The sequence below is a fragment of the Lissotriton vulgaris genome, chromosome 1_1 (genome assembly GCF_964263255.1).
Source record: "Lissotriton vulgaris chromosome 1_1, aLisVul1.2, whole genome shotgun sequence".
Taxonomy (NCBI): Eukaryota; Metazoa; Chordata; class Amphibia; order Caudata; family Salamandridae; genus Lissotriton; species Lissotriton vulgaris.
The window spans coordinates 1,714,608,743-1,714,680,831 of record NC_141685.1 but is presented as its reverse complement, the minus strand read 5'-3'; the positions used below and the strand labels follow the sequence as shown (position 1 = coordinate 1,714,680,831).

The window sequence follows — 72,089 nt, the reverse complement described above, 5'->3', positions numbered from 1 at the left end:
CCTTTCCCGAAGCTCTCTGGTCTCTCGGTGCCCCGAACTTCGTCACCTCGTGGGAGAGAGTCTAGCACCAAGGACGAGGAAGGCATATGAAGGGGCGTTTCGGGCCTATTTAGCCTTTTTGGGGAGTGATAAAGAGCGACTTTGGGGTCACGAGGAATGGGTAGTGAATTTCCTGATGTCCTTACGGAGGGCTGGGAAATCGGTGGCTACGGCCCAGAGGCATCGTGCTGCCATTTCCTTTGTTGCCAGAGCACACGCTATCCAGGACCCAACAGCGTCTTTCGTTGTACAGAAAGCGCTGCGTGGGTGGCAACGCCTTGAGGGTCGCAGAGTAGATGAAAGGCGCCCGATAGGTTTGGATAGATTGTCCCAGTTGTTGGCTACACTCCCTGCCACATGTTCATCTCAGTTTGAGGCGGTGCTGTTCCGAGCCGCTTTTACGCTAGCATTTCACGGAGCAATGCGGGTAAGCGAACTAGTTGCAAGGAACAAACTGGATGTGGCGGGGGGTTTGTGCCAAGAACACGTTCAGATCAGGGGAGAAACAATGACTGTCTCCTTTGTAAGGTCCAAGACTGACCAAGATGGGATGGGTGACTGCGTCATCATACGCAGGATTCCTGGGTCCTCCATATGTCCGGTAAAGTGTTTAGAGGATTACCTAGCACGAAGGGTGGCATCATGGGGGGGGACTTTGTTAAGACACGCGGACGCCACCCCACTGACGAAATTTCAGTTTCAGCGGGTGCTTGCGATGTCAATTGCCGCTGCGGGCTTGAACCCGGGCGAGTTTGGGACCCATTCCTTTCGGATAGGGGCTGCTACGGAAGCTACAGCCAGGGGTCTTAATGTTGAGCAAGTGAAACGAGTGGGGCGTTGGTCCTCCAATTGTTATAAGAGATACGTGCGGTTGCACATGTTGTGAAGCTGTAATAATGTACTCACGCTTCTTGTTTTTGTTTGGTTTTCAGTTTCGCAAGCCTACGAGGCGGGGCGGACTATGCAGTCGACCCTACACCGGGCCAGCGGTCAGACATCACCGGCTGTGAAAAAGGAGGTGTGGGTCGTGGGCCACTCATACGTGAGGCGTGCCGCAGACGTATTCAAAGCAGGTGACATGATTCACGTGGCTGGGGAATACGGGTACAGGATGTCCTTCCACGGAAGGGGCGGTCTCTGTATTGACCAGTTTCAAACATTTTTCGAGGGTTTGTTAGGGCGGACAAGGTCACCGCCGTCTATAGTTATAGTGCATGTTGGGGGCAATGATTTGGTCACCATCGGTAGACGACTACTCCTGGAGGCAATGCTTTCCACTGTAAGTTGGTTGGCGAGGAGAGTTCCGGGGTGCACGATTGCATGGTCCCATTTGATTCCACGAAGGGTGTGGCGGGGGGCTATCTCTATACCTGCTTTGAATCATTCTGTTAGAAAGCTTAACAATAAAGTGAGTAGGTTGTTCCGTTCCAGGACATTGCATTCTATTTCTCATAGCTGTATTAATGATGACAGTATGTATTCGGGGGATGGTGTGCATTTGTCTTGGGTGGGGAATGAGTTATTCTTAGGAGACTTCTTAGCATGGTTAAAATCGTTGAAACATGACCTTTAGGTAGGAGTTTTGTGGGGGGTCCGGATAGCCGGTCAACTATCCGGCCTGTGGCGGTAAGGTCATGATCGGTGAGCACTAATTGGAAGATCCCTATGAGTGGGCGTCACCCAACACGGATGGGAGCGCTCGGGGGAGGTGGCCTTTTGGCCCCTCAACGGGGAGGCGGTCCCTTCTAAGGATGGGTCGCCGAAAGAAGAGGAAAGGCGGTCAAGGCCCCTTCCTGTGTAGGAGGGGTTACAGCCCCCTCCTGGGGAATTTCCCGGGGCCAGTGACATCTGCGACGGCAGATGCGGTAAGTTGTGTGGGGTTGGGGGGAGGTCTACGATACCTTCTAGATACCTCACACGAGTCTTCGAACGACCTTTAACTGGCGTCGAGTTGATAAGTGCCCCCGTCAAGTCAAGGGAAATTGGTAGTAGTTGCACGTGAGTACGCCTCAGTGCTGTCGCCCCTCCCAAGTGGGGGGGGGTATGTCTGGTTAGGGATCTTGACACCGGTTACGACCTTGCCGTTGGCCCTTAAACGTTAGGATGTACAATTTCAATATTTCAAGTAAATGTTTTGTAGGATGTTAGTTCGGCTAGGAGAACCTCTGTATTAGAGAATCTGTTAAGGTTAGCCAAACATCGCAATGTGGTATGAAATTGTACATTAATGTTTAAATGTTTTAATTTTTTGTTTTAATAAATACGGCCGGGAGGGTCACTCCCTCCCACTTCCAAAAACTTCAAGAACTGTTTCCGGTTTCCCTCATTTGGGGATTGTGTTGAGAGGGGGTGGCGGGTATCTCAGCCATATGGAAAGGGGCGACCACTCGGTCCCCCCGAACGTATGGCAGAGTGCCTCGATCCCCCCGGGAAGCCATTTTGGGCGGGAGGCGCGTCTCGGCTGGTATGCCCAAAGCGGCGTAGCCGGGGCGCGCTTTTTCCCGCCCTAGAGTGGGCTGGCCTAGACACTGACGCAGCCGGCCACGCCCTCGGGGCAGGCAGGGGCGGGTTTACGCCCGCCCTGAAGATGGATAAAAAGAGACGCAAGTCCAGAAGACATCCTCTTGTTCCTGTGCTCTGAAGCTGCACCTCCTCGCTGCACGTGAGCTCGAGACGGAACGAAGAGCCAATTTTGACCCACCCACCAGCCCCTGAGGACAGCTAGTTGTTTTTAATAAAGTTGATCAGTTATTCTATTTCGTTTTCAGGTTGTTTTGGTGTTATGTTGATATTTAATGTGTAATAAAGATTGGTCTAATTTTACAAGTTTGTGATTAAAGAACTTCGGATCCAAGGTCCATTTATAAACAGGCGTTTCGGTCATAGTGGCCAATGTAGTTTCGTTTAGTTAGCATTTGTCGTATTTATTTCGGTCAGGCGGTAGGCGGTAAGGTCATGATCGGTGAGCACTAATTGGAAGATCCCTATGAGTGGGCGTCACCCAACACGGATGGGAGCGCTCGGGGGAGGTGGCCTTTTGGCCCCTCAACGGGGAGGCGGTCCCTTCTAAGGATGGGTCGCCGAAAGAAGAGGAAAGGCGGTCAAGGCCCCTTCCTGTGTAGGAGGGGTTACAGCCCCCTCCTGGGGAATTTCCCGGGGCCAGTGACATCTGCGACGGCAGATGCGGTAAGTTGTGTGGGGTTGGGGGGAGGTCTACGATACCTTCTAGATACCTCACACGAGTCTTCGAACGACCTTTAACTGGCGTCGAGTTGATAAGTGCCCCCGTCAAGTCAAGGGAAATTGGTAGTAGTTGCCCGTGAGTACGCCTCAGTGCTGTCGCCCCTCCCAAGTGGGGGGGGTATGTCTGGTTAGGGATCTTGACACCGGTTACGACCTTGCCGTTGGCCCTTAAACGTTAGGATGTACAATTTCAATATTTCAAGTAAATGTTTTGTAGGATGTTAGTTCGGCTAGGAGAACCTCTGTATTAGAGAATCTGTTAAGGTTAGCCAAACATCGCAATGTGGTATGAAATTGTACATTAATGTTTAAATGTTTTAATTTTTTGTTTTAATAAATACGGCCGGGAGGGTCACTCCCTCCCACTTCCAAAAACTTCAAGAACTGTTTCCGGTTTCCCTCATTTGGGGATTGTGTTGAGAGGGGGTGGCGGGTATCTCAGCCATATGATTTTTTCCAGATTAGACTTAGATCCAGAGCTTCGTTTGGTAGATCTTTCCTCCATATCTTTTCAGGGATGGTAAAATCCTCTTCGCCGGATTCAATTAAAGTCCAATACCATTTTGAGACTTCTTTTTTTAATACCGTTTCATTCGTCATTTCGGTTTCTAAGTTATTCGGATCTGTTGCTCCTTTCGAAATGGTATTTGCCCAACTGCTTAATTGATAATATTTGAACTTTGATAGTTTTCTTTCTGTTATTATTTGCAAATGTTCCCATGATATTAAGGCGCTTTCAACCAGGAGTTGTCCCCATTTTTCAATTCCCGCTTGTCTGAGAGGACTTGATAGTGAGTCCTTTAAGCATTCTGGGGTGCCTGGTGAGTCCCATATTGGAGCCATACTGCTGTAATATGGAATCTTTGTGACGATTCTTATCTGATTCCATAGCTTAGCGGCGTTGTTCAGAACCTTCAGTTTTACTTTTTTGAAAAATTTTGGGTGACCAAATTTGAAAAGGAAATGATCTTCACCATTTGTTAGATGTTGCAAATATGTTGGGTAAGCTTGGTGTTCCTTTAGCAGAGCTCTGAAATTTTTAAATTGGAAAGATCTATAGTATTCATATATATCAGGGCTTGCTATACCTCCTTGTTCCTTCTTTCTCCTTAGTTTGTTCCATGCAATTCTTGTGCTTTTTGCTGACCAAATAAAGCTAGATATTTCTCCTTGTATTTTTTTTAAAGCTTCTTTTTTGAATTCTAACGGAATGTTATTAAAGAGATAGGTGAATTTTGGGATGATTGACATTTTTATTATGTTAGATTTGCCTACAAAGCTTAGTGGTAGACCTGACCACATTTTAAGGAGTTTTTTCATTTCTTTAGCCACTATGTTTAGGTTTGTTTCTGATAGTTTTCCCAGATCTTTTGTTATAGTGATTCCTAAATATTTCATTCTATCCTTTAAAAGAGGTGAATTCAAATTAGTATTCCAGCTCATTATCTCTGTTTTATCAATATTTATAAGATAGCCTGAAACCTTACCAAATTTATTCATTACGTCTTCTATCGCTAGTTTAGAAGAGTTATAGTTGTCCGTAAATACCATAAGATCGTCAGCGTAAAGCGCAACTTTCTTTTTCCAATTTTGGTATCTGAAAGGTGTTATAAGTGGCTGATTTCTGATAGAGCAGGCCAAGGGTTCGATATATAAATTAAAAAGTAGCGGAGACAGGGGGCAACCTTGTCTTGTGCCTCTATGAATTTCGATATTGTCTGTGAGATTCCCGTTAACTGCTATCCCCGCTCTTGGTTTGGTATATATTTCTTTTACCATGTGACTAAAGTTGGTCCCTAATTTGCTTTTTTCTATAATTTTATTTAGAAAGGCCCAATTAACGCGGTCAAAAGCTTTGGCAGCATCATATGTGATAATCGTTAAAGGCAACTTTTCACATACAGCTACGTCGATTGTTGCCACTAATTCGTGATTAATTTCCTGAATTTGTCTGCCCTTTATGAAGCCCTTTTGGTCAGGGTTAATTAATTTAGCCATAACCTTAGATAATCTTTTAGCTATTACATTCATAAACAGTTTATAGTCACAGTTAAGGAGTGATATTGGCCTGTACGATGCGCAGTTCTTTGGGTTTTTTCCTGGTTTTAATAGGATGCTAATCGTCGCATCATTCCATGAATCCGGTATCATTTCATGTCTTAGATAAGTCTTATTCATTATTTCCGTTAGGTGTTCAGTTAATGTCTCTTTTAATACGATATAAAGTTCATTTGGTATAGCATCTGGTCCCGCTGCTTTTCCTCTCTTTAGGTTGCATATGGCATTTCTTACCTCTTCTGGTGTTATTTCGTTGTTCAAGAAGTTTATTTCTTCCTCTGTCAAGCTCGGAAGAGGGATACTCTCTAGATAATTCCTGATATCTACACCTGAAGGATTTGTGTCTTCTTTGTATAGTGAGGTAAAAAATCTGGAAAATTCTTGCCTTATTGATACATCATCTGAGCAGATAGTTGTTGGTCTTGGGCATAAATGCTTAGTACATTATTTCTTGACTGATCCATTTTCATTTTCCAGGCTAGCATTTTCCCGCAACCTTCTCCATATTCATGGTTTGCTAATTTGCTGCTCTCCCACTTTTCTTTAACTACTTTCTCCAGGTAATCGATCATATTCTGTTTTGAGTTCCGATGCTTCTCTTCTAGATTTTTCCTCATTTCTTCAGTTATATATATATCACGCTAACTGTATTTCTACTTCTTTAATTTCCGATTCCAGCTTCTTAATGTCCAATTTTTTTATTTTATGTTTACGTGCTCCCAAGCTGAGCAGTTTACCTCTAATTACTGCTTTATAAGCATCCCACATTACTCCTTTGGATGTACCATCAGTGTTATCTTCAAAATATTGTTGGGAAGTTGTTATGAGTTGCTCCACACATTGTTCATCTCTGAGGATTGATCGGTCGACTGTCCACCTATTGGCCAGGTGTGGTTGTGGAAGTGTTATATTTAGCTGAACCGCAGAGTGGTCTGATAAGTGTGCAGGTAGATGTTCAATGCTTTTGACATTATCTCGCAGGGATTTGTTTATTAGAAAAAAATCTATTCTGGATTTGTGTCTTAATTTTTTGTTGTGATAGGTGAACAGGTAATTTTTTACACCTTTTAGCTTCCACATGTCTTCCAGAATTAGGTCTTTTTTGTAGATCCCTAACCATTCCCTCATTTTCGGTAAATTCTCTTGTTTTGTTGGGGGAATTCTGTCTATTTTAGGATCCCCTATAATATTGAAATCTCCTCCCATAACAATCGGGGTTGGGAATGTTAGAAGATCTGAATATAGTTTTTTTAGGGGCACTGGATCATCCCTGTTTGGGCCATAATATCCCACAATTGTGAGGATGCGGTCTTCGATTCTGACTTTAGCAATTGCCCATCTACCATTGCTATCTACTTCATTAGATTCTATTTTGGCATTAAGTGATTTTTTTATGATGATTGCTACCCCCTTTATATTGCACTCTTGTGTTGTATGTATGCTTGATCCAATCCAACTCATATTTTTTACCAGTTGAGTCCACTCTGCATTTATTAAGTGTGTTTCTTGAAGAATAATAATTTCACTTTCTATTGCTTTCAAGTATTCCATGATCCTTCTTCTTCTTGAAGGGGTTCTAAGCCCATTAACATTCCATGTTAGAATTTTTATTGACTTCTCTTTTGTCATCTTAAGTTGTCGTTTCGATTGAGGCAGCCTTTGTCTCCCCTACTATTCCTTTTGTATTCCAGTTTTGAGGATTTTTTTTTTTCATTTTTTTCCCTACCTTGCTCCCCACCCATGTGTATTTACAAAATTGCATTATGCGTTTGAGTGATTTTGAGATTCCCTCCCTGGGGGAGCCTCCCTTTTTCTTCTTTCAGGTGTTCTTACACCCGATTTCGTGCTCCGATTCTCCAGGTGTTTTTCTTTTGTTTTATTTTATGTAAGTGCTTCTCATTTTTTTTGTCCTACTATTGATGTTTTGTCCCGTTTCGTATTTATCCATATATCTACGTATATATATATGTATAAATATATATGTATGTGTTTTTTCTCTCAATTTCCTAGTTTTTGCTTACCAAATTTTATACAGGGAATTAATTTCTTCTAATCCTTCATTGCTGAATTAATCCCTGTTTAATTTATCTATCTCGATTTGGTCTTTTATTAATTGGATAAGATTTTCTACCTCTTTTGACTCCCTTAGGTTGTGCATTTTGTTTCGCCACATTATTCTTAGGGAGGCGGGGAACTTCATTTGTACACTTGCTCCCAGAGCTTTCAGCTCCTGCATATATTGCCCCAGTTCCCATTGCCTGTCTTGTGTGGCTTTACAAATATCTGATCGTATACGAAATGACCAATTGACTTTATTGAAATTTCCAGTTTTTAGACCCTCACTCAGTATTTTTTCCTTCAGAGAGTAGGTTCTGAAATTTACCAGAATTTTTCTCGGAGTTTTTCTCTCTTTACTTTTCCTGAATGGGTCTCTGTGTACTCGTTGGATGTCTTCTGCCAAGTCACAGTCTTTCGTCCAGGGTAGAAATTCTTCTAGAAGAGATATTACGTAAGCCTTAATATCAGACCCCTCTGAATTTTCAGGGACATTCAGCACACGGATGTTATTCCTTCTTCCTTGGTTTTCCAAAGATTCTAATTTCTCCTTGATGGCCTTTTCGTTGTCTTTTAGATGTCTTATCTCTCTTTGGTTTGTATCAACTTTTTTGCTTAGGGATCCAAGCTCATTTTCAACCGCTGTGACTCTAACCCCTAAATCATTTAGTTTCTGATCTAGGCTTTCCACAACTTCTTTTATTTTATTCTGGTTTCCTTCTGAGATTGAAAATTTTTCTCTCATTTCTCCCATTATTTTTTCCATCATTTTATCTAGGCACACTTCTAAAATATTTTCTGTCTTATCTTTAGCTATATACTCCATATGTTCTTGTTCTGGCTCATCTTCATGAGTCTCTTGAGTCTCTTGGCCTATTTCTTGATCATTTTCATCTTGTAAAGTGGACATTACACTTGCTTGTGGTAGGAGTACTGGTTGTGTTATTTGGTTTGGTGGAAAAGATTGCTCCAATGGAATAGTCCCACTTATGTTTGGGGCCGAGGTAGGAGATGACTGCATATCTGTTTTCGAAGATACCTCTTTGTCTGCAAACTCCCCCTCTTCCTCTTCGGAAATTGGGCTGGTGCACTGATTGTCCAATATTGGTGCTAGTACTTGCAGGTATGCTGTGTCGGTTGTGTCCGTTGTGTTTGTTATGTTTGTTGCATCATCCGTGTTAGTTGCTGGACAGTGAACCTTTCCTCTTGCTTGTACCACTTGTTGTACCTTAAAGTACGATCTTAAAGATGGTGTAATCTTGATTTTCTGGTCTTTATTTTTCCTAGTCCCTCTACTTTTTATATTCTCAGTCAGTTCCTCTGAAAGCGGGGGACGTCTCACGTTTTTCTTTGTGCTTCTAGGGGTCATGCACTTTTTTGTAGACTGTATAAGGCTCTGTTTGCTTATACTTTGATTTCTGAGGCAGTATGCTGACCTTACACCTCCCTCTTCTGGTCTCTCTAGTGCAGAAAAGAAGGCTCCTGCTACTTTTATCTTTTTTGATCTCAATCTTGTGAAGTAGCTGAACTGAGGTGGGCTTTTTTCTTTTTTGTCTTTAACACTTTTATCCTTCCCCACCAATAAAGTAATGTGATTATTATTATCAGCTTTCTCTGAATTTTGTGATAATAACTCCTTTTCTTTTTCTATTTCAGCTCTCTCAGCCTCTTCCTCCGTTCCTCTTTGCTCTTCACTGTATGTATGTCTCCCTTCTTCCAGTACTTCATTAAGGGAGAAACTTGCACCTTTCCATTCATTCATCCAGCAGGGATTTATCAGCAGTTTTATATCTTTAATACTCCCACGGGGTTTTTCCACACTTTTCTCTTACTGAGGATGCTTGATTTTCAAGGGAATTAAAATCCCCCACTCTGGTAACCTCGAAGTTATTGCTTGTTGAAGCTCTCAGTGAGTCTTTCTTGCTTCCTCCCACCCCATCTGTACAAACGCGCACAGCAGCGCTACAGTCTCTGCCACTCTTGCCCCGGAAGAGAAATCCGACCTTGCCGAGTTTCCTTCTGCAACTCTGTGCGGTTTCTCGCGCTCTTTCCCATAGACCAGCGCTGCTTGCAAAATTGTCTGCTGAGTCCGGGCTACGCCGCACCACGACCGCGACCCAGCCCGTCATGCAGGTCTCAGGCACCTCCTCTGCCCAGCTCAAAACAATTCAGCGGCCGGTAATGTAACTTGAAGGGATCAACGATCCGAGCCTAGCAACACACCGCACACCGCCGCCGCCGCCGCCGCTGATGCCAAATCCGTTACCTCTGCTGTCTGCGACTACACAATCCTCACCGATCCACACCATCAGGTAACGGGCTCTGTTTATTATGTTCCGTTCCGTTCAGACTCTCATGTTTCCGGGCAATTCTGCATCGAGAGAAGCAGTTTTCACTATGATTTCACCTGGAGGTTTTCTCGGAGCTCGCGACCGAGCGTCTCAGCCGGCCGCCATCTTCCCCCCTGTGTCCATAGACTTGATGTTGCATTTGCCTCCTCCGGTAAACCTTCTTGTAATGTTGAACTTTATTGGTTGCCCCTTACCACATACTTAGATCATTCCGCTCAAAAGAGGTACACTTTTCTCTCCTCAGAAAATTTTAAGCCTCCCTGAAGGATCTGTACTCTCTCCTACTTGTTTTATTTACTACCGTTCACAGTTTTATTTATAATATAATGTTTTTCAAATATTGTGTCGTTTTTTCTTACTCATTGTGCAATTTTCTTGCCTGCCGATAATCTTGTATAAACATTATTCTGTTATAACATTGTTTCTATTCCCTCCTTCCCTTCCCCCCTTCCTTTCCCTTTAGAAACCCAGAAAATGCTTTGTATTAGTACTGACTTCAGTATGTTTTTGGTTTTTCGACATGTTTTGCTGTGCATTTAATTTTATCTGCTGATGTCATATTGTAGTTTCATATCATTTCTTTCAATAAAGCTTTCAAACATAAAAAAAGAAATAGGCTTAGCTTTCCCGTGAAGGCTACTGATCCATAGGATAGCATTGGGATCTGTTTTGCTTTAATTGCTGCCAGGATTGGTTCTCAAGCAGGCATGGGGAATTCACTATGCAGTTTTAAAAAAGCGGTGATGAGTGAACCAAGCAGAGGCTTTAATGTATTTAGATTGAGCCTGGGAGAGTAGTGCTCATGGAGCCAGATCCCAAGATAGTTCTAACTGCAGCTCTTTTCTACTGAATTAACTCCCAGGTGCCATTTTAAATTCTTGTTATGGCCTTTTCCGAAGATGACTATTTTAATTTTGTCTAAATTAACTGTCATCCAGTTTGCTGCACAATAGAGGTCCTATATGTTCAGCAGGTATTGCAGGCCATTACGGGTTACATTCATGAGGACTATATTGTCTGTGTATTGTAGTGATAACAGCGTTTGTTGCCCTACTTTTCGGGTGTGTGAATACGCCTCATCCAATGCTTTACCTAGATCTGAAATTAAGAGGTTGAACAATGTTGGGGCCAGCTTCGTCCTGTTTTTAGCCTGCGTCCTGTGGAGATTGGTGACGTTAGGCCCTTATTCATGCCCAGCCTGATCTGTGACCAGGTTTCAGAGTACAAGAGAGTCACAGTTCTCTCCTGGCCTTACCACACTTTCAGACTCTGGGTGACCATTTCAAGTATTTTGTATATGAAAATAATGGAGAGCCAACAACGCGGATGTGAATTGAATATCGTTCTTCTCCCAGACAAATTGAAGAGATAGTTCGCCTCCTGGGTATCTCTCACTCACAGTAATGGGTTATTTTGCGCTATTTAAAATTATCTCCTTGCAGTGCTTTCTTTATTCTCTACAAAAGTACCCATTTTAACTCACACCAACCTTCTTTATGGAGTTACAATGTGTGATTAGTTGTTTCCTCTGGTGTGAGGTTGTCCCACTAAGTGAGAGAGCGCCTTACGATGGAGGGCTGGGTTTTGCTGATGTTCGGCTTTAATACTGGGCTTACCAGCTCATTCCTATCAATAACTGGATATTTGTGGACAGAAAAGATCCCCAAAAAGATTATAATTGGAAATGTTGGACAAATTTGATTTATTTCACATACTGTATGGCTGGGCAATCCCTAGAACAATGCCAGTGGCCTAGAATCCAGCTGTTGTGCTGGCAAGAGATGGTTAAGCCCATTCAATGGTAGCCGAAACGCACTTTGACAGCTCAGCGAAGGTGGGGCACCTAGCTTGCTCAATCAGTGATGCTAGCCAGCTTCTAATAATGGGACATGACAGACACCTCCTAGCTGGGTGGCGTGTGGCGAAATTACAGTATTTAGTCCTTTTAAGACCTGCCCACAGATTTTTAACAACACAAAGTTTGAAGTTTGAAACTGAGTGAAATTTGGGAACTTGACCTTGGTGAGATGGATGATGATGACTGGAAGATGGCACCATGAGTACTAGTCATCTTTGAACACCTACGTCTTATTCACCTTAAATACTCATACACGCAGTATTATGATCCCTCACACCTACAGAAAATGGGGAAAAACAAAGCCATATCTGCCAAAGGTGTGGTTCCCTCTTGGTACATACTTTTCACATGATATGACAGTGCCCCCGAGTGAAATAATACTGGTGCATGGTATCTGCTGCTCTGGGTGACGTGGAGGGGAGGTCGTTGGTTTTAGACCCCAGAGTAATGATTGTGGGAATTATAGATCAATTGGCTGGTCCTAGGCATTCCCACATTCTCATTGCCACTGATCTCCTGATTGCCAAAAGGGACTTGATGTGCCACCGGCGAAAGGTGGACTCTCCCTCTATGGAGTAATGGAATAGGGCATGAATTTCTGTACTGCAATGGAAGAACTGGTGTATAAAGCTTGTGGAGTGCAGACGAAATATGTCAAATTATGGACTCCTAGTTGAACTATTGTGCTGGAAATCTTAAAATAGACACCGTTTAACCTTACCTGAATTAGCATAATCCTTTTACCCTCAGAATACCCAACCAAGCACCTAAAAATTCTTATGTTTTCACATGACCAAGCCTATTCAATAAGTACAGATTACTAATTTTGCGTTTGTTTATAGCTCCCATTTATCCTGATAGTTGCTACCTAGTTATGAACTTTGCATGTTAGTGATTGTAGAATATGGTCACTATCTCTGCATGATCCATTTCTTCAGCAAAGTTATATAATTCAGATGAAATCGCATGTTTAAACTTGTGGGTTGCAGTCATTACATCAAGGAAATAAAACATCATGCCTACACAATCCCCTCACTATGCTTGTGTCAATACATTTTACCACAAGTGTGGCATGAGTCCTAAATTTAGCATATGAAGCTTGTGAGTCTTATGAAGCTTGAGGCAATCGAAGGGTGTTCACCACTTGGCGCTCATTAGACATTGATGCAAGACTTTACTATTCGCCAGAAATACTATTATGCAGCTACTTTGCGTGTCACCCATTGCACAAAGTGAAATCCTTTGACTATATCCATCATTCATTTTACATGTTTTGTTTGATAAATTAAAATCTACATTCACCTGTTGTAAATGGTTCTGCTTCTTTCACATTTAATTTCAACCATTCAAGGAAGTACCTGATAAGCATGCTGAATATCAAAAGAAAAAAAAACATTCATGAAAAAGGAAAACCTGGGCAAGATTGAAACCGTCCTTAGCTGTCTCCCATTCACACACTCGAACATCATTCGCTTCTTCTATTCTGTTTAGAGGCAACTTTTATGCTTTTAGATCATCTTGTAATTTGTTACTGAACATGTTAAACAAAAAAAGAATGAAATCGTGAATGCCACAAGGACATTGCCAGTAAGAAGACAGGCTACATTCACATGCAAATCTAGTCAGGCAAATTGCATTTTATCAATATTTAAATACACCTGTCTGCTTTGCTGCAGAAATGTGCCAACATGTAGTAAAATATCCTTTTCACAATGGGCCCTTCCCCCGTTAACCATTGTTTGAGAGCTCACTGGAGGAGATTCCGTGTGTCACGTGTCACAGCGTTTTCATCAGCTCTGAGGACCGAGCAGCAAACAATGCCTCTTGCTAAGCTGGCGCTGCTCGTCACCATTGTCTTTACCTATAGAATCCTGCCCGATCCATTGCTGAACACGATCTATAATTAAGCATCTCAAGATGTATGGCTTGGAGGGGACGCTGCCTCTCTTTGCAGAACAGTACTTTTCATGCTAATGTAGGTGCAACAGCACCTCTTAAATTAAGCAGGACCTTATTAAACCAAATGCATATTTCGTTTTTTCAGAATAATGTGTGTGCATTGATTGCATGGTGAAGGAGGAAATTGATGCTGAAAGGACAATGGGAAATGAAAGACTGCCGTAGGTGTATGTGTAATTTGCAGGCACTGATATGTTAAAGAACCTTTCTCGACACATTATTGTGCTGCACTATGTTGCCCCAAAACACCTGGGGTCTCATTTATGAAAAGTGACGCATCGCTGCGTGAAAACAGCGATGCGTCACTTTTCACTGTGCCCTCCTCGCGACACCAATGATGCATCATATTTACAGTATGACCCATCATGGCGCAAGGAGTTACAGATAAGTCAGTATTTCTGACGTATCTGTATGGCGCAAAAGTGACGCATTGCTGGAGTGTGTCACAAAAGTGACGCAACTCCAGCAATGTGTCCTTTCACATGGGGCAAGCCCCATGTGAAAGGGCCTGCGTCAGTCTTACGCCTGCTGTGAGGCAGGCGTAAGAAATTGATGCATTTGTGTCCTAGAAGTGGCGCAGTGAAATCTTAGAGATTTCACTGCGTCAACTCTTGACCCTTTCTTCCTTCATAATGCCCCCTCTGCATACATTATACCTGGTGTAGGTATAATGTAGCGCAGGGGTTTACAAAGTTACGCATCTACCTAGATGCGTCACTTTGTAAATATGGTGCAACAAGGCACCTTTTTTATGCTGCTGGTGCGTCACAAAAAGTGACGCACCGGCGGCGTAAAAGGCACGCACGGCCACATAAATGAGGCCCCCAGTCAATAGATTACAATAAAAAGCAGTATGGTAAGGTTCCTGCTGCCATAGGTCCATTCTTCTCCAGATATTGGTTCTTATGTCATAGTAAGAGACATTGTGCTGTCTCTCAGGGTGGAATTCAGTGAGAGCAGAAATTTGGCATTTTCGTGCCTGGTTCCACTTTCTGCCTCCAAGTTCCACTATAAAGTGATATTATTTATTTATTTTTGCCGTTTTATATTGTGGAAATGTGTGGTAATAGAAAAGAGCACTTTACATAGCACCAGGAAGTCGAGCATGTGAATGATTATTATAAAAAATGGTTACAACTCAGATACGCCAGAGAAGTCAAACTTAATCAAAAGCAGAAATCACATTAAAGACAATATTACTTTTCTTCAGAGTGTCTCTGAAATAGGATGTTGAGTTCCCTCTTGGAGGTAGGATGATTCACCAAAATGCTTAGGTCCGATGGGAGGGAGCTCCAAATCCTTATGTCAATTCCAGAGAAGTCTTGTTTCGTGTAATGTTCGTCCTTGAATGTTGGTGGTTCTAGAAGCAGCGATCATACATTCCTCGAGCCCTACTGGGTGCTGGAGACGTAAAGCTTTTAAGCTAAATAGAACAGTGTAGCATTGTAAAGAGCTTTATGAGTGAAACATGCTGTCTTAAATTGTGCTATTGTTTCAATTCAACCAATCAATCAATCAATCCATCAGGGAACTGTGAAGTGGGCTACTCACTCGTGAGGGTCTCAAGAATCTGGGGGGCTTACAGCCCAGAGTCAGCCAAAGAGCCATGTCTGATGCTGTTCCTGAAGGTGTGCAGATTTGGGAGTGTCTGGTGTTGATCGGGGCTATTGCAGGGTGAAAAGGATAGGAGTGATGTGGTTGAAATTCCTGTGACCTGTATGTATGTATGTATTCCAGTTTTGTATAGCGCAAAACACTGTCACCCAAAGGGTATCCTGGCGCTTTGACTGACAAACTAGCACACGGTCATAAAGATCACACTACTCTAGGAAAGAGATGAGTTTTTAGATTTCTCTTAAAGAGAGGGAGTTCGCTCATGCTCCCTTAGATGGAGCGGGAGAGAGTTCCAAAGACTGGCGGTAGCGAAGCTGAAGGAACGGCCGCCCATCCTTGACCTTTGAAACCTGGGAACCGTAGCCAGGTAAGCGGAAGAGGAGCGCAAGGTACGTGGAACAGTGTACCAGGAGAAAAGATTCTACAGCATGCCAGGACCCTGCCCATACAGCGCCCTAAAGACCAGGCATGAGGCCTTAAAAAGGATCTGCTGTTGGACCGGTAACCAATGAAGGTCACGCAGCGCCGCAGTGGATGAAGCAGAACGCGGACGGGACAAAGCTAACTTAGCCGCCATGTTTTGAATCCGTTGTAGCTTGCCGACCAAGTTCTTCGGTGCACCCAAAAGCAATGCGTTGCAATAGTCCAACCTGCTCAGTATGATCCCCCGTACCGCCTCAGATCTGGCCGGGACTGGGAGCATAGGAAGGACTTTGTGCAGCATGCGAAGCAGTACCATACAAGTGGCAACGGTCTTGTTGGCAAAGCTATGTAAATGTAAATGTGTGTGTCTTGTAAAGCGCACTACTACCCAGAGGCATCCTGGCGCTATATACCGCTGGGGAACCCGTCCTGTCTTTCCCTGTGAGATGTTCCCTCCTGGGTATCTCCAAGGTGAAACCAGGCATCCCTTGCGTTTGTGAGGGGCCGTTGTGGAGATGAGGCAAGCTAATGCCCAGGGTTGCCAAGTGTGATCCCTGGTTAGAGTAGGCACCGAGGTGAGAATTATCGAGTCCGCTGACCCTGGTTCACGACCCTGCCGCGTCGGGAATTGAACCCTGGTCCTGGGCCGTCCTCTGCTTCCGGGTCTGCCGCCTCTAACCAGTGAGCCACACCCCTCCACCTATCCAGTTGAAGATTGGGCTCAAACATGACTCCCAGATTTCGCACAGAGTCCGCTGCTTTCCCTGATCCGAGAAAGAAGGAAGGCCAGAAATCCTCTGGCAGTGAGCGTGGAACATGGTCAGTGGAACAGTACATCACATCTGTTTTAGACCTGTTGAACAGGAGTGAATTGGAACACAACCAGTCTGCTGTATCTGACATACAGCGATGAAAGGTCTCCAACGCAACCGCCTCTTCCACCCTCCTACCAAAAGTGCCAATAAGATGGATAAGCGGTCGGAGGTACAAATTAAACAGTATTGGGCTGATGGCAGAGCCCTGGGGCATCCCCTGCCCAACCTTCCGCACGCCAGATCTAAAAGGCGGCAAGGCCACCACTTGCTGTCTATTATGGAGGTATGGGACTAGCCAGTCTCTAGCCAGCTGTGTTACTCCAACCTCCTCAAGTCTCCTGATGAGAATCGGATGGCTAACCGTGTCGAACGCGACCGACATGTCGAGCAGCACCAAAAACGCTGCTCGCCCAGTGTCGACTCGCGAACGAAGTTTGTCCAACACGACCACCAGAGCCGACTCCGTCCCATGCACTGGGCGGAACCCAAACTGGGCCACGTCCAGATAGTTGTTAGCTTCCAGGTATCTGGACGGGGTCTGGGTAACCACCTTCTCCATGATTTTAACCCGAAAAGGGAGGAGTGAAATGGGCCTATAATTTTCCGGGCAAGTGGGGTCTAAGGTAGGCTTCTTCAAGAGGGGGGACACCACTGCTGTTTTCCAACAATCCGGGACCAGGGCAGATTCAAAAGACTGAAGGCAGATGGAATGCAAGGGGAGGAAGATTTCCCCATGAAAGAGCTTCCAAAATTTATGAAGAAGCGGGTCCATAGGAGAACCCGAGGACACCGTCAGTGCCAGTCGGCAAAAATTGTCAAAATTCGGGACAGAGAAACTGCTCAGCCGAGGCAGAGCCAGCAGAGCTTCTGAGTCATCCAGGTTAGATGGTACATTACGGGGTGGCCGGGGCTGGGGGTCCAATGGAGTACGGCCGCTCAATATGGTAGATATCTTAGCTTCAAATGCGGCTGCCAAAGAGTCGCAAAAGGCCTGGGAAGCCGAGATGTTCTTCGAGGCACAGGCCGGCTGGGAGAGATCCTTAAAAATCCTAAACAAGGCCTGTGACTTGTTAGGTGCATGATTCAAGGTCTCCTCAAAGTAGACGGCATTCACACATTTAATCAGTGCTTTATATTCCATAAGAGCGAGCTTAAAAGTGATCTTATCTAGATGTAAGTAGTGCTTCCTCCAGGTCCTCTCAGCCCGTTTGCACCATCGTTTCAGCTGCCGTAGGTCGCCGGAATACCAAGGTTTAGATTTTTCCTGCCTGTCCCGTGATCTACGGAAAGGAACGACTGAATCCAAAGAGTTCGAGATTTGCTGACATAGATTGTTGTAGCTTTCCTCCACATTCTCCCTCAGCGCAAATTCAACAGGGAGAAGGCTGGGCAGGACCGAGGCTTTTGCAAGCCTGGACAAAGGTCTACCCACCTTAAATGATTGCGACCGTGCAGCGTCCGAGGGGCCAGCGCAAGAAGAAGGGAGAAAGAGACCAAGGCATGGTCCGTCCAGCATTGGGGCGAAATACCCTTCACTGACACCTGCATGCTGTCAGCGAACACTAGGTCCAAGATATGACCCTTCAAGTGAGTTGTAGAGAGCACCAGGAGTTGCAGCTGAATGTTGCAGCAGGCCTGGCATAACTCCTTGTAAGCGAGATGTGCAGGGCCATTTGGCCACAAGTTAAAATCGTCCAAAATTAGTAGCCTGGAATGGGAGTTAGAGAGGTCATAAATGAGGTCAATGAAGTCATGCAAAGTAGATGCAGTGTTGGCGGGGGGATATAACAGAGTACCCCAGACTGAGAGACACCCTTCTGACCTGTAAGAAAGCAGTCTGGAGCATGGCTCTCAGAAATGACAGAAGAGTTTTTCGCAGACCGTATTCAAGGCTGGAGAGGACCAGTAAATGAACTGAATGTTTTAGATCCTGCTCTGTGATGAGGTGTCAGATGCCCCAAAGTAGTCTGAATTGGTGACAAGGGTTCATGGGCATGTCTAAGATTTGTTTATGAAGACTGAGACGGTCAGTGAAGAAAAATCCCAGAGATTTGGAATTCTCTACAATGGTCAGTCTGCAATTAAGGGGGGAACAGGATTCTAACCATTCTTGGATGGGGAGGCTGAATTTTCTCTGGACAATCAAAATAATTCTATTTGTTTGGGTTACGGTTTAAATGGTGATTTGACATCCATTTGTAGACTGTGTCCTCACTGCTGGTAGGAAGCATGGTGTCATTTGGTGATGAGAACTTCACATATATCTGGGGGTAGTCCACATATTGGTGACGAAGAATTCCACGGCTGCTAAGCATCTCTCCATAACTGAAGACAGTCTTGCGAGTTATATAGGCTTGGGCAGTAATGTCAATGTTATCAGTGTAGCAGAACCAAATCCTCTCCTTTTCAAATTGCCACAAACGTTTCTTGTCAACAAATGAAAAAGTGAAGGCAATTGAAAAATGGTTAGACCAATCTGCTGGAATGGAGTCATCAGCAAGTCCTTTAGGATGATGAGATTCAGCCTTTGTGGTGGATGACTTTAAGGCAGTGTCAGCACAGGTTGTTGTCGCTGAGGAAGGATGACAATAGCTTTACATCTTTTTGTTAGTTTCACCCCAGTGCAGATTAAAGTTCCAGAGGAAGATGTGGTTACCAGTTGCAATTACATACATTGTATGCAGTCTTTGACAAATGTATTGTTTTCACCTGGAGGGTGGTATATGACTTTCATTCTGATATCAAATCCATACATTCGTCAATGAATGTAGTATTTTTACCTGGAAGGTGGTATGTAATATTCATTCTGAGATAGGAAGGTTTGGGGCTGAGATTTCCAGCGAGAGACACTAGCAAGACTAGAAGTGAACATTGGGAAGGCATTTGCAGCTTAGAGTGTCTTTGTGAATCACGAATACCCCACCACCACCAGGTCTATCATTGCGGTCACAAAGCACAATGGAGTAGTGTGGGGGTAGAAGAATGTTGAGGACATTCTTGGAAGCATTGTTGAGCCAGGATTCTGTCAAAACCAAGATGAATAAGTTGAGGTTTGCAATAGTATCTGAGTGTAGGCAGTGTTTTGCTAGGGAACGGCAAATGTGAAGCATACACTGCAGTGATGATTAAGTGGGTTTGAACAATGGACTTAATTGGTGTTCAATGTATACCTGAGTACAGTGGTGTAACAAAGGCCCCCACAGTGGCCCAAGCTCCAGGTGGCCCCTTCAGCACAGTACACTGACCTAAAAGCTCCTGAGCAAGTCTGTAAGGGGGCCCCTCCGTGCACTTTGCAGGGAGGCCCCCTCAAGTTTTGTTACGCCACTGGCTGAGTAAAATTGGAGGGCTCTTTATTTAAGAGAAGTCTGCATGGATTTGGTTATCAGTGGTTCTGGATGGTAGGGATGGATAGTTTTTCTTCGGTTTGGCAACAGCCATAGTTGTCAACTAGGCTTGAGAGTCTAAGGCTTTCAATAAGTTTACTGAGGGCTATACTATCTATGGTGCATTTGTTCTTTTGAGTCTTGGCTCATGGTTGTACCTCAGGTGCCGCAAGTGTTATTTTTGAAGGGATGGCAGATGGAATGTGTGTTCTCTGGTGAACAGGAATTATGTGTGGACACAAATTATGAGAGCTTTGAGACTGCTTTTGCAAGAAGTATGATGCTGTTGGACAGAATAATCAGGAAGTGATAAAGAGCTGGAGGGAGGACAGGGATGGTGTTTGGGAAGAGGAATGGGATCATTCCATATAAGAATTACATCAGGTGCCTCAGGGTCTATATATAGGAGTAAAGTATGGGAAGCTTGATGCTGGAGTAGGTGGTGAGGACAGGAAGGACACATCAATTGGAGATTCACAGGATAAGAGCAGTCGGGGTATGTAGTTTGTATAATGTGGAAGGAAGGAGATGTGAGACACTGGAGATGCTGATTGAACTAATGTTCACCTTAACACTAGAGGGAAGAATTGGCTGAAGACCGAGTTGGTGATGCAGCGAGTGCAAGGTAAATAGTTTTATTTATTTATTTATTTGCTTTACTCATGAACGTGGTATGTCCGACTCCACTACCCCCCACACCCTGCCCCTCCCCCTCCCCACCTCACCCCACCATCCACAGCTCTCCTACTGCAAGCTGCCACTGTTGGGGTTCCAGGCTACAAACAGTAAAAGACCTGGTGGAATCATCTGGAAAACTGCTCCCGTTTTCGGGCTCAATGGTCAGCCCAGGATCAAGATGGCACTGAATCCCACTCCTCCTTAGACTTAAAAAAAAGCATCCAAATGTTAAAATGGGTTTACAGATTCACCCAAGCTATGTGTGGTGAACTATCTGCAAGAATTTGAGAGGGTGTCTCATGAACTTTGCCCCATGAGGGTGAAACAATTGTTAATTGACATCACATGGATTGCGGGCTTTATGTATCACTCATCTCGCCGATCGCAAACCAGATTCACTGTGTTTCCCGAGTCGGGATGTCTCCTCACTTCTACCGCCTTTTCTCTCTTTGGATGCTCTCCCCTCCAGGGCCCCACTGTTTATGCCATCTTTGCTGGTGGAGCACAAAATACTGCCCTCCAGGATCTCTTTTCATCCAAACACACTCAACCTCCCTTTGATCACCTCCATTACACAACACAACTGGCCCTCCACCCTCCAACCTTCCCCAGACACTCTTTCCAAGTGAACAGGGACTCTGTAGGATTTTAAGGTCACACTCTCACCTCCGGACCATCGCATTTCTGCCTCAGACCATCCAGACATCCCTCAAGGCCCCTCCTCTCCATCAGAGCTTTCCACTCAGCCTCTATCCTTGAACTAATACTCAGACCTGGTTGCGCATCTGGACGAGTTATCTCTTCAATTGCACTTTATCTCATATGAACTCCATGAACTGAAAGCCCTCTCACTTGACCATATACCCCTGCTCACTTCTCTCATTTCCTTAGGAAAGCTGCCAATAGTCCCCGCTAGCGCAATCACTGGCCTTGACCAGCACTCCTGGCACCCTATCTCGAAAACCGTACTTCTCCCTAACGCCCCTTCCCGCCCTAGAAGAATTAAGGTCGATCTTGCAACCAGTGATATCGAGAATCTACTCCTTTCTTACTCTATCACTCTAGATATGTACAAGACTCCTATGGCCCAAATTCAAGCCATTTATGCCAACCCACACAGGGAACCCTGTAACAACCTCAGATTCTTAAATAGCGACAATCTCAAGCAAGTGAACATCATTCAGACTCATAAAACCCACACGCCTGTACGGCTGAAATGTGGGCTACTCAACTGCAGATCAGCCAGTAAACATGCCTCTGATATCTTTGGCCTCATCCAAAACAATGAGCTAGATATCATCATCCTCACGGAAAAATGGCTTAATCCTTTTCCACCCCTATCCTTGACCTCTTAGTTCCTCCTAGACATAACTTAATCCGTCTGGACAGATCTAAGAAGCAGGGTGGTGAACTAGCTTGTATACACCAGAATACACTATTGGTTTCCCACACAGAGACCTCCACCTCAGTAGAATACCTTTGTCTCAACATCTCAAGTAATCACCTCCCGGGTTGCAAACTCCATACTTTCTACCACCCTCCTGGAGACAACATTCTCTTCATTGAACAATTAATGGAAATCATCTCTTCCAATGATGATCCCTTAGTGTCCCAAATCTTCCTCTGTGATTTCAACCTTCACTGGGCTAACCCTAAGGACCAAGCGGTAATCTGCCTAAAATAATTCTTATTGGTTCTGGAGCTAACCCAATTCTGTGACCGGCCAACTCATCACAAAGGAGAAATTCTGGACCTCATCAGCAAAAGTAAATACCATCACACTGGATGCCATTACCCCTTGTGATTGGTCCAACCATTACAGCATCTTCTTATTTATTAACAGGGAGGTGTCCCTGAAGAGGGATCCACCGAAGAAAATTAAACAATGGCAAAGGGACCTCAGGAATATTGACAGGGAAGTTCTAGGAACCAAATGTAAATACGCCTTGTATTCCCAAGATGACATGACTGATGTGCATGAGCTCACTGACTTCTATAACTCCACTATCTCATGTATCATGGATTCCATAGTACCTCTACAACAAAAAATGCCTCTTCCAAAGTCTCCAAACCCTGGTTCAATGACAAACTAAACTCTGAATGCCGCCTCTTAAGGGCAGCTGAACATTCCTGGAGATCCAAAGCTTCCTCGGTTCATCTAAAAGTCCTTAGATCGGTAAGGAGTTCCTATAATAAAAAAAATAAAGAGTGCTAAGGCCGGCTACTTCAGATTCCAATTTATTCAAGCCTAAAATTGCCCCAAGAAATGTTTTGAAATAGTCAAACAACAATCAGCGAAAGCTCCCGACCACCTTGACTCAGGAGACAGCTCTCCTTCATGCGACAAACTGGCTGCTTTCATTATAGAGAACACTAAACTCATTCGTATTGACCTTGAATTTAAGAAGACCCTTCTTCCAACAGATGAGATTGCGTCTTCTCCTGCTCTCTCTGAGAGGCTCAAGCCAGTTAGTATTAGCACCAAGAACAAAGCCACCTGGTGTACTTTCACTCACCTCACTCAAAGAGACAGCTATAAAACCCTTCTTAGTATCAACCCATCTAATCACTTCAGTGACTTGCTGATATCAACTGTCTTCAAAGAAATCAAGGATGCCTTCATACCCCTTTGGGCAAAGATTGTCAATGCTTCATTATCACAAGGCATGATCCCCGAATGCCTAAAAGCAGCTCATGTATCACCCATTCTTCAAAAACATATTGCAGACAGACCTTATCTCAATAACCTTCGCCCCATCTCTAACATCCCCACTCTGGCTAAGCTCCTAGAAAAATGTGTGCAATCGCAACTTTACACTCACATAGAGAATTTCTAGCTCCTGGATCAACATCAATCTGGTTTTCGGAGTGGTCACAGCACTGAATCAGCACTCACTCACATTATGGATGACATTTAAAAAATGCTAGACCAAAACAAATCCTGCCTCCTAATCCTCTTTGACCTTTCATCTGCATTCAACACTGTTACTCACGACAACCTCTTTGGCATTCTGGAACCTAGGATGGGCCCTTACGGTCTGGTACTGCAATAGTTCTCGTCCTTTCTTCATAATAGATCCCAAAGATTCAAGGTGAATCAATCCCTATCCAAACCCTTTACAGCCTCAATGGGGGTCTCACAAAGGTCTGCCCTATCTCCCATACACTTTAATATTTTCTTTGAACTGTTAGCGAAAGCGCTAAACTCCATGAGCATTATTTTTCATATGTATGCGGATGACACCAACTTTCCCTGAAAATCACCTCCTCTGAAGACTTTATCTCACTCAACTCTACCCTGATGAAAACCCAAAACTGGAAAACTGAGAACCACCTCCTACTCAACACCACCAAACCAGAATTCCTTCTCATATCTTCTCCTAATAACACCCCCAAGATAGACTTCTGGATAAAACAACTCACTGCCTTCAACTGCTCCCCTCACATCATTGATTCAGCTAAATATCTCAGAATCACCATGGACACGCACTTAAACATGAAGAATCATATTCGTAAGATGTGCAAGGGTGCTAACCACCAGACGAGGATTCTTCGAAATCTCAAGCCATTCCTTCCACAAGGTGACTTCAAGCAGGTGGTTCAAGTGTTGTCCTGCTGAGGCTAGATTATGGCATTACTACGCCCTGTGCACTCCCCAAACATACTCTGACCCCACCTAGGGCTTCCTTGAAGGCCGCTGCTAGATTGATTACGGGTACAAAAAGAAATGTTCACATATCCCCAGGCCTAAGATCTGTAAGTTGGTTGCCGTACGAAGCAAGAATACAGCTAAAGATTGCCTGCTTGACAGACAAAGCCGTCCATATTCAAAACCCCGGTTACCTGGCTCAAAAGCTAGATCTATCTGGAGGGGGGAGGCAATCAAGAAGTGTAAATTCTCTCCTCCTGAAACCTCAGAATTTTCATAAAAAGAGAACGAGACACAGAGCTTTCTCTTGCTCGGCCCGAAGATCTAGTACTCTCCCCCACTGGAAGTCCGCAGAATCTCCTCCATGGCTGCCTTCAAACATGAAGTAAAAATGTCTTAAAAAGGTTATGGCTCTTCTGTTTTCTCAATGCCCCTCTGACTACGGTCTTTATTGGTTTAACAACTGTGAAGCTCAGGGTTGTCTGATGTACCCTATTAAGTTAAATTTGTTCTCCTCCTAGTACACTATCACATTAGCTAAATATGATATTCTGTGTTACCCTCTTTGCCATTTTCCCTTTACTATTTCCTTCCCTACCAAAATGTGAAGTGCTCTGATACACTTTGGGGTCATGTCCATGCTGTACAAAACTTTATAAATACAAAATAAAATAAATTACCAACCTCATCAAGTGGTATCCTCACCCACTATGTCTAGATAGGCGCGATGGCTGATACAAGAGGCAAGCATTGATATCTCCAAGTTTGCTGTCCATTTGGCCGGGCGTGTGATGCATTCTAAGGCCTGCATCTTAGGAGCTAGGTTGGAAGATGTCTTATGAATGACAGACTGGTCTTCTGACTTTTAGAGATTTCTTTTCAAGCAATTTGCACAATTGGCTTCAGTGGTGAAAAGTAAGTTTTAAATAAGCATAATCAAGCCTCCCGTCTTGACACAGAATAAACAATTTCCTAGCTAGCATGAAGGAAAATTTCAATTCTCTTAAGGACATGAATGCGAAGATTATCTCCCCTTTACTTCCTTGCAGATTACCTCCTGGTTTGGAAGAAGGAAATTGATCTATGTTGGCATAAGACTTTAACTTGTTTCAAACTTTCAGATGATGTTGGTAGTAACATTTGTTTGTACGATTTTGTTTAAGATGATCAGCATCAAATACTGGACATTATCACGTGTAGATATGTGTTCATTAATTTTCTATTCTTTCTGCCATCGAGGATAAACAATGAAGATCAAAGGGATACAAAGGATGAGAATTTTATGCTATGATTCACACAAAGAGGACTAACAGAGAATTACTCTGCATTATATACAGTCATGGACACTGTTCTGGTTGTTATGGTCATGTGTTTGATGAGATACTGGGTGTTTGGTCAGAATATCGAGTTTAAAATTCTGGAACTCAAAAGCATCAGAAAATAACAATTGTGATACAAAAATATTGTGGTATAGAATATTGTTGTCAAAGAATATGGATTTTTTGGTAAGAAATATAGCTTTGAAGAATATTGTTTTTTTTCAAATTGTTTCAGTAATATAGTTATTTTAATTAGTTTAAGATGAATGTATGATGGAATCAAATGCGTTTTTCATGCATGCCTTTGGAGCTCCATGATTTGAACAAATGCGTCTTTAGCACACATTTGTTCTTCACGCAAGTCATTTTAACAACTTGCTTTGGGGGATCTTGGATATAGGAATAGTTTACTATCCCCCCTACAGTCTGCACAACAGTAGGGATGGTGTTGGACTTTAATTCCAACACCACAACACCATTGCGCCCCTCGAAAGCAAGTCATTGTAACAGACTTTGTGCAGACCAAATGTATGCTAAAGATGCATTTGTTCTGTTGCCGGCGCTGTTAAGGCACAGAGTGATTCCGGCTTCGTCCTAAAGGATGTTTCCTGTTTTAGATATATTCATTTTAGTTGCTAGTATCATTGGTATATTTGCTAATACATTTTTTAAAATAAAGGGGCTGATTACGATGTCTGTCGGCACGGTATCAGTCTGGAACCGTCTGACCATAGGTCAGCAGTTCAAACAACGTAATTCGGATGCGACCGCCCAAAACATTGATTTCATTATGGCAGCTTGTGCGGTGGGTGGAAAAGGCCTGCAGCACAAGCTACCATAGTGAAATTGATCTTTGTAAACATCTCCAACACCTTCCACATCCTTTTGGCCAAGCACAGCAGAGTTGAGTCGGAGCCGGAGCTACACCTGGAGGAGCTTGAAGCAGAGGAGCTAAGGCGAAGCCGAAACCCAGAGCCTGGAGTCTGGTGCCATAGTAGTCGGTGTTTAGCGCTCAGTCCCCGGTTCCTGGTGCGAGGGCTAAGCCAGTGAAGCTAGGTGTGGGTGTGCTGTGGTGCCGCACAAGTGTGGTCCCCCGGCCCCCCCTCCTCAGCTACTTCTCTGCACACCAAACCACCCTCGCAAGTCCGGCAGCCACAGCGGGCTGCTGTGAAAGAGCGAGCCCAGGAGTCCGCGGAGATCACTTGGTCAGACCGAGTGCAGTTTGCGGTCCCCCGGTGTGCCCCATTTGCCTGCCAAAATCACTGGTTCCGCCTGCTTCCCTGCTGCATAGAAAACGGGGCCAGATCGGTGGCACTCAACATACAACAGCATTTCTCTGCAACCCAAGGCACCTCAAGGCACCCGGTGAGTGTGTGTGAGTGCATGTAGTGCCGCATAGGGGTGAGAGGCATAGAGGCGTGCAACCCACCAGTGAGCACCTCTGAGGCCTTCCACCTCCCTTTGAAGAGACCGCCCCCATGCTCCCCAATCCCCAATCTCCTCCTAAACCTCTTACTGCAGGGAAAAGGTTGGGAACCTGCTAATGTGGATAGCATCTATCCTCTAGTCTTCTAGTTCTCTGTTATACCACAGAGGTGAAGTGCAATACCTACTCATGTCAACCGTATTCAACCCTGCAATGAGGTCAGGAAGAGTCAGGAAAGAGCAACTTAAAACTCATACCAAACACACAAGGACAGAGTCCCCCTGTGATAACCTGGACATGGTGGAAGCCCCACTTTTGGACACATCTCAGACCTGTGTGACACCAGGACATGCTCAGCTATCTCTAACCCATCCCCAGACCCCCCACGGCACTACTGCCTGACAAACATCATCAGTGTTTTCACCCTCTGCCATTCTCAATCTCCCGACATAAAATTCGGCATGGCAGTCCCAGTGGTCACTGCCTATAAAGGGGCTACATTGAGGGACTTTTTCAAAAATGCTGATGCAATAAAAAATACAGGGTTAATCTCACATTGCGCAGCGCTGGAAACCAGCCAGACCCTGGTACTACACTATAGAACGTACATATCCTTATCTAGGGGAAAATTTCTACAAAAATGACTATCAACAGGGAGAAATTAGCTATAATCCCCATCAGAAAATAAATACTTTTTCTGACTCGTCTGACCCCGAATCTGATGGAGATAATGATATGGCATACCAAGAGGAGGGTCCATACATCCCACAAAATAGCCGTAGGAACCAACGTCAACCTTTTTTAGGGCAGCGTGGGGGACGAAGGGGACGCCAGAGAGTGACGTTCCAGAATTCATCAAGAAGCCAGTACCAGAGTCATCAATACCCCCAAGAACCTCACCAGTACTTAGAGACCCGAAACAAACAGTATTGGAGACAGGGGATGTGATACCGATCTTCAATCTATCCCTACACAATCTAACAGCTAATGATAAATCTCTTCTCTCCAAAGGCCTATCCTTTGTCCCACATTCTAATGTGAATCTGTTTGAAATTTATCAAGACATCCATTCATTCTTCCGTAAGATCAGATTAAAGAAATTCTTTTTAGAAAGTGAACATCTACATACAGATAATAGAGTTTCGAATATAGTGTCCCTTCCATCCAATTTTACTCCAACCCTAGACCAAATGGGTCCTGAAACTGCTATATTCGAAAAAGTAGTAATCAACCGTTTGGATAATGCGTTTAGATTTATTCCAAAGCCAAAATACAATATAACAAAAGAAGAACATACATCTATGAATGAGCTAAAACAACAACAAATTGATCACTATCAAAAGTAGTGATAAAGGAGGGGGTATCGTGTTATTAGATACCACTCAATATGAAATGAAAATGATAAATATGCTCAATGATACTTCTTTTTATAAAAGAATTAGCATCAATCCAACTGAAAGAATTGTGAAAACAATAAATAGGATAACTGTGAAGGCTAAGGAAAAGGGCATTATTACAGAAAAAGAATTTCAATTCCTTAATACATCAGAAAAGAAGGTGTCTTGTATCTATGGTCTTCCTAAGATCCATAAGAATGAGTTAGACCCCCCCTATAGGCCGATTGTTTCTACCTTAGGGACTCCCCTGGAGGCTGTCTCCACGCATCTAGATAAAATTTTACGTCCCTATATCTCTTTAACACCTTCCTATATTAGAGACACAAGAGATATTATCTTAAAAGTAGAAAACCTTCCCTTCAATAAACATAGAGATATACTAGTTACCCTAGATATCGAATCTCTGTATAGTAATATTCCGCAAGCTGAAGCCATCACCGCAACAATGTGGTTCATTGATGAACACAACATCCCCTGTTCAAAATCCTTCATTGAGGAATGTCCATCCCTGACCTTGAAAGAAAATGTATTTGAATTTGGAGACAAGTTATACCTGCAAACAAAGGGTGTAAGTATGGGGGCTTCTATGGCCCCATCCATAGCTAACATCTATATGTCACTCTTTGAATCCAGATTCATTTTCAATGAAGTTGCCCCCTTTTACGAGTCTGTTTCCCATTGGTACCGTTACATTGATGACATCTTTTTTGTATGGACCGATGGGGAACAGACTCTAAATGACTTCCTGACATGGCTGAATCGGACTGACAACAACTTACATTTTACTGCTCACACAGATAGATGTAGAGTAGAATTTTTGGATATTTACATAAGATGTAATGACGATGGACGCTTGGAAGTCGACTTATATACAAAACCAACAGCTAGAAATACGCTGTTACACTTCAAAAGTTACCATCCTAGGTGTCAGAAAGACAGTATACCTTTTTCGCAATTCTTAAGGGTAAGAAGGAATTGTACTAACCTAAAAGACTACGATACCCAGTCATCCAAAATGAAGGAAAAATTCTTGGAGCGTGGGTACCCCCACCGGCTGGTGAGGGAAGCCTATAAAAGGGCGCGTTTTTTTGATTGCGACGCATTGTTACAATCCCAGAAGCAAAAACAAGAACAGAGACTAGTCTGTATTACCAGACACTCCACCATGAATGCGACCATATGCCAGGTAATTAATGCAAATTGGCATCTGCTAAATATAAACCAAGATAAAAATAAACTGACAAAGCCTATGTTCGCACATCGACGGAATAGGAATTTAAAAGATCTAATTGGCCGGTCTCGTTTCTCTAATCCCACAAACGCTCCATTCATACAGAAATCAACAGATGGAAAAAATGGTGTAAAAGGAACATCAAGATGTGGCTCTTGCCAATCTTGTGAATCCATCATGACTGGAGAAACTTTGACCTTCAATGGTGTTACCATTGAGGCCAAGGAGCTCTGCACCTGTAATACTCGGAACGTAGTCTACCTAATCGTTTGCCCATGCAATCTAGGATACGTAGGCGAAACTGCTCGAGCAATATAAACACGCCTAACAGAACACAGATCTGCGATTAAAACAAGGAGACATATGGCACCGATGGTCAACCATTATGTGGAATATAAACATACACCAACAGAGATGAAGTGGTGTATGCTAGAAAAAATTCACATGCCAGAGGAAAGAGGAGGTGAAAAAATACGAAAGAAAAAAGAGGTCTACTGGATCTTTACTCTTGGAACCTTTAATCAGGGACTTAACCTTGATCTACCGTGGGAGAATGCTATTATATAAAATTGTCAAAAGATACTGCTTCGACTGTTCCTGAGTCTATGATATGAGCCTGTTTTGTTACATATTTGAATTTGAGTCTTTATTATCTCCCTCGCGTATCTTTACCACTATATTCATATATATATATAATCCTTTTTTTTCTCGTTTTTTATCGTGTAGAATTTTCCTTTTTCCTATGGAATAAATATGAGCTTTAGTAAGAGGTAATCCAAAGGGATTTACGGACTTCCTGTTAGCACAAGGCATAGTGGTATTTCACTTATATGTGTTGTTGACTCGGACACAATATAAGTGATAGGGCCCCTTTAAAACAGGAGGAGCCATATTCAACCACGTATTAGGACTCACTATATATAGACCTATAGGTCTACGCCTTTCATCCTTTTCACTAACCACGGACAGAATCGCCGCCATTTGACCACGTTCGTCTTGACCGAGAAAACAGGTATGCGCTGTAATACAATAGTGAGAGAACGACGTAAGCCGCTTTCTCCTCTAGACGCGCACTGGAGCTATGCACACCATCCAGAAATATATCCCGGCTTAGTTAATATAGTTTGCTCGGCTTTTAACATTTGTTACTGTCTGCTTTTATTAAACGTAGGAATTGTCATCTTTGAAACGCAATACACATGCGCTTCACGATGCTACATTGTATCCGCAGGTCTTCCAGATATATCGGAAGTTTGTTGCTGTTGTCCGGCTCCCTCCGTTTTTTCTGTTGAGACCCGAACGCATCACGCATCTGAAAGCGATCGAGTCTACATGAAGAACTGAAAAAGTTAATGACAAGTACGTTTAGCTATAGATCCTCCCATGCTATTCGCATATCTACGCTGCTTATTTCTGTCGTTTTATCATTTCCCTTTCTTTTTACCATTTGCCCAGATAACTATCCGGCACTCGTAGACGCCGTGTTTTATGCTGCATTGATTGTATCTACATCGGGATTACTTACCTTCGATGTTGGATACCGCAATTACTTTTTAACTGCTAAAGTATCCAAGGTGGGTTCATAACACGATGCAACCATTAACTAGATGTATTTTAGTATACTGGTTACATTTTTCGTATCGTCCTTTCTCTGTTTTCAACAGATCTCTAAACAGGGTGTAAGCTTTTAAAACGAGAAAAGCTGTGAAAGAACTGAACTATCCTTTCAGATGTACTAAAACTCTGGCCCAGACTCTGTCAGGTAATTAGACTTCTGGTAAATAATAGTGAACCCTGACCTGTTAGTAAAGTGTAGTCATATATACACATAGGATTCCTGTTAATAAACGTTTGTAATACATGTGTTTTCATAGGTTTAAACGTGAGAAGGAGTAAAAAAGTATTTCACACCTTACACCTTTGAAACCATCCTTTCAGGTGAAATAAAGAAAAAAAGAAAAAAACGAGTGAAAAATCTCCATTGGTAGGTGTTGATGTTATAATTATATTCACATAAATCTTAATGTATCAAACGGTGAGACAAGTAGAAGTCTTAAATTACCCTTTGAGTACTGGTCAGATAATCAGGCTACACCGGTTACAGACGTGAAAATCCTATCCGCATAGATTAACAAATGAATGGCTGTCTTTAATCATAGCTTTTAAACCTTGAATTTATTTAAATTAAAAGTAAATTCATGCCCCTTTTTCACCCTATCTTTATCTTGTGCACTTTATCTGTCTGACATTTATAAGAACCTGTTCATAAATGAGTTTATATTTATTGGTTATTTATACTTGTAACAATTTCTGTGGTTTGTTATATGACTGGGAGGGGGAAAAATGCAGAAAGAAGATAAAAGAGAAAATGTCTATACCCTACTATAGAATGTATGGAGGTGTGTCCTTGTATAAAAACTATAGAGGTAAATTGTATTATTATATGTTCATATGTTGTGTTGTGTCCTTATTTTGCGGTATATTATGTCTCTTTTATAGGAAATGTGTGGCTTTTTTGTTTGAATACATATATTAGAATCGTACGTAAAAATCTATCATTTAAACACAGGAAATAGATGTCTAAATAATATAATCTTTTGAATTATAGATAAATGCTGTTGCTCTGATGAAGACGCTTTTTCGGCGTCGAAACGCGTTGGCAGAAAAACATCTATTGTAAATCAATTATGGAAATTATCACAAGTTTTTAACTTTTCCTTTTAATACTAGAGACTACTAAAATTGAAAATTGTATTCTCTTTTTATATTTTGTTATAACTCTGTATCTGATTGAATGTACCCATCATTTTTTTATAAATGTGATTAAATTTCATGTATGACTACATTATTTGCTATAGAAGATTTCTCTTTTTCCTGTGTTTGATATCTATACCTGTATAATTATTTTAATGTCAGCCACTTATATTGTTATTGCCTGGATACTATATTCCTTCACAAATTGTTGAGCCCTGATCCAGGAATCTGATTGCACTCAGGGGGTCCCTGTTTATTAACAGTAGTAACCAGCCAGACCCACCCATCATCAGACCGAATCTCACACAAGTCGAGGCCATGATTCATGGCTGCCCCAATAGGCTATGCTTTAGTCCACCTCCATTGAGCGCCCCAACAAATGATGAACATCTTGCTCAGAACGTCACAGAGTGTTGTTCACAATCACAAGGATCTGATGAGTACCGCCACAACCTGCTACCAGTCAATGTAGCAACAGCGTCAGTCTCGCCTGTAAATACCACTTCAACGGAGGGCGTCCAGCCCCTCACCAACCCAAGCTTGCCTTCGCTTTTAACACCTAATTTACAAACCACCACGGAAGACCAGGCTCGGAGCATCAAAGCATTAATCTTTAAAATTGAACAACAGTTAAGGACATGTCCATGCAAGGTCCAATTGTTGCCCACAAAAACTCCACCAAACCCATTCAACCAGTGTAACCGTATGGTCTCACCAGATGGCGGCCATAAAATCAATAATTCCTTGATCTATCTTTTTTCAATGTTGATCATAATAAGCTACAATTTCTGGTGAGTCGCTGCTCGAACGATGTGAAGGTACTTTGGTCTCAACTTTTGCAAACCCTCTAATCAACAGTCTCAGCGTTAAATTATCATTCTGACAAACTTGATCTGCAGGTTGATCTTTTAAACACACTTGCTTTGTACACCGCCGGGATCAATCAAAAACTACAGGGTCTCAACACTCTGATTATAAAAGCACAATCCAAAGCACACTTAGCACAGGCAGTATGCTGCTGCTCTCTAATAATCAACAGCTTTTCCTTGTGACGTGAGTTTCAGCTGAAGTCAAGAAACCTCCGTTATCAGGGCAGACCTGTATTCCACATCAGGTTTACCGTTCATCTGTTGTAACCGAATTAGTTGCTCAAAAGTCAAACAACAGGAATCAAGGCCTAATCAGCAACAAAGTTCCACTTGAACATCTGATGTCAGGCAAACAAACAGTTTCCGATGCCGTTAATCCTATATTCGAATCTCAAAAATGCCAACACAAAGAACCCCTTAACCCGCCAACCCTCACTAGCTAATGCGGATTTGAACAGTTTAAGACCAGCTCAGGTGATCACACCAAAGAGAACATTTCAACAGGCTACAGGGCACCTAAATATACTGGCACAGCCGCTGGTAAAATTGCCAATGCTGTGCAAATTCACAGGATGAGCAGGCTGGAAAAATAAAGACTTCGGAAGAACCGTAAAGGACAAGTAGGCGAAGCTCGAAACCCAATAAGCAACAACTTAAAAAAAAATACTGCCATTTCATGACCAGGTTCGACAAGTACAACTAGTACCACCAGTAGTCAGCCTTCAATTCACCAACCAATCTCACACCAAAAAGCACCACCAACAAGTAATGTACAACTAGCATCACATACTCGGTCCGAGCAAATTCAAGTATCTAAGTCTACTCCCCAAACAACGTCAAAGAACGGTCAATCTCAATTCAACATGGAGTATGAAGCAGATCAGGGTTGATCTCCAGCTGTAAATCATCAAGTGGCCAGTCGCAGAACTAGTCCATTTATCCTGACACCAGTATGCAAACCAAGACCAGGTACGAAATTGGTGGGTATAGAACACCCCATAGGTAAGTCAAGCCACGGTGTCAAGGCAAGGTCCCCACTGACAACAACCATGGTACTAGACCCTGTGATCAAGAATAAAACAATTTTTAATAAAATGACCCTAAATCCTACCTGCGATCACGTAGCTCCTTTGCAACAAACATTTACAAATCAATGGAGATCAGACCATACTTCAAAGCCAACAGAATTTTCCACCGCTCCTACAGAGAGAAACCTGTCTATTGACAGCACTCAGACCAAACTATTGTTAGTACCGGAGTATATTTCCCATGGCCCGCACAACATCTTAAACCACGGAAACATCCTCAGACTTTTTAGATCGATACCAGAATTCTCTCCTCTTTCCTTGACTCCAGAGAAAAAATAATATACTGGGATGACTTGAGATCGGAACAGTTCACCCTTCCGGGTGGAGTCCCTCAGGGCTCGGCTCTATCTCCCACCCGGTTTAACATTTATGTAACACCACTGGCAAGATTAATCAAAAGTCATGGTCTGCGGCTTGTGAACTATGCTGACGACACTCAATTGATAGTGTTAGTCACTCAAAATGATCTTACGTCTGCTGATAGGTTCCGTGATGGTCTTTCCTCTGTGATGTCATGGATGAAGGCAAATTTCTTATAACTAAACACCGAAAAAAATGAGATCTTGGAATTTGGCAAACAACCCTCATTCTGGAGCCATTGTTGATGGCCCCTTGAAGCCGGCATTTGTCCATCGCCGGTGGGTAAAGCCAGAAACCTCGTTTTTTTCATTGATAAAGGTCTCACCTGTGCTTCCCAGATTGGCCAAGTGGTCTCTACCTGCTTTTTTACGCTTAAGACACTACGTAAAATCCTCCCGTTCATTCCATTTTCCCTTAGGAACACAGTGTTCGGCGCTCTTATTCTATCAAGGATAGATTACTGCAATGCACTTTACTTATGTGCAAGAGTGAAACAGCTGAATAAGCTTCAGTCACTTCAAAATGCGGCTGCTAGGGTCTTGTATGGTCTACCTAAATATCACTCCACCTCGGCCAGCATCAAACACTTACATTGGCTGCCAGTCAGGCACAGGGTGGACTTTAAAGCATAACGTCTTGTGCACAAAGCACTCGATGGAGGCTGGGCGGAAAAGACATACAACAACTCTTCCCCCGGTATGTTCCATCATGCTGCCTAAGATCGCTGGATTCTGGGCTGGTTCTTCCTCCATTGACAAATCGAGTTACATGGGGCGGGAAACGTTTCTCCTTTTTAGCAGATAAGTTGTGGAACGCTCTCCCCATCTCACTTCAACTACAGCCCTCGCGGACCATATTTAGGAAAGCTATTAAGACCAGGCTTTTTATGCAAGGCTAAAGTTAGTGTGTGCCTCGATTTTGTACCCAGCGCCAAGGCACCTCAGCATAATAGCGCTTTATAAGTACCTTCAGTCACTCAGTCAGGATTAATTAATTTGGAATCCAATGATAAAATATCAGCTGAATTTAAACCCAGTAACACTAATCGATCAACCAAAACAACTTTTATAGCTCTGGCTTCCAATGCAATAAAGGAACTGGTACAATCACAGACAGATCAATTCAATAGCTGGGGCATTAATTTAGTAACACCCGGCGATCTTCGGTACACCGCAATTTTAGTTATCGCCCTGGCCCCTTCCACTCAATCAGGAAACCCACAGTTTTTTAAACTAAGATCAGCTCGAAGTTGCTCCCCATCAGATCTGGATGAGCCAGCCACAGAGGGTCAATCCAATGTAAGGCCCGACTGGGCCTGGCTGCCAATTGCTTTGTCTCGAGGTCTTAAAGATTAAAATAGTATTCACCCTAGTCTGACAATATGCTCCCAGAACATCAATGGCCTTGCTACGAATCTTCAATCCTCTGGCATTCTCGAATACCTGAAAATATATAACATCATACTTCTCCAATAAACTTGGTCTGTAACAAGTACCCCAATAAAAGACTCTCTTGAATTTAGGTCATCAACTACAAGAGTGCACAAGTATAGAGGACCTTGAGGTGGCCTCTCGATCTATGTCGCCTGTAAATTATCTTTATATATCAACGTGCTAGATTTCAAAGAAGATTGGATCACTGGTAGCAGAGTCCAAAGTTCAAATTCAGTTAGACATTTGCTTCTGCTTAACATTTACGTTTCACCTCACTCCAGCAAGTAAAGGCCAAATTATACCACCTGATTGAAATCACTTCCAACCTGATAAAGGAACATGGTGCTGTCCCCTGCTTAATCTCTGGAGACTTTAACACAAATCTCTTTTTAAGCACCCCAGAGGAGGATAATGATATACTTCAAGCCGTCCCATTGCACCTAGAGCTTCAATTTACACCTGCGGGTAACAGGTTGAGTAAATTGTGTGAATATGCAGTCTTACAACCTAACAGCATGGGTTGCATTGTATTGAACTGGCTTTTTTCTACTGACTCTGCATCAGCTTGGGCACGATCAAACAGTCATACCCACTCATTTCTAGACTATACGTATGCTGTGGGGTTTTAGGTTTAAACCTATAATAACTGATAAAACCCCACTGAAAGAGAAATAGCCCTCACCAGTGAAAACATATAAACACTGAAAAAAAACCTGCACAACCACAAACTAAATGCCATTCAAAGAAAGGAAAATAGTGAAAGAGTCATTATTTTTATCCAGAAAGGGCCAATACAATGTAACTTTGTTATACAAGCTAGCAGTAAGAAAGACTGGGCTAACATTATTCTGCTTGAATTTTGTTGTTTAGGGATGCCACTAAAATATTGTTTGTTCCTTTTGCTTTTTTCAATTTTGTGGTTTTTGGTCTAAAGATGCAGGGTTTTAGATCTTGTTTAAATATTTTATAAACCGTAGAAAATCAGAAAATCTCAGAATCATATTTTATATTTTGGCTGTGTTTAATTCTTTCACGGATAGGTATAAAGACCGCTATCAACAGGCATCTGAAATAGTGGTGAAAACAGGACACCAGACTTTTGGAAAACATGGAACGCAGTGTCACTTGGAATCAGCGACGGCCCGTGGAGGGGGTTACGGTGGGGCAGGAGGGCGGGGAGGGGGAGGGGCAGGGTGGAGGTTGCTAAAAACCGGCATATGGATAATTGCAGGTAAGTAAACAATTTAATTAATAAAACGAATTTCGTAGTGCGCCTTGCATCGCAAAATGCAATGCAGTGCGAGCTACGAAATTCGTTTTATTAATTAAATTGTTTACTTACCTGCAATTATCCATATGCCGGTTTTTAGCAACCTCCGCCCTGCCCCTCCCCCTCCCCGCCCTCCTGCCCCACCGTAACTCCCTCCACGGGCCGTCGCTGCTTGGAATGCTCTGCAAAAAAGGTTCTTCTAAAGTTCAACAAAGATTGGAGTGATATTGTTTGTATTTGAAGTGAATCAACTACGTATATGAAAAAGTTGTGTGATGACCCGTCAAAATTGATACCCGAGCTGAAATGATTCCCTGTACGAGATCTTTGCCACTTGTTAGATGGTATGCTGAAAGCATCTTGACAATCTACAGAGTTAATGCGGGATCTCATTGACTTTTTAGTCCATTCTGGTGCACTGTTTTCTTATGCAAAGGAAATAAAACGCAAATATTTATCATTTTGTGCTTTGTGTGGCATCAAATAAAGAGTCATCCCAACTGTGTCCCTTAGCTGATGGTTCTCGGTCCAAGGGGCTATGAATGCTATATAATCCATGTGGCAACTGTTTACAGAAATTTTGCTGAGTGATGGTGCCAAAGGCAAGAAATGTGAGGATCTTTGGTCGCATATTGATAGTGATGTGAACAAAGTACACTCTACTGCTTTATTAGATTTTTACAGGAAAATATAACAGCTGTAGTGGACATAATAATACAACTAGAGTCTGAAAAAACCCTTGTCTGCCAAGTGTTCAGCATAATTGGTGTAGATGTGAAACATCTCCTTGAGAGTAGTCTGGGTGACACCTTTAGTGACTTTGGCACTGCAACATGTTCCATGTTAGAGTGCTTACCACTTGGAAAGCAAAGCAATGTTGAAGAGCAATTCAGGAACATCTATTATACAATGTATGAGAAATGGCATGCAATGATGCATAGAAATGTCCCTTCACCACCAATGTCATTTGAAGTCAATGAAATCTCACTGTGGCACTCTGTACAAGTTCTAGATCCATTCAGTAAAGGGGAACTTCCTCCGTAGTTTCAAAAGTGCTGCTTAATTTTTGAATGCTTTAATAACTTTGAGGGCCTAAGCGCCCAGCTCAGTGCAAATGCTGCAGAACCTGTCCTGAGAATCCCAATCTTCAATTGCACCAGTATTGGCATAGAACGCTATGTCAGTGGCCAGAGTTAACACATTGGGTACTATAAGGCCCGATTCACAGAACAAACTTAAGGCAAAATCTTAAACTTACTACCATTTTGGTATTTACAGAAGGCACTTACTCATCAATGAGTAAGTACCTTCTGTGAATACCAAAATGAGTAAGTGCCTTCTGTGAATACCAAAATGGTTCAGTGGGTTCTGTGAATCGAGCCCTGGCTGTTTTGAAGTTGCCCTTCTCAAGTGCCAATGTTGAGAGGTCCTTTTCAAAGATGTTGACATGGGAAGAAAAGAGCGAGCTCACAAAGATTCACTGAAGAAGTATTGTATGGTGTACTACAATAAGTTTAATTTGCAAAAATCTATTTGGACCTCATATACACTATACGTACACTGTCTATTTATGATGTTCTATCAGTGCAAAATCAAGCAATTTGGGGTGTGATGATGACGGCTGATGGGCCGTCATGATCCCGCCCATTCTTTAAAACGGCCGCACAGCACTAAAATTCGCTGCGCATGCAAGGGGTTAAGGTATTGAAATTACTTGAAAACACTGAAAAAAAAAACACCAGAATTTACCAAAAATAGAAACTGAAAACAGGAAAGCCTAACTATACGTTAAGCAATAATGAAATGCTTCCCCTGATAGAGAGTTTCTACTTTGCATCACCGGGTGTTAGCAACCATCGCCCTCAAATAATAAGTATATCTTCAATGTCGCCCATCACCTGGCAGTCGCCCACACTGCAATTCGCACACATACAGAGAACCTTAAAAGATTGAAATGGACTGATCATGTAATCCCCGCAATAATGGACAAATGTAGAGTTCTAGGTGAATGGTGCACAGCGGAAGTCGTCCCAACCAAATAATTGGATTCTCTTGTTCAACAATTACTCAGCCAATCCCCGTCCTCCATCTGTAAATGACCAATACCTAATCAAATATGCATCACAAGTGAGACAAAGAAACTAAAGACCAAACACAATTCTGCACTACGCCATGCTAGAAATCCCCAGGAGATGTTCATGCGTTTTACAACCATAAGCATGCTCAAAAAGCATTTAGGATATCCATCAATAGTGACAAAGAGCAGCTGATCAGATCTGGATGAAACTAGTACACGCCAGTAAAAATTCTAACCCAAAGTTTTTTGGGTCACTTGTGAATAGGAGGACAATGGGAGTAAGCGGGCAAGGCAGTGCAAACATAAGTGAAGCTCAATGGGCCCGTTTTTTTAACAGAGGACTTTAAAGACCAGAGCAACGGACGGGATCAATCGAGCATCAATTCATTACGGAATATCACGCTGGTGTCACTGGAAACAATGAGTAATGGTACTCTAACCACGTATGATAAGCCTGTCACATCCACTTTATTTACCAACACTATGGAAAGTGTGAACAATTGAGAGAATCTGCTTTCAAAGTTCCGGACGGCCCAGGAGACAAGATATTGCGCATTGCATCAGCAATGCCCGGTCGGATGGGGTCCAGGTCCTAATGGGCTTCTGCAAGCACTCTTTAAAGCCGACCTTAAGCTTTGGTCTGAACATCTGGCCCCCCTGTTTCTGCATTCTCTGCACACTCAAAACATACCAGAACTGTAGAAAGGAGCTATAATTCACTCTATCTTTAAAGGTGGCAGTAGAGCTGTAAGATTTGGGGGTATCTAGTTGGCAAAGGTAGGTACTTGTGACAAATAGGGAGTCTCTCCTTTAGTCAGGACAAGGGGATTACACTCTTAAATTACCCCCTGCTCACCCTCGAGGTTGCGTGACACGAGCAGTCAAGGCTTATTTCAGAGGTGTTGTAAGTTAAGCAGTTGTGACCACATACAGTAACCCAGTGACAACACTACAAATAGACACCAAACAGCTTTTATATAAAAATAAGAAGACTTTATATAGAGTTACCACAAGACCATAAACGACAAAAATACACACTATGATTACTTTAAGATGGTAGATTTAAGCTTAGTTCAGTTCAGTTCTTAGATGCGACACTCTGCGTCAATGTACCTTAAGTTGCATTGCGCTTCCACGACAAGCATGTCACAGCGATGGGAAATGCAGAAAAGTTCAGATACAAAGAAATAAAGACGTGAAGTTCTTCCAGATGCTCTCCACACCACTGGAGTCAAGCTATCCTGGCTGATGAAGGCTGATAGCCAGAAACCGTTCCTAGGATGCTTGATTCCGGTCCAGGAAAGACATGGCTTGGCAGTTCTGGCTGGACTGTTCCCATGAGGCACAGGGTCAAGGCTGATTTACATATGGCCATGTCTGAATTGGGGTGGTGTGGAGTGCAAAAAAACGATGGATTTAGGCCCATATCTCTGTACTGGGGAGAATGTATGATATTGTTCTGCTTTCTGTCCATCAACTGTTGTTTTTGCATTGATCTTCCAGATGCGGCACGCTTCTCGGGGATGCGATAAAGTCCTCGGTTCGATGCGCGGACTGCAGCGGTGACACCGTTACGATGCGACGGCTACAGCTCCAGCGGTGACATTCTTCTCCACGATGCGTAAAGCTTCCGCTCAATGCGACAACTACAGCGGTGACATCCAAGATGCGACGGCAGCAGCACCGACGGCAGAGCGCTTTTCGGGGATGTGAGGTGGTCTTGATCGATGCAGTGCAGTGCAACAGTTCCAGTGGTGACACCCTCCTTCGGAATTGCGATGGCAAACACAGCGACGGTGACACTCTCCGACCTCGTTGCGATATTCTTCTCCTGATACGTGGCAGGGCCACAACTACATCGGTGACACCCTCCTTCTTCGGAGTTGCGACGGCAGCAGCCATGACGGCGACACGCTTTCTCTTCGTTGCGGCATGCTTCTTTCTGATGCAGTGCAATGGGACAGTTCCAGCTGTGACATCCTCCTTCGGAGTTGCGACAGCAGGCACAGCGACACGATTCTTCTAGTTGAGTCACGCTTCCAGCTCCTTGCGAGACGCAGTTCCTCAGAAGGCCCAAAATAGCAGCAGGCACTTCCACAAGAACCCTGGGGAGCTGGGGGGTGAAGTCTGTTGTCCCTGAGACTTCAGCAGGAGCAAGCTCTCCTCCAAACCCTTGAGATCCTTTACAAGTTGAAAGTAAAGTACACAAAGTTCCTTTCTCCTTCCTTTGGCAGTAAGGCAACCACTGCAGGTCAATTCCCCAAGCAGCACTTCAGCTTGGGAATAGTCTCTCCTCAGTTTTTTCAGGTTGCTCTCCTCAGTAAAGGTTTCTTCTTGTAGTCCAAAGTGATCTAATTTCTTGGTATGAGGGTCCCAATATTTATACCCAAAATCCTTTGTTCTCTTGTTGTGATCGTATCTAGGACCCTAATTAAATAATCCCGATTTATGCCTTTATGTGGTTATAACAAATCATACCCTTATAAAGGCATAAGAATCAAATCCATATTTAGTAATAGCCAATGCAAACCAAATATGGCAGGGCTACTTCCTTAGACTCCTAGAAAGTACAAGTTCTTTCAACAAACCAAACCTCCAGCAACCTGGGAATTCCCCATACTTTTGTTTTGATTTGTCCTAGAACTCGAGCACTGAAATAATGGGCAGTTCTTGTGACATCTTTTATTGACGTCTTATGTCAAACCTTACGTCAAACACGGCACCTTCCAGGTATAAATATACCAGCGTTGCCTTAAGCAACACACAGTGGTGTGGAGCAGAGCGGCTATGTACTTATCTGAAGCCCAGCTGATGCGAGTGCCGAAGGAAGCCGTCCCTCCCATTTGACGCACTGAGAAAGACGCTGTTTTTTTTCTCCTGCCGAGAAAATTCAGCTCTAGTGTTTCCAGTCACCCTTGCGGGTTACTGGGAGATCGAGTCCTGAGAGCGAGATACAAGACCTCCTTCATTCTAAAACCAAGGTACGGAGCTGATTAGATCCTTAGAGAATTCTCGAGTCAGATTCTTGGCAAAAACGAAATTAACTTAAACTGCAGCTCACTTACTCCTTCCCACGTACTATGCTTAGGTTAGGTACATGTGGGTAGGCGTATTTAGAAGCACCAGTTGAGTACGTTTAGTCAAAATTTAAACATTGTATGTAACTGTATATATTTTAAACCTTTTAAGTATCATATGGCTCTCTCAACCATATCAATGCTTTTACAGTATTATTTCATAATACTCTTTTTACTGTACGGACTTTACTTTATAACTAGCATTGCAATTGTGGCAATCCATTTCTCTTTCATGAGAAAGAAGACTGCTCAATAAATAACACCTTTTATTGAAAATGCCCGTCTCTCTATTTCTCTGCACTCTAGTCAAACTAAGTATGCACGATTGACTGAGTGAAATAGATATCTATTGTTTTCACACGACTCTGGAGATATAACCCTTATTCTGGGGGAGCAAAGTTGTCATGTTTATGCGGTTGTCAGAAGCTGAATCCCTTCTTGTCTAATCAGGGAAGTTCACTCCTCCCTGTTCATTCGAGAAAGTTTCTAGTGACCTCTGAGCTAGCTGGCAGACTTAAATTAAGTCTACCATATTCAATAGAGACCTAGCCGACCTCAGTCCTACATCTAAACTATCGTTTATGTTATTCCAATGCGCAGAGCCTATTGGGAAAATAGGAACTAGACTACATGGCGCCCAGCTTTTGGGAAGGCGATAATCTAGCGCAAGATACTAAAGTAACTCACTCGTGCTTTTTCACACAGACTCCTTTTTCCCGTAAAAACTCCAATAGATGTCTGGAATGGGTGAAAGGTTAATATCCCCCGAAACTTAGTAGGATGAGAATCCTATGTATTAGTTTGCTGTATAGTCAACGTTGAAGGATACAGTGTTCCAAAATATTGTGCACCTAATCTTTGTTTCCTCAAAAATTGCTCTGCAAAAATTTCAGTCAGTAAAATGACAGAGAGTGAGGACGAAAGGGAGAGAGCTGCTTTGGCATTTTAACTCGCAGCTGCACACCAAATCCCGACATTGATAAAATGTCAAATGAAGAACTCTTAGTTAAAATAAAAGAATTAACAAGACCATATAGGGACTTAGTTCAATTAACATTAGACAGTACAACATACCGACTAAAACCCCAACTAATTGAAAATCCTGAAAAAACTTTTATTAAAAATAATCTCAATTCTCATAAAAAGAAGTTGGAGGGTAACAAACATACCACTCCCAGAGAAAAACAATTTCAGTCCAGAGGAAGGTCTCCCCAACGAAGAAATATATCTCCAGAAGAGGGTGGCTAGTCTCCCCGAAGGGAGCCCTCTGAACAAAGATACAACCTTAGAAATAGGGACAATTTGAGAAACCCTGACAGATATCAAGATATTGATATACGTTCCTCTCGATCTTTTCAGACTTCATCAAAGAAATCGGAAAGAAGAGGACGGTCAGAACATAAAGAAGAGCACGTCAAGTCCAAAGACAAGGAACCTGCTCATCAAAGTAAAAAATTACAATTTCCCAGAAAGAAGGTAGCCAGTATTAAAACAAAACATGCCGAGAATCTTGAGGTACAACTGAAAAAGGAGAGTGGGCCCAGACAATGTTAGACAGCACAGCAGAAGTGAGCATAGCTCGCAAGATCCTGAAGAATCTTCTGGAGACAGTGGACACAAATTAATACATTCAAGTGGAAACTACAGACACCCGAGTGAAAGTGACCCATAAACTATATGAAATAACATTTCGTATAGATGGAGATAAAACTAGGAAAATAAAAGGTCTCTTTTGGGAGAATCTATCTAAAGGCTATGCTGTCATTCTAGCAGAGAAAGACTGGCCACCAGAGTTTGTCAGTGAGTGCCCACATGGCGAAGAAATGATCATGCCTGCCTTCTCAAATCACATTCCAATTCAGAAAAAATACACCCTTGCTAGAAAATGGGCAGTGGCCCAAGCCCCTGCATTATATAAAAATCATGTAGGATGGGATGAGGATTCTCCTGACCATAAAATCCAGTTAAAAAATCAACCTACTGCCTCTGTTAAGCAAGAAGCTAAAAAACAAGTAAAAGAAATTTTAGAACAACTTGAATATCAGGGGGTGATTGAAACATGCATCTCACAAATGAACAATCCTTTGTTTCCTGTCTCCAAGCCAGACGATTTAAATCGTCTAGTTTTGGACTACAGACATCTAAACTCCTGCTCTAAAACTTTTACAGTACAAAACTCACACAGTGCAGCACTAATGAATAACATTGTGCGCAAAAAATATAAAACAACATTAGATATTTCAAATGGTTTCTTCTGTCAAAACATAGCACCTGAAAGCAGATATTTGACTGCTTTCTCCAGCATGGAGACCCAAAAACAATGTTGTCGTCTCCCACAGGGATTCAAGAACAGCCCAGGATTATTTTCAGCCAGGGTAACAGAGCTACTACAAATGTATGATGATGAGGCATTATCTTATGTCGATGACATCTATCTTACAGACGATGACCTGGAGACTCACTTGAAAAGAGTGAACACCATAATACTTGGCTTCGCAGCTAAAGGGTACAAATGTAACTTTAAAAAATCACGAATTGCCCATTTAACTGTCCTATTTTTAGGATATGAATTATCAAGTGAAGGCAAAAGCCTAGCAGACAAATTCTTAGAGAAGTGTGCAGTACTCCAAGCTCCAAGCTGTAAAACATACAATCAATACTATGTTTGCTGCATTTTGGAAGAACATACATTCTAAATTATGCAGAGAGGGTTAAACCTCTCTATGAACTGATGAAACCTGATTTTAAATAAATTAATTGGACTCAAAAACACACAGAAATTTTAGGATCATTACAGACAGACATGTTAACTAAAACAAAACTGCAAACACGCGCAAATGAACGCAACCTTGTAATCCAAGTCATCCCATGAAGAAGCAGATTCACACACCTGACCTCTAATGAGGGAGAAACGATACCAATAGCTTACAAATCACATTTGTACACACAAGCTGAAATGAAATTCAGTTCAACTGAAAACATTCGAACTGCAGTTTAAACTGCTGTAGCAAAAGAAAGAGCCCTAGCCCAAGGAAAAAGGATATCTGTTTTAACAGCAGTATCAGCCCTTGAGGCGGTAACAATACCAGGCAATCCTAATGCTAAAGCTTTAGATCCAAAATGGATCAAATGGGAAACTTCTCTTGCAACAGAAGACGTGACACAGGCATTTGATCCGAAAATGAAAAAAACTAGAATATGTGGAATATAAAAATGAATGTCCTCTGCCGATCAAAATTCTGCCTGTCGAACAGTACACCAGTGTAATCTACACGGACAGATTTACACAACACTACGTTGTGTAAAAACAGATTTACAATGCAGCATGCCCGATTGTTAAAGGTCGCTGGCTCTTAGGTAAATTCAGACCGATGGTCACTAAAACTGAATCACTCAGAAATTGTACAGCTCAGCGAGCTGAAATAAGATCTCCAAAGATGGCGCTTGCAAATGCCGATTGCGAATTCCACGACACTAACAGTGTGCGATTCGCATTACTGCGTCCGATCTTACAATAATTCCATGCAGACCTGGATAAAAACGGTTACAAAGATGAGACTGGTGCCACAATAAAGCATAACAGATTATGGGAACAGGTAGTTCTTTTACAAAAAGAACTACAAAAGACTCACGTGATTCATACACTGAGTCATCAATGTGATGGCGTTCACGTTGCAGGGAATTCATTGGCTGACAGAGCCACAGCGGCAGCTGATCACTCAGCTTCCGTAGCTACAAAAAAGCGTACGAAAAAACAAATAGATGGTGAAACGCTGCTTGCTGTAAAAGCCTTACTGGAAGGCAATTATGCAGCATTACCTCTAAACTATCCACTCGGCAATACATACATAATTGACAGGAACTCCATTCCGTTTGCTCAAATCCCTGGAGTGGGGGATAGAGTAATTCCAAACACGAACTGGAGAGTCTTCTTGATACAAGAAGCACACATGGGATTGGGTCTGAAAGAACAAGAGATCATGAAATCTCTAATAGAATTACAATCACAATACTGGTGGCCGGGGATGAGCGTAGAAAATTATATATTTGCAATTAATTGTCAGGACTGCAACAGAGATCGCAGTTGTGAACCGGACCAGACACCAGCCCAGACACCACTATTAGACAGCATCAGGCTATTTATGCGCAGACATCCAGATTGAAAAATGCGGTCCCATAAATATTAAGACAAGATTCATTTGGATGTGGGCCTAGCGCTCGGCTGACGCCAGAGCTGTTATAAAAGATTTGCGGGTCTTTATCGGCACATACGCAATTGGCATGCTACATTCTGACCAGGGTCCTGCGTTTAGCTCTCGTGCTTACAAGGAGGCCATGGCCAGCATGGGCATTGCATTGCGGTATTCTAGTCCATTCCATCCCGAGGGAAATGCGGTAGTGGAGAGAAAAAAATGGGACATAAAGCAATCAATAACAGCAAGGGTATTAGGTTCGGGTGATGGGTGGGTCAAACATCTAATCAGTGTCCAACGTAGTCTTAATAATATGCCAAGAAATTCTCTAGGAGGTATCAGTCCGTATTAACTTTTATTTGGTACCAGAATGATCATTCAGGACTTAGATTGTCAGACTTCAGTGGTGCAACAAAAAGCCTTTGATATACAGGACTTAAATGAAACAAGAAAAAGTCTGAGTAACGAAAAGCTAAAGCCAACTACCACTGAATAAAAACCCCCTGTCCCAGCAAGACCTGTCTGGATTCCAAAGATTGGGGATCTGGTCAGAGAAAAGATTGCGGTGAAGAAAAAATTTGGGCCTTCTTACAGAAAAGCATTACCTGTCTTAGCTGTCAGCGGAACAACATCAGTAGTACTACCGCTCTTGCTGGTAAAAAGGAGAACCGAGCTGTATCAATCGATCTGGTGAAACCACAATCTTGTGGCCAATAATAAGTAGTAGGCCCAGTGGACTCCCAAGAAATAGCAGAAGACCAAATTTTGCTACAATCCAAGAGGTTCAAACTGAGAGACTAATCACATTTGACAAACCTGCAGTGATTAAAAAAGGACTATGCAACAAAGCCATGGAACTTGTGCCTCTTGAAACCCAAATTGCAACAGTTCACCAAGAAACTCCGATCTACAACGATGTAGCCTCGGACTATGCAAATGTAGCAAAAGAAAATCCAAAGATCAATGGAAATCTGGAAGCAATCCCACCAATTGATAGAGCTGCATCTGGCTACTTTATCAACTTTGATGACTTTCCCGATGATCCAAGTGAACATGGAGACAAGCCAGCATCAAAAACATTCAAAGAAAAAATCACAGAACTCTTTCAACAACTCAGAGAAACATTTCTAACTTCACAATGGATTAAAATATGGATTGTGTTAGGCGTACTTTTCCTCCTTCTATGGCTCATCTTGGTTTTAAGTTTAGGTAGATTTATTGATGGAAATATAGTACAATGGACACTTCAAGTCAGAACATCAACTTGTTCCTGAAACCACACAGATCATCACACATAGAAAAAAGAAAACTGCCATCAGTGAACATCACAGCCATCCCTATACCTGGTGTATAGCATGGGACAAAACTGACTAGGAAATTTATGGCCCGGTTGTGCTCTTGAAATATCCACATCAATTTAAGATTTCTTTAAGTGAATTTGTATCACCTAGTACTTTCTCTGATGATTGGGACTTTGAAAATATAATTAATATGATGTCAGATTTAGAAATGTCAGCAAAATGTACAGCACATGATCATTTACAGGGTTTGTCGAACTATGAGGAAATGTACTGTTTCAACCACTTTGGGCATCATTATCTGCATAAATCTGCAAATCCTAGAAATATTTTCAGTTATAATCAATGGGAACATTGTCCAACCCCACAAAAAGGAAGTTCAAAAACATTTTATGAGAAATTCCCATACTTCTCGGGTTTAATGTCACGGATACTGAAACATTCTATTTCAAAATGTTAAATAAGACAGGAGTGAAAAACATGTTGACAAATGCTAAACTGATTTATTCTGAGAAATGTTATGAAAAAATGTCTACATTTGGTTTTGAATTTTGGAAAAACAACATTGAGACAAAAACCATCTGGGGTAAAAAAGAATGGCAGGTACAAGGTATATACGCAGCTTACAATGAAGCTTGGAAACTAAATCAAATTAAAACTGCTGAAAAAATACGAGAAATTGGTCGTATTAATTCGGAAAAAACACTTTTTGTAGTGGACAATGGGTTAACGACTCTGTCCTCCAGAATCTATTCACTGGACAGCATTGTATCATCTGCTATTGATATAATAGAACAGGATATGATAATGTTACAACAGGGTCAGTCCCAATTGCGTTCTATTGTACAATTAGGCTGGACGTTACAAAACCTCCGTTCAGGTCACGTGCCATGGCGTCTAATCAACATAACGTCATTATTTTCTTTCTTTAACCTTACTGATAGACAAATCTCGTTGGCACAAAAAGGAGCAGACTATACGGTGCTGAGCATTGAAAAACTTGAGAGATTACCATTGACAATGTCAGAAAGACCTGTCATTGAATGGATAATACATTGCACCATTACAATCCCGATAACAACTTTTCAGTTTGAATACTGCCAAAAGTATATACCAGCAGGCCTGTATGAAAGGTTGGGTAAATGATACATCAAATCAACGTGGAATTTACCTTATGCACATAGATTTTGGAGTGGGGCAAGAAAGAAGTATTTCTTAGTGGTAATAATTGTAAAACATCTCTGAGCGGTACACTTCTATGTCAAGGTATAAACTTGCATGGATCTTGCAAAGGTTCATCAAACAACCTTTCATGTCATCTGCACGGCACCCCAGCTACACAGATAGAGCCCTTTTTCAGACAACTTTCCAATGGTAGCTACGTTATATTAAGTGACCACAGCTGTTGTGGCATGATGCCAGGAAAACCTTATCTCATGAGCGTTACTTCCAGGGTCATTTGTTGTATGCAAGTATTGTATCCAAATAGAAATCCAGACATGGAGGCGGCATTATGGCCTTCTGTGAATATCTCTTCTATTCGAATTGATACTTTAAGCAGAATGAAGTCTATTCTTTTACAGACAACTGTGCCTTTAACCTCGTCCAAAGAGAAGTATGACCTGCAAGCTGCAAGGACAGCGACAGTGATACATACCCTATTATCGACAAACTGCCCATGCATTTTGTAGAAATGTTAAGCCAAATTTTAAACATGTCAGATACCAGTGGCATCGCACATTTATTTAAGACAACATTTTCAGGACTGTTAACACCTTTTGAAATGGTTCTGGGCATCTTCCTGAATTTTGTGCACTCTCTTTTCGGTGGCCTGCCTCTTATTTTGGGACTCATAGCAGGAATTTTATTTTTGTTTCTTCTGCTCCGATATGGCAAGCCAAGTCACAGGCAAAACTCAGGCTACGATGGAAGAAACGATCCTAGCAATACGATACCGAGACCGTTTCAATAAGGTCCTCGGATTGGCTCGGGTAAGAGATCTGATTACTACCTGGTTTCTGTCATTCAGACCGATCTGGCAAAATTGCATCTGATCCAGCGCTCAAAATGAAAAACTGTCTCACAAACGCTACTTATCTCCACAACACTCACCATTAATCATGAAACACTTACCAAGGCCCATAAACTAACGAGACAATTTTTGAGCGACTGAATCATGTGACCTAATTAATCAGATCTATTCACAAACTATTTACAAAATTATTTACAACTGCAGTTTATCATTTCTTACCCTGGATTTAAACATATGTCATTTAATTAAGTCACAAAGGCGAATGGATTAACTGATGGTAACTAGACCATGAATAAACAAGACCAGCTTGTCATTTCAAATCTAATTTGTATTATCTTTATTATTCAAGGAAAGAGCATTTTCAATTAAGAATTTTTATTTTATTAGCAAAATGAAAGCAACATCTTGTTAAAGAAAAGACTTATTAGACTGACACTTCAAAGGCAAATCAATCAGCATGAATTAAAGCAAAATATGAGTTTCCATTCCCTAATTCTAACACCCTGTCTAAAACTCACTTCAGCTAGAAAGAATAATCTTAAAGACTGCTGCATATTTCTTTGCCATCCAGAGTTCCCATTGGCTGTCTTATGTCAGACCATATTGTGTCATCACCATTTTCAAACTGAGAACAGGTTCTTCTTTAGCCCTATTGTCCTTTGCTTTCATGTCATTTCGCTTCCTCGAAAATGTATCATTTCACTCGAGCTACAGTTCATGACTTCCTTGCCTTGGCAATCTTGCCGCTTCCTGTCCTTGAAACTTTTTCTCCATGAGCACGTTAAGCACAACTTATTAAACAGTATTTTTTTGACAAAATTGTCGACGTGGTAAAAGTTTCCACTTCTGTGCAAGGCTCTTTTCTGGACAGAATTCAAAACGCCATCGTTTTGCAGGCCTGAGGTCTCTCTCGGAAACTATTATTTAAACAAACACAAAACATTAATTAATTAGAGAAATGAGACCCATTCTGTTACCAACCCCCTTTGCTAATTATTAACTCATTAATTTATGTTACCTAGCTAAGCACACAGAACAGCATTTATGTCTACCTTCTTCTTTCAGGCCACAAGGATTCTTCATGAGCTTTTGCCACAGAAAAGACATACCATAACATAAGCACACAAATAGGCACATGCCATTAATTAAACAGCTGCATTTAATACTGACAAAGACAATAGACTAGTTTAGTTTATTATTTTCCACACACTTGCAATTGCAACATAGAGCATAAAAATTAGTCCCACATGTTTTTTTCTGAATGCATGCATTTTTAAAACTAAGTTGGTTAATGATTTCCACACATGCTTATTAATACAGTTACATTTGTTATGGAAGTTTAGATTTGCGAGTTTGAACAAAATTTTATTCATCAGCTCGCTCCATCAACTCCCTCATCTGGTGATTTCATAATCACCAAACAACACCCAAAAGTTTAGCAAAATTTTAATTCTTCGAACATGTTTTGAACATACACTATATTCGTTTTTCTAAACCTTTGATTCAGCAGTTTGTCTACAACTCTCATATTGGGCTCTACAAAAGTCTTCAAATTCTATTTCCATTTCTTGTTCTTTTCGGAGCTTATAAATTCTTTTCTTTTCCTTTACATATTTCTTTCTCTTGTGTGTCATGCAACTAATTTTTAACAAAAGCGTCACTATAACTATAAATATTACAGGATAAAGTATTTTACCAATGATTGAACTGTCAATCTCTTGAAACCAGTTTCTGATTGCTGCAAATCTTTTGCTCAAACGTTCTGAAAAATGTTCATCTTCTAAAGGTCCTATCTCAGTATGTAACTCAGTAATATTTTTGATAAACAACTCTATGTTCTGGCTCTTATCTGGAATGTTTGTACAGCAATGCTTGACATGTAAAATCCCACAAACTCCTCCCACTTGTGCAAGCGGAATGTCTAAAGCAAGACGGTTCTGCATTACCATTGACCTCATAGCAATGAGTACTGTATCAACTAATTGAAATCCACTTGTAGTGTCTGTTGACAATCTGTCAACAATTGTAGACACTTTTCTGATTTTATTTGCATTCAGGGTTATCTCCACCATAGGTATTATTGCACCAAATATATCCCCCATTATTTCTGAAAAACATTCCCTACTGAACCTTGTTTACTTCTTTTTTTTAAATGAAAGAATCCTCTAACAGCTTTTCTTCGACCTTACGTCTTACATCAATGTGTTTTTCCAGCTAACACAATTTCTTCAACCTTGTGTCACCTAACACAATTTCTTCGACCTTGTGTCACCTACAATTTTTCAACTTTATGTGAAAACAAAATCAATCATTATCCCTTGTGTCATCTATATCTTCTTGGTTACTACTATTCACTTCCACTACTGGTGGGATGATGATATAAGTCCACTCAGGTGACTTATATTTTTGATTAGGCTTTAACACCCTCTTTGCTCTACTGCTAATCACTACTATTTTCTTTCCTGCTTGATTTGTCTTATCTGAATCACTTTTCTGATTTGAGATTTCATTAACTTGTTCTTTTGATTTGTTCACTAATTTGAATTTCAGACTCTCATTCTCATTTGGCCAATTATCTCCTTTTCTTGAGAGTTTCTTCTTTGGCTCAGTTAGATTGCATTCAACTCTCCAAGCTCTTTTTCTCGATCTTTTCACATTGGATTCATCATCACTTTCATCTGTTTCGCTTTCTGTGATATCAGCTCTAGATTCTGGTACTTCTTTACTCTGCAGCTTCACTCGGTTAGGAACATCATCCTTATAGCTGGTACTTGGTAATTCATCTTCTTCTTCTTCTTTAATTATTTCCAATCCACCAGTTTCAGAATTTTCGTTCCTTCTTCCAGAGCTTCCAGTCCGCTTTTCAATACTCTCCTGATCTGGATTCACTTCTTGACCAGACTCCTTTTCTGCTTCTTTTTCTAGCAGATCTTCATCATTTTCGGATTCTAGTATTGCAATTTCTAGATCTTTTTCATTCAATGCCTCATTCGCATTTGAATCTTCCAGATGTCGACTTCCTTGTCGATCTTCAGAATCTGGATTTCTTTCAGGTTCTTCTTCAGAATCTAAATCAGTTGTTGTATCACCTTAGTCAGGATTTTCAGGTGGGGCCACTCGAATGGTATGACTAGCATGAATCCATCTTTTCAGACCTCTACACTTTACTGCATTTGTTGTGACAAGAATCACCTGTCTTGCCTTCTGCCACCTGGGTACCAGACAATTCCTTCTTCGAAGAACCTTTGTCCTCACCCAGTCTCCTGGCAACAGATTATGAGCTTGTTCTTTTTCTTTTGAAAGTACTTCAGTTCCCACCTGATGGAACACAGAAGTCACCACGTCAGAAAGGTTCTTGCAGTTGTCCATAATTGCACTATCATTTATACTTAGTACTTTATCAACTGGAACAAATGCTTGTCTCATGACTCTGCCCATGAGTATTTCATGTGGGTTTAAACCAGTTTTTCTATCTGGAGTACTTCTTAATGACATCAAAACAAGTGGAAGTGCATCAGTCCACTTCATTCCTGTAGCCAAACACATTTTTGCCAGCCTATTCTTTATTGTACCATTGACTTGCTCAACAACACCTGATGCTTCTGGTCTGTAAGCACAGTGAAGCTTTTGTTTTATACCGAGTGCTTCACAAATCATTTGTAACAGTCTGTTTTCAAAATGTGTGCCACGATCAGTCTCGACCGTCACCGGAAATCCATACCTAGGTATGATTTCTCTTAAGAGCAATTTTGCCACAGTAACTGAATCATTGTGACGAGTTGGGAATGCTTCCACCCATCTCGAAAACAGACAGATTATCACCAAGACATATCTTAATCTGTTATAGGGTGGCATATCAATGAAATCCATCTGTAACCTGGTAAAAGGGCCACCCTCCCGTCCTATGGTTCCCAAGCTTACAACTGTTTTTCTGTTCGGATTGATCTGTTGGCAGATCAAGCATCTCTGACAAAAAGATTCTGCAATTATTCTGAATTTTGGATTGTACCATGTTTGCCTAAACAACCTGATCATTAAATCTCTTCCTAAATGTCCTGGACCATGATACATTTGTGCCATGTCAGCAATCATGCAGTTTGGCATTACTGGCCTGTCATCTTTGTAAACCCAAATTTAATCTTCTTCTCGCTGTCTACAACCTGCTTTTAACCATGTGTCTTTTTCCTCATTATCTGCCTCATCTTGTAAATCTTTTACTCCTTGCCATGTCTCAACTACAGATGTTAGCATAAGTGAGTTCCAAACATGTTCATTGTCTTTTTCCCGATTAATGGACATATTATTCTTTGCACAGAATTTGGCAATTTCATCAGCATATGCATTTCCTTTTGTCATGTAATCGTATGAGCTGTACATTTTACTACAGCAATTTTCTCTTGTAGCTGAATTCCATCAATCAGCCTTTTGATCAATTTTGCATTCCTGATAGGTGTTCCCGCAGAAGTTAAATAACCTCTTTGTGACCAGAGCTGGCCATAGTAATGGACTACGCCATACCCATACTGACTATCAGTCACTATGGTAATTTTGAAACCTTTTGCACTTTCACTTGCAAGAATCAAAGCAATCAATTCTGCTATTTGAGCTGAACGATTTCCTTTGAGACAAGAAGCTTCAACTATGTCTGCAACTGTACAGACAGAGTATGCTGCACTCAGAATGCCTTCATCTGTTCTTGAGCATGAACCATCAACAAAATAAACAAAATCTGATTCAGTTAACGGAACATCTTTAATGTCCTACCTAGGCTTGGTACAATATTCTAAAACATCCAAGCATTCATGATCAATGTCATTTTCATTTCTGATTTCTGTCACAGTACCATCAGGTAATAATATGGAAGGATTTAAATTCACAAATCTTGCAATTGAAACATTATCTGATCCCAAAATAACTTTTTCAAATGTTATCAATCTATTGCTTGTTAAATGTTATGTTTTACTTCTGGTGAGAAGAATCTCAACTGAATGGGGCACATATACTTTTACAGGAAACCCCAATATTATCCCTTCACTTTGTTCCAGACTCACACGTGTTGCAGCTACTGCTTTCAAGCAACCTGGTAATGCTTTTGCTACAGGATCAAGAACAGCTGAGAAATATGCTATTGGCTTTCTCAGTTTCCCATGTCTTTGAATCAAAACTGATAATGCACATCCTTCCCTTTCACTGCAATACAGCTCAAATTCTTTTTCGTAGTCTGGCAGTCCTAATGCTGGAGCTTCACACAAACATCTTTTTAACTGCTCAAAAGCCTCTAACTCAGTTTCTGTTAGGGTAATTGGGTCTTTTATGTCTGCTTTTGTCAATCTCTGCAATGGTTTTGCAATCACTGAAAATGCACTAATCCATTGATGACAATATCCTACCATTCCTAGAAACATTCTGACCTGTCTCTGTGTTTCCGGAGGTTGCATTGCTTGAATCATTTTTGTTCTTTCAATTGTCACTTGTCTAATTCCTTTTGCGATTCTGTGACCAAGATATTGTACTTCTTGTTTACAAAACTGTAATTTTGCAGGAGACACTTTATGTCCCTCATCTGCCAAATGATTCAAAAGAGTTATGGTATCTGTCACACAGTTGTATCGTGTTTTTGCAGCTACAAGGAGATCATCAATATACTGCACTAATGTTGATTTTCCAGGTAAATGTAGATTTTCCAAGGATTTCTTTAGCAACTGATTAAAAATTATTGGACTCTCTGTATACCCTTGAGGGATACGACACCATGCTAGAATACGTTCTTGGAATCTGAATGCAAAAATTTGTTGGCTTTCTGGATGCAATGGAACAGTAAAGAAAGCGTTACAAAGGTCTATAACTGTATTCCATTCTGTATCATGTGGAATCTGATATAGAATTACCGCTGGGTTTGGTACAACTGGGCAACATGGAACAACTATTTGATTACCTTTCTCAGGTCTTGAACAATCCTGAAAGTTCCGTTTGGTTTTTTGAATCCCATAATCGGTGAATTACATGGACTGCTCTCAATTTCTTTTAAAACACCTTGTTTTATAAAGTTTTTCAATTACAGGTATGACACCTTCAATAACTTCTGCTTTCATTTTATACTGAGGAATGTTTGGATAATCTGCTCCTTGTCTTACAGTTATTTTTACTGGGTCTACATGTTTCATCAAACCCATTTCGTCTCCAAATAAATACCAAATTTTAGCATTGACTGTCTCTTTTAATTCTTCAGGTAAATCATTTTTGTCAAAAGCAGGAAATAATTTACTTTCTTCTGCTTCAACCATTAACTTTGTTAATTTATAAAGGCCATCTTCATCTTGAGTTTGGAGCTCAATACCATTCGGTGAGCAATATATTTTACAGTTCATCTTGCAAAGAATGTCCCTTCCTAACAAGTTTACAGGACTGCTATCACAGACTACAAATCTATGTTTGTCTTTAAATTTACCAATTTCACCTTTAACTGGTTCTGTTAAATCTGTTTTAATCTGTTGATTAGCTACGCCAACTACTTGGATTGAGTCCCTGAGGAGAGGTAGGCTTTCTATTTCCACTGATCTAACGGTAGAACTGGTAGCACCTGTGTCCACTAGAAAAGTGATTTCTACATCATTCACTTTACCATTTACAAACTGACCAGACTGATCTACCTCAAGAGTGGCTCCAAGCACACACTCTTCCTCCTCTCTCAGGCACCGTCATAAGTAATCCTCAGAATCGCTTCCTTCATTTTCTTTCAACCAATATTGTTGAGAAACATTCAACACATTCACTCTTGGAGATCTGTTTACCAGTTCACCTCCGCAGAATCCTGTTTCTGTATTGTATCTCTGCAAATTTACACAATTTGGAAGTGGCGGTTGTGGAATCTGACTTTGATGAGTCACTACCTGTCGCTGTAGCTGTTGCTACTGATTTTTCTCATTCTGCATCTGTGGATTTAATGATGTATTTTTAAAATTTCTGGGCGGATTCTTATATTCGCGCTTCCAGTGTCCAATTTCGCCGCAATTAAAACATGGGAGTTTCTGCTTTAATTCTTCAATATTACCCATCAATTTTGGTTTATTATAATTACCTTTAAATTTCCCTTGATTCTGGTGAACATTTTTGTTTTCTAAAGTTGCAATTTGTTGTTCAGCCACTTTTACCTGTGCCCACATAGCTTTTTCTTTTAGCTTCTTTTGTTTAGCATCTATCTCATCACTGCAGTATTTTGCTTTTCTCAAAATGTCATCAACTGTGAGTGATTGCCAACCAACTAATCCTGATCTAATCATCTCACCAATTTCAGGTCTCAAGCCATAAACAAATCTGTATATGAAATGGCTCATATCCTTTTCACTCAATTCCTCGTAACCACTGTATTGTTTAAATACCAGCAGTAATCTTTCATAGAATGAATGCACTGATTCTTTTGGTTCCTGATTTGTTCTGTCTATTTTAACCCAATCTACTTCTTGGGGAATCTTGTTTTTCAGCCACACAATCACCTTATCATACAGATTTATAACATCAGGTGAAGGTGCACCTGTTATTTTATCTCGAGCAGGTTCTTCTTTGGGCCAATCTATAGAAATTTTACATTTTGTCCAAAGATCTGAAGGAACAACAATGTCAAAGAATCCATCAAGATCAATCCACAGAACTTTTGAAACCTTAACAAATCTTTCTACCTGTCGATACCATTCCACAGGTTTTTCTCTCAATCGAGGAAAATAATTTGTAAACAGTAAAATGTCCTGTCTTGTCCATGGAACATGAACATACCCTCCGCCAGCTATGTCTCTCATAGGAAACTCAGTTGCTATTTCCCCTCTTTCTCTTTTGTCTTCCTCTCTTTTCTTTGTCCATTTCACTCTCCATTTGCTTAATTCCCCTAATCTTTTTAGAAAAATTATTAATTCTTTTATATGAATTATTCTTCCTGTGGTGGTCATGTTTTCGATATCTTTTTCAGAGAAATCTACTCTGTAATGTTTCTGCAAATTTTTCTGTCTGCTCAAATATATTTCTAATTCAGCAGCCATTTCCTCTAATTGATCATACTTGGTTTTCGTTTTCCATTGTATACTTTTACAAATAAACAATAATTCATCATCTTGATATAGCTTTAAACTGTCAGGTCCAATTGTGCCAATAATCAATTCCTCCAAATCCGCCTTCAATTTTGCGACATCAAGTAATTTAAATTCTGGGGTCTGTGGAGTCTGCGTTAAATCTATTTTATTTATACTCTTTTCTGGAGTTCCAGAATCAGATCCTGCAACAGATGGAGTTTGATCATTTGACAAACTTTGATTAAAAGTTAAATCGGGCATCTTTTCCTCTCGGTGAATTTCTGTTAAATCTGAATAAAATTTTTCAGCCACTTTCTGAATTTCTGCGTTTAATGGAACAGTCAGAGCTGAATGTCTAATTTCCCTTTGATCAAAAACTGGAAGAACAGGTTCAATTGTTACTGGTACTGTTACTGCTTCCATGCTTTTAGTTAACTATTGTATTAATTCATCTTTTGATCGGAAATATTCTGAGGCATTTGGTATATCCTCACATCTTTCTGTTCCCATTACATTTCTTGGGATTCTATTTCTCTGAACTGGAGTTTCAGCATCATTTCTACTTTCTCCAGATATACTAGAATTAGTTCTTGTTTCTACTCTCTCAGGAAATTTTGCATTATTCTGATTTAATCTAGGTGGAGTTTCATCACTAATTTCCCTAGGAGGAGCACTTGGAGAAGTTCCTTGAGGAATTGTTGGGAAAGACCATGAACAAACTGGTTGATAAGGTGGCGGTTTCGATTTTGTGATATAAATTTCTTCTAACACCGTATCTTCTAATTCACTATCTTCACCAATATTATTTTTCTGTTCAGTACTCTTTTGACCTGTTACCTCACTAAATCTTGCAGGGAACAAACCATTACACATATCTGCTTGTCTCCAACGATCCATTCTATCTTCATGAGATTCTCTATTAATGTCTAATCTAGTGCCTCTTGTTACACCTCTGTTTTCACGTTCTAATTCAAACATCTTATACTCCCATTCAGCTAAAGCCTCAAATTGTGTAGGTCTAGGTTTTGGTACAAGAGTCTTCATTTTTTCTCTTAAGTTTTTCAACACCTTAATATTAAATGACCCTTCTTCCGGTCATGCCAATACACCATCATTTTCGGTATATTCCATCCAATTCTCCATCCAAAGGCAAGTATGATAACCATATTCACCTGACATATAAGCTGCAGGTGTTTTGTACTTATGAAGTAATCTTCCACCTCGCGTTTCAATTTTCTTGTCATTTTTAAATATATTTTTCAATTTCTGAAACCATGAAAGCTTCTTTTCCTCTTTCATATAATAATAATCCATGTTTTTAAACAATTCCGCTTACTATGAAATTAATCGTAAATATTTCCTTGTTGTTCCGCTACACCAGCCAATCCTTGGGCGAAACTCTCCAACAAACCAATCAGGTTAGGTTACGTCACTACTCTGCTCAGCCAATAGAATTACTGAATTTTCCGAATGAACCAATCAGCTGCAAACCTGCTTGGTCACATGAGCCAATCAGAACGCGAATACTGTGACATATGTTAGCCAATCACAGCGCGACCCCCGTGACGTATGCTGCCGCTGCAGCTTCACTGTCCTCGCTCTGCTCTGACACTGACACCTCCTTTACAAAATATTTTCACAGCGCCATATTTTACAAAACTTTCAATGGTATTCAGTTAGTAACTTTACAAAAGCAAACCATTTGTCTGTTTCACTAAATTAAAGCAATAGCTTTCTCAATCATTCAAGTATTCTTTCGCATGAAATAGACCACGCTATTTTCACAAGATTTTTAACTTCGTTGATAAAACAAGTAGCCTTGCCCTACCCTTCTAACACACACAATGATACAGAAGGAATCCATAATCATCCATACATGAAATTTCGGTAGGACTTTAACCCGCCAATAAAATCCTCACTTGACAGTAAGAATAAACAACACTTCCTACCCTTCACTCAAGCTTGGATAAATTTTACTACTCTTTTCACAGTGAGTTTTAAAAACAGAACAAATGTCCCTATACTCAAAAGCTACAATTTCATAGACAATCCTCACTATACATTTTACCTAACACACCTAAAATCCCTAAACTTGTGCTGTACGTCCACAAAACTTGTGATATACAACAATACCACTATTTTGAAACAGAACAAATGCACTGTGTAACTTCTCTTGTCACACTACTCTGCACTTGCCAGTATAACTAGGAAATTTCACACTGCTGGAAAAAACCTTTTGACTACAATACCAACTAAACAAACGTAACATGTTCAGACATGTCAGTTACCATAGTAACCGTAACTCTGCTACCAAGTAATTGATCCAGCACTCCTAATGAAAAACTGTCTCACAAACGCTATTTATCTCCACAATACTCACCATTAATCATGAAACACTTACCAAGGCCCATAAACTAACGAGACAATTTTTGAGCGACTAAATCATGTGACCTAATTAATCAGATCTATTCACAAACTATTTACAAAATTATTTACAACTGCAGTTTATCATTTCTTACCATGGATTTAAACATATGCCATTTAATTAAGTCACAAAGGCGAATGGATTAACTGATGGTAACTAGACCATGAATAAACAAGACCAGCTTGTCATTTCAAATCTAATTTTTATTATCTTTATTATTCAAGGAAAGAGTATTTTCAATTAAGAATTTTTATTTTATTAGCAAAATGAAAGCAACATCTTGTTAAAGAAAAGACTTATTAGACGGACACTTCAAAGGCAAATCAAGCAGCATGAATTAAAGCAAAATATAAGTTTCCATTCCCTAATTCTAACACCCTGTCTAAAACTCACTTCACCTAGAAAGAATAATCTTAAAAACTGCTGTCCTTACGTGTGCCAAAAGTCCAACAGCATGTCAGGCCCTTCAGCAATCAGGAAACAAGAAGAATATCCCCTCCTGCTCATGGGGCCAGGTTTTATACCTTTCTAACTAGCTAATCTTCTCAAAACTGTTCATATTTCTTTGCCATCCAGAGTTCCCATTGGCTGTCTTATGTCAGACCATATTGTGTCATCACCATTTTCAAACCGAGAACGGGCTCTTCTTTAGCCCTATTGTCCTTTGCTTTCGTGTAATTTTGCTTCCTCGAAAATGTATAATTTCACTCAAGCTACAGTTCATGACTTCCTTGCCTTGGCAATCTTGCCGCTTCCTGTCCTTGAAACTTTCTCACCATGAGCATGTTAAGCACAACTTATTAAACAGTATTTTTCTGACAAAATTGTCGACATGGTAAAAGTTTCCACTTCTGTGCAAGGCTCCTTTCTGGACAGAATTCGAAGCGCCTTCTTTTTGCAGGCCTAAGGCCTCTCTCGGAAACTATTATTTAAACAAACACAAAACATTAATTAATTAGAGAAATGAGACCCATTCTGTTACCCAACCCCCTTTGCTAATTATTAACTCATTCATTTATGTTACCTAGCTAAGCACACAGAGCAGCATTTATGCCTACCTTCTTTTTTTAGGCCACAAGGATTCTTCACGAGCTTTTGCCACAGAAAAGACATAACATAACATAAGCACACAAATAGGCACATGCCATTAATTAAACAGCTGCATTTAATACTGACAAAGACAATAGACTAGTTTAGTTTATTATTTTCCACACACTTGCAATTGCAACATAGAGCATAAAAATTAGTCCCACATGTTTTTTCTAAATGTATGCATTTTTAAAACTAAGTTGGGTAATGATTTCAACACATGCTTATTAATACAGTTACATTTGTTATGGAAGTTTAACTTTGTGAGTTTGAACAAAATTTTATTCATCAGCTCGCTCTATCACATCTTACCTGTGCTTCAATGTCTGCTATGCGGAGTAGAATGCGTGTTGGACGTCTGTCTTACACTACCATCAACAGTACCAATGGATATCGATGCTTTGCTTTGTCCGGTAACGACTCACGCAACGTGTTGTCCCCAGCAGCTACCGATTCTGATGACGGCATTCGTTGAGACTTCACCATTACGATCAGGTGGCGGTGAAGTACGAGATGAAAGCGGCAGCACACAGGTACAACCCTCTGTGAACATTGCTGATCTAGACACCGATGATGGCAATGCATCTCATATATGCACTATTTAATTTTTTTCGGAGTTTGCCCAACTTTCACCTACTGTGGCGTTTTTTGCTGGTCTATCTGAGGTAATGTTCTCTCCTAACAACGAGAATAACAATTGAAATAGCGAGCATACAGCATTCCCTGAACTCTGAATTCAGCCTTCAGTTTTTATAAACAACACTGCTGAAAACACTTGAAACTATGTTTTCCACTGAAAGAAAAATTATTTTTCGCAACTTCCAAAATATTTACTTTTTTTGGCACAAGGTACTCTGCTTAAAGTAGAACTATTCTTAGAGAACAGAGCTTCTATTCCTAGAGACTCTAGAGACAATATTCTGAATCAGCCTCTAGCACATTTACAATCTTGTATAAATATGTGATGAAATGGTCTCGACCTTCTCTTCTGTATTAGGAACCATTTCATAAATGTAATTTTCGCAATTCATTCAGCTGATATTTATATTTGCATTATCTGAATGATACCACTAGTTGAAAGCGTACCGTATAATACTCATTTTGTGTATCTATACCATTTCAAATGCATTTGATGTATTTTGGGGTGGGCTGGAAAAACACATGCATATCTATATGTTTATATATTGCTTAGTATTTAGTAATGATGGACATTATACGTGGAGTGGGTGTTGTGATCGTATCTAGGACCCTAATTAAATAATCCCGAGTTATGCCCTTATGTGGTTATAACAAATCATACCCTTATAAAGGCATAAGACTCAAATCCATGTTTAGTGATAGCCAATGCAAACCAAATACGGCAGGGCTACTTCCTTAGACTCCTAGAAAGTACAACGAGTTCTTTCAACAAACCAAACCTCCAGCAACCTGGGAATTCCTCATACTTTTGTTTTGATTTGTCCTAGAACTCCTGCGAACACTGAAAGAACGGCCAGTTCTTAGTGACATCTTTTATTGACGTCTAATGTCCAACCTTTTGTCAAACACGGCACCTTCCAGGTATAAATATACCAGTGTTTGCCTTAAGCAACACACGGTGGTGTGGAGCAGAGCGGCTTTCTACTTATCCGAAGCCCAGCTGATGCGAGTGCCGAAGGGAGCCGTCCCTCCCATTTGACGCACTGAGAAAGACGCTGTCTTTTCTCCTGCCGAAAAAATCCAGCTCCAGCGTTTCCAGGCACCCTTGCGGGTTACTGCGAGATCGAGTCCTGAGAGCGAGATACAAGACCTCCTTCATTCTAAAACCAAGGTACGGAGCTGATTAGATCCTTAGAGAATTCTCGAGTACTATTCTTGGCAAAAACGAACTTAACTTAAACTACAGCTCACTTACTCCTTCCCACGTACTATGCTTAGGTTAGGTACATCGGGGTAGGCGTATTTTGAAGCACCAGTTGAGTATGTTTAGTCAAACTTTTATTATTGTATGTAACTGTATATATTTTATACCTTTTAAGTATCATATGGCTCAGAAACCATATCAATGCTTTTACAGTATTATTTCATAATACTCCTTTTACTGTACGCACTTTACTTTATAACAAGTATTGCAATTGTGGCAATCCATTTCTATTGCATGAGAAAGAATACTGCTCAATAAATAACACCTTTTATTGAAAAAGCCCGTCTCTCTATTTCTCTGCACTCTGGTGAAACTAAGTATGCACGATTGACTGAGTGAAATAGATATCTATTGTTTTCACACAACTCTGGAGATATACTCCTTATTCTGGGGGAGCAAAGTTGTCATGTATATGCGGTTGTCAGAAGCTGAATCCCTTCTTGTCTAATCAGGGAAGTTCACTCCTCCCTGTTCATTCTAGAAAGTTTCTAGTGACCTCTGAGCTAGCTGGCAAACCTAAATTAAGTCTACCATATTCAATAGAGACCTAGTCGTCCTCAGTCCTACGTCTAAACTACCGTTTATGTTATTCCACTGTGCAGAGCCTATTGGGAAAATAGGAACTACACTACACTCTGAGGGGAGAGGGGCCTTTGCCCAATCCAAACCAGTTCTGAAGTACTCTGTTTCCCAGACTTCTCCTTTCCTTTCACAGTGCAGGGCATGCACATCATACCCCCCACAGGAGGTGGAGCCAGCATTGTGGAAGGCAAGTACAGTCCTGGAGCACTTTGTTTACATGACTCCTTCTCTTCTTTCAGTGTGCAGGGCAGAGACATCAGCCACTCCCCAGGGGGTGGAGCCAGCATTGCGGAAGGAACAGCCCTTTTCAATGTTCAGGTACAACTCCTCCCTCCCATCTAAATGACGTTCTCTCTATTCACCACTGGGTGACTCAGCCTTTCTCCTGGAATTCCCCAGCCCTGTCAGTCGTAAAACCAGACATAGGAATACACAACCGAGCAGAGGCAGGTTTGAATGGTTAGACAAGCAAATACCTACTTTCTAAAAGTGGTATTTGCAAACACAGAATATTAAAATAAACTTTATTAAAAGAGGTATTTTATTATTGTGAGTTCAGGCATACTAAACTTGAATTTCTACCATGTTCTCTGAGACAGCTAGGATTATAAAATGAATTAACTCTAACTCTGGCCTATGGAGAACAGGTAGCCTTGCAATAGTGAAAAACGAAAATGTCTGTAATTCACTATTAGGACAGCCCACACACATCAGTGTTTTTTCTTCCTTATACTTACCATGCACCCTGCCCTTGGGCCTACTATAGGGGTGACTGATATGAAGAAAAGGGAAGGATTAGGGACTGGCAAGTGGGTGCAGTTGCCCAGTCAGCTTGACAGTACCAGACTGAATGCAGGCTGTGCAATGGCAGACCTTAGACACATTTTACTAGGCTGCTTCTGTGGGTGGCACAACCAGTGCTGCAAGCCCACCAGCAGCATTTGGATTTACACGCCCTGGGCACAGTCAGTGCACTGTACTAGGGTCTGACAAGTAAACCAAATAGCTGAACATGGAACCACTGATTAGTACATCAATTTACAATAGTGAACACTTGTACTGTGGCACTGAATAGCAGTGGCACAGTGCCCAAAGCATCTAGCACCACCAAAAATACATGAGGCAACAGCAAAAATGGAAGGGATACCCACGCCAATGGTGCCAGGTCTAACATGTGTCTCCTCCAGCTGGAAAGCGGGGGGAACTACCCTAACTCCTGGGAGTTCTCTTGTCTAAAGCAAAAATTCTGGACAGACTATCAGCGTTGGCGTGTTCTGTACCAGGTCGGTGTTCCAGTGTAAAGTCCATACCCTGTAGGAAAATAGACGACCTCAACAGCTTTGGATTCTCATCCCTCATCTGCATCAACCATCTGAGGGGCCTGTGGTCTGTCTGAACCCAGAAATTAGTCCCAAACAGGTATGTTCTCCGCTTCTTCAGTGCCCAGACCACAGCAAATGCCTGACGCTCGAAAGCACTCCACCTCTGTTCCTGTGGAAGTAACCTTCTACTGATAAAGGCTACAGGTTGATCTAGGCCCTCCTCATTCATCTGTGACAGAACAGCCCCCACACCAGGCTCTGAAGCATTTGTTTGGATGATAAACTCTCTTGAGAAGTTTGGTGCCAGGAGTACGGGCGCCATGCACATGCCAGCTTTCAGGGCCTTAAAAGCTTTCTGACAGGTGTCAGTTGAGAGCACCTTCTTGGGCTGCTTCTTGGAGTCAGCTCTGTCAATGGTGCAACAATGTTGCCATACCCCTTGATAAACCTCCTGTAATATCCTGTGAGATCTAAGAAGGCTCTCACCTCTGTCTGGGTTTTGGGTGGCTCCCAAGCCAGGATGGTTTCAATCTTGGGTTGTAGGGTCGCAACCTGGCCGCTCCCAACTTGGTGTCCAAAATACACCACTGAACTGTGGTAAATTTAAATTACCTATACTTAATTTATGCGGTAAAGTTCAATAAGAATAACTCAGTCAAAAATAAGAGGCAGAATCCGTGGTATCTGAGTTTTGGAAGGGTTTTATTCCTTAAAAAGGAATTGGTTCGAACCAGGTATCATGTTCCATCACCACAAGGGTTCAGGAAGGGAAATGGACATGGACATGTACAATGCTTTATTAACAGAACATCATATATATAGTCAATGCATTACAGTAGTGACAGATGCAGAAGGCGTAACAGCTGAGAGAAACGAGATAAGAACACATGTGCGTAACAGAAGGCGTGCATGAGGGCGTACACGGAGGTGTGTGCTAGAAAACGTCACTTGAAACGTGTCACAGGTGGGTGGATCCATAGAAGAATCCTGCAGAGTCAGCAGAAATACATGGCAGAGATGCGCGCGCAGCAGCATGACGTGTGATTGACGTGGAACTGGAGGGTGAAGGGGACTTGACATTTAGCCCTACATGAGGAGACAGAAGTATGGGGTGTCAGAACAACCTAATCCCAAATCATATCTAATATCTTGTGTTTGAGGAACTGTATTATCTAGAAGAAAAGGTCTCTCGGGCAGAGGCTATTCTATACTGACTGCTAGTGCGTGCATATGTGACTACGTGTCTACGTGTAAAGCAAGGGGGCCATGGGCCTACCATGGTAACAGGAGCAGGGAATTACTTGCACGGAGACAGAGAGGCCGGGCCCTTTGCTAAGCAGCTGGGAAGGATGTTTTCCTAAACTACTAGACAGGAATGTATTTTGGAGGAGCGGAGCAGATAACTTGAAGGCTGAATACAGTCTTGGCAGGCAAGCAGGCCGAGCCAGGCACCGCTCGCCGCGCAGGGAGTAAGTCAAGGGTCAGGAAGCAGCAGACTGCAGCTTTCAGAGACAGAAGGCAGAAAGGGCTTGATGGCAGGAATCAGGGCCTAACTCGCCAGAGCTAGTGAAACATGAAAGTGCACCATGTAAAGACGTTGGCAAGGCACACTTAGGAGCGGAATATTCAACCCATTCATGGTGGATCTGAAAGAGGACATGTTAACGTTGGACGCAAATGTATTTGCGTCTTCATAGCTGGAAGTGGAGGGAACATACATGTACTTGAAGCACGTACGTGGAGCCGTTGGGGTCTACGATAGGGGACACAATTGACCATAAAAATTCATATTACCTCATTCCCTCCTTGTCCCCTACGGACCCTTCATGAGATATCAATCCTCATTAATCTATCAATCTGTTCATGTAACATCATTTGCTCTTCTTTCTTCTTACGGTGTTTTGAACGTGGACTTGAATGAGGAATACATGATGTGGCGCACAAGCCGCAAATTGCTGGCCCACATTGTAGACATAGGCAGCAACTGAATACTATGAGAAGGGCAATACCTAGGAAGGATAGGACCTTCCATCCCCAGGCTGACAATACGCTCCAGAACCAACCGGACCAAGTCCAGGTGCCTGGATTCTGGTGTATCTGACTTGCAATTTTGTGAAGACGGGTTATGGCTCTGTATACTGATGGCGCGTTTTCTGGAATGAAAACACAGCAGCTCGATCCGATGACTCTACAGGCTCCGCCCCTATCGGCCAGGATGACGTCAAGGACAAGACGATTTTGAAGAACAACAATCCACATAGCAGACTGCTCCTCCGTTAAGTTACCTAGGGCGGAAGTAGTTTCATTCACTACTGCTTCGAGGGTTCTGGTTAATTTACGTATCAGTTTACTATTAAAGACAGCACCTAAGTAGGGAAAGAAACCTTTATTGAAGTCTGTATATTGTTCCCATGCCGTTTCAGTGTAGTCGACAATCGGGAGATCTCTCTGTGGTCTATTGTGTACTAGATGGGTGTCCCTATGATAATCAGGAGGGGCTAGGAAAACAGGTGGCAGAAGGAATGCAATGTAACAGGTGCCATCCCAATCTAGAGGTAAACGTATATATGCGGTATGACCACAAATGAAGTAGGAATGACGTGAAGCTTTAAACGTAGACTTGCCCTTATCACTGAATTCGATCACAGTAGTACATTTACTATGACCCAGGTGTACTGAACCATTCTTTCTGACACATAATTCACCTTTGACTGGTAGTACGGACATAGCGGGCAAGACTGGTTCGGTTTCGGATGCAACATTCAGAATCATGAGGTTAAGTGTAAAGTTACCTAATCCATATACTTCATTTTCTAAATCAGTCCCTGTCCTTTTTGGTAGACCCTCCTTGTCAGGGAAACATACTTTATGCAGAACTGTGTTTAGATTTCCCCATACCCAGTTGCCCTGGTAAACTACGGAATCAGAATCTAAGGAATTGATTAAACTAAACCATGCACCACAGGAACCATTGTGTGTGAACGGGTACGGAAAGAGGGGCAGAACTCCCTTGTATTTCTGATAGGGAGGGAGTCGGCCACATATCCAACAATTGGTATCATTGCTGGTCTAATGGGAATGATGTAACATACTAATGAATGTGTTGTTGCGCAGCGCAAGTCGGTAAGATAACTCATGCGGGGGCAGTTCACTGAAAGAGTGCTCGGCAGTGACATTGAAGGGAGAATGTGCACGCTTGAAAATAGGGTAATATATATGCAACAGTACACTTGCAGCAATAATCATAAGACTCAGAAAAAACATAATCAATAGTGTCACGATGCAGTGGCTGCGAAGTGATTTACAATATTCACGTTTCTTGAGCTGTTTCTGTCTATCTCTCTCTCTGTTGGGGTCTAGGGGATACATGTCAGAAACACGTCTAACTGATTCACCTAGGGGAGGACTTAAACAATTAAACTGTCTGACTTGCTAGACCTCAATTTTAATTTATATTCTTGAGAAGAAGTTTTCTCGACCAGGGGGAGTTTTGAGTCAGTCTGTGGAGGAGGGCCAGGCTGGGAGGCTAGATCTGGCGGTAGTCCATGGTATTTTTTGATATGACTCGAGTGAAGCCAGCCCTTGCGGCCCTCGACTTTTATAGCAGTCCTTGTGGTCAAAAGTACTAGCTTTGGTGCTTGCCAACGGGGCTCCAGCGGACTTCTCCTGTCGAAGTTCCTTATGAAGACGAGGTCCCCCGGAACGACTTCATGCGGCTTCACCTCGGTGTTGTCGGGAAAGGCTGCAGCAACCTGTGAACGACATGATTGTAGTGCAGACATCAAGGAAGCAAGGTAATCTGTCAGCATATTACAGTCAACATCAGTGATTTTGCGAGGCAGAGGCGTCCCCCACATATTCGGTGGCCTACCAAAGACCACCTCGTACGGGGATAGCCCTGTTCTGGAGTGTGCGACCATTCTCATGTAAAAGAGTGCGACTGGCAAAGCTACTATCCAGTCGAAACCTTTCTCTCTACAGATCTTAGCAAGACGAATTTTCAGAGTCTGATTATGACGTTCCACAAGGCCTGCTGCCTCGGGATGTCGGACACAGTGGAATTTCCATTGGTAGCCGAGCAGGAGAGATACCTGCTTCATAAGCTCGGACGAGAATGGCTGACCGTTATCTGAGTATACGATGCGGGGCAAACCATATCTGGGGAAGAATTCACGAACCAGCTGCTTGGCAGTGGTCGGAGCAGTGTAATCTGGGACTGGATATGCTTCTGTCCAACAGGAGAGTGCACATACAACTACGAGGACATATTTGAATCCTCGACAGCGTTCCATCTGGATATAATCCATCTGGAGGACTTCAAAAGGGTGATCGGGAGGATGAAATCCACCTTGCTCTACGGGAATGCTTTTACCTGGGTTGAACTGACAACAAATCATGCAAGTACGCACTTTCTGTTTGGCTGCTGCTCGTAAATGTTTATTGAACCAAAGGTTTTGAATACTGTCTAACATGGTTTTTTCTCCTAAATGTGCAGGACTGTGTACTGTGTTAATGATTACTTGGACCATAGAGTCAGGGAGAAACCATGTAGATTTTCCCTTCGTCATCCATCCCTGTTCTGTCTGGACCCCTCCTAGTTCAGTCCATTTCTTGATTTCGTCTGGTGTAGCATGTGTCTGTATGTCAATTACATCTAGGGCGGGATCCTTAACTGTCATGCAGTGTGTCGGTGTCGGGACTATTGTCTTTGTTAGATCAGTTGCGTGAGCCTGAGTCTGAGCTGTATGCTTGGCTGTTCGGTCTGCCAGGTCGTTACCCTGGGAAATGATATCTGTGACTTTCGTATGGGCCTTGCACTTCATGATGGATATGGCTGTAGGCAGATGTATTGCATCTAACAGAGCTTGAATGAGGGGACCGTGTTGAATTTTGGCACCGTGAGAAGTCAAAAAACCTCTCTCTCTCCAAAGCACACCGAAGTCGTGTACAACTCCGAATGCATAACGTGAATCTGTGTATATATTAACTCTCTTGTTCTTTGCTTGAATACAGGCTTGAGTCAGAGCGATGAGCTCTGCTGCTTGAGCCGACAGGGTGTCAATACAATTTGTTTCTATGACTTCAGTTTCTGTCGTGACTGCGTAGGCGGCCACTAATTCTCCTGTACTTGTTCTCATGCATGAACCATCCACATAAAGTGTCAGGTCTGGATCTGGTAATGCGGTGTCTGTCAAGTCTTGTCTGGGTTTCGTCGTAATGGTAATGACTTCAATACAATCATGTGCCAATGGGTCTGTCTCACTTAATGGCAAAAGTGTAGCAGGGTTCAATGTGTTGCAACGTCTGATTTCTATGTGTGGCTGAAACAAGGTCAATTCATAACCTGTCAGTCATGCTATCGTCAAGTGCTGGGTCTGTGTTCGGTTTAAAAGGATTTCCACGGAATGTGGAACTTGCACTGTCAACTGGTGTCCTAGCACTATGGAATCACTTTGTCTGATTGCTAGAGCTGTTGCTGCTACTGATTTCAAGCATGCAGGCAGAGCCTGGGCTACTGGATCCAATGTACTAGAAAAATAAGCACACGGTTTGTGTGAACCTGCTTGTTCTTGGGTCAGCTCTGACAATGCAGTACCTTCACGTTCGGTAACAAAAAGTGTAAAAGGCTTGCTGTAACATGGTGTCGCTAAAACTGGTGCTTGACATAAGGCTTTCTTTAAGTCTTCAAAAGCTTGTGTATGTTCCTGAGTCCAAGGGAGGGCAGTCGATGTCGCTGCCTCCTGGGTTGTCAACTGTATAAGTGGCTTTGCTAGAAATGCATACTGAGGGATCCATTGTCTACAGTAAGACGTAAGGCCTATAAAGGCTCGTACCTCCTTTTGTGTCTTGGGTTGTGACATGTTTACAATTAACTGGATGCGGTCAGGTGTTAGCTGTCTCCCCCCTTTGGACAGCAAGTGCCCAAGGTAAACCACTTGCTGAACACAGAATTGAAGCTTCGAAGGGGACACCTTGTGTCCCTTGTCAGCCAGGAAATGCAAAACCGTCAGTGACGCTTGCTCACATTCAGGTTCGCTGCGGGCGGTGATCAATAAATCATCGACATACTGAAGTAGGGCAGTGTTGTCAGGCATGTGTATACTGTCTAGTTGTCTTTTCAGTGCTTGGCTATAGATGCTGGGGCTTTCTGTGAATCCTTGAGGTGCGCGTGCAAATTTGAAGCTTCAACCATTTAAACAGAATCCGAAAAGGTATTGGCTTTCCGGATCAATTGGGACACTAAAGAAGGCGTTCTTCAGATCAATTACAGTAAAGAACGTTGCTTCTGAATCAATGGCAGTCAATAAAGACGAGATATCTGGGACCACGGGATACTGTGGTACAATGCATTTGTTCAATTCGCGCAAATCGATAACTAATCGGTAAACTGGGGGTGCATTTGGATCAGTACGTTTAAGAATTGGAATGATGGGGGAGTTACATAGATTCGAGTCGGTTTCTACAACCACTCCTTGTGCAATGAGCTCGTCAATGATTTTCAGTAAAGCCGCTACAGCATCTGGGGGTAACTTGTATTGTCGGATTCGTGGTAGTACTACTCCTGGTCTGAGTGTAACTCGAAATGGTGTAATGTGCATACAACCTACATCAGTGGGGCCTTGTGCCCATAAATGTGCAGGAACATTCTGTAATCTGGGATCAATATCTCTCAACACATAGTGACCCTTAAAGTCACGTAAGAACAATCTTACTCCTTCCGGAGAACAGCAAATAACAGCTCCTAGAGCTTTCAGTGTC

General features: G+C 41.9%; 1 protein-coding gene across 1 annotated transcript; it reads right to left on the bottom strand.

The window, feature by feature from the left end:
* Positions 1–14,694: 14,694 nt before the first annotated feature.
* LOC147751102 (uncharacterized) lies at positions 14,695–59,053 on the bottom strand. Its single transcript, XM_086932624.1, is given in 4 exon segments — positions 14,695–14,724; positions 16,642–17,695; positions 19,334–19,437; positions 57,809–59,053. Coding segments are annotated over 4 exon segments (2,433 nt in total).
* Between the last annotated feature and the right edge of the window lie 13,036 nt (positions 59,054–72,089).